Source organism: Lupinus angustifolius, chromosome LG17 (genome assembly GCF_001865875.1).
Source record: "Lupinus angustifolius cultivar Tanjil chromosome LG17, LupAngTanjil_v1.0, whole genome shotgun sequence".
NCBI lineage: Eukaryota > Viridiplantae > Streptophyta > Magnoliopsida > Fabales > Fabaceae > Lupinus > Lupinus angustifolius.
In genome coordinates, this window is record NC_032025.1 from 3,314,506 (window position 1) to 3,378,168 (window position 63,663).

Here is a 63,663-nt window from a genome sequence, read left to right on the forward strand (position 1 = left end):
AGGGAAGTTGCCATCAATTCCTGCCCTCAAATAATCTTTTTTTCTTCCAATTATTACACCAAATATAAACAATACAATAGGACCTTCCTGTGGAAATTTACAATGCTCAAAGGATATGTAATTTCTCTGATAAAGATTTTGAAGTAAAGGCAAATGTAAAAAGTAAAGTAGAAAGTGGAAAGAAAAAGGGCAATCATGGTCACAGCCAAATTTCAGTCTTGCAAGGAGTTTTCCATTACTTTCCTTCATACACTTTTCTCTTCAGCTGATTGTACCAATGGAGCCACTTCTTCAGGTTGACATTAACAATTGCTCCTTTGATTGCATTGAAATCATTTCAGCATGATACATTGCAGTACCAATTTGAGGATGGCAGAAATCCTCTGAGTCTCCAAATATACAAAGTACGCACACATATGCTTTAAAATTGTAACCAAACATTTTGAAGCAACTCTATTACGTTGCAGAGCACCTGATCATCCAACACGCTAACTACCCCTTGACAAGTGATTATTTGCTCTACGATGATGCTGGCTTCCCCAAAAGAATAAAAGAATCGGTAAACCAAGTAAATTTGCAGAAGTGATTGACACCATCTTAACTATGTGATTGTGTAGCTTCAGAAATTCTGTGAATCCGTTCCATTACTACAGAAATATCCTTTTCACTCAATGTAGTAAAACAAAAACGGAACCATCCAGGTTCAATACAGTGACAAGAGGATCCCGGGGTAACATTGATCTTAGCTACATTCAACAATCTATCCCAGAGCTCAAGCTCCCCCTTTTCACTGTAAGAGCGGAGGAAACGACTCATGTCAGCCCAGCAGTAAAAACCAGCGCTGCTCCTAGTGCACTCGATCCCTAACTGCTTCAGTCCTGTCACAAATGCATTATGCATTTTCTGAAGTCTCAATCTGTTGATATCAATGAAGTTTTTCACAAAACTCGTATCCGAAAGCATGGAGATAAGCAACCGCTGGGTTGGAGCAGAAACAGTTGAGAACCTTGCCAATTGACTAGAAGCAGCCAGGACATTCTCATTATAGGAGTGGATAACACCCACGTTGAAACCTGGAACACAGAGCTCATTTGATAAACCAAATACTATATGAACCCTGTCCCGATCAAGATCTTCTGCTTCCATAATTTCTGCCATGCTCACAAACTCTTTGTTTCCACAAGCAGACCCTGCAAATATTTCATTAGAGATTATGTGGATGTTCTTCTCTCTAGCAAAATCCAGAAGATCGAATAGTGTTTCCCGTTTTAACAAGTTGCCAACAGGGTTTGAGGGATTTGTGATTATAATCCCTTGAACTTTTTGACCACGTTTCTTTGCCTGGTTGAAGGCTCGATCAAGTGCAGTTATACTCAAATTGAAGTTATCAGTACTGTGGCAGGGAACTGGTACTATCTCCACGCCAGTTCGGTGTTTTATATCACCATCAAAGCTGCATGGTATGCCCAAAACTGTCACGTTTTTTCTTGCACGAAGGCCAGTAACTAAATGAGGAAATTGAATGTTACCTAGGACTATGAGGCGTGGGAACAAGGAATGCATTTCCATTATCTGCTAAGCAGAAGGTAAGAATCTCGACAGCAGACGCAGCACCTGCAGTTAGAACCATTTGTGAGGGGTTGAAGAAAACTGACTTTCCCGTAACTTGAGACATGAAACCAGCCACCGCCTGCACACCATAATCGTTGAATTCCATGTAAAACAATTTATGGATCACGGCAATTTAGTAAAGCTTAAATGTTTTCGCATTGGATTAAATAAATGATTTTGTTTAACATGCCCCAATAAACAGGTTAACTTTGTTTGCATCTAAAATGACACTGACTACTTACTAAGTTAAAAACACAACAGCCTGAAAACTGGTAGCTAACTCTCTAGTGTTGATATTAGCTTTCGTAAAACCAATTTAGTAAGAATCTTCTTTGATGAAAGGAAACCTCTTGCGAATTATAACTCAATTTTTTTTTGGTTTTGCACAGGTGTCCTCGCACCGGAGGCAATCCTATCCAAGCCGGCAACATCTACGGGTACGTGGGGCTAACTCTCTCAGCGGATATTTTTTCCATGCACAAGATTCGAACTCGAGACTTTGCTTAAGGGGAATCAAGCATGGACTACTTGAACCAACACCCGTTGGTCAATTATAACTCAATTAATGATGAAGAAACAACACATTTGAAACAATCAATTAAACGCATCACGTAAGGCATTAGTCTACTAGTGTAAGGCGGATCTCTAGATAGACCAAAAGGTCAATGATTCGATTGCTAATAACGACACTTCTTGGGAGTGGCAGCTACGCAACCGAAAGAAATTAGTTCCTTATCCGTGACGAGATGTCATTGGTTAAACAAACAAAAAAGTTATAATGCTAATAATAATAATGAGTAATGGAACAAAGAAGGAATAATAATTACTACCAGTTTAAGGTCCATGAATCCATGGTAGGGTTGGTAAGGTGCAATTCCAGCCATATTGAGACCACTGTAGCAGTTTCCTTCTCTCTTACCCAAAATAGCAGCACTTCCATTCTCCCGAATCCAATCATGAATGAGGTCCACACATAGCTACTCCCATCCATAACAACCACAAAAACACAACAATTCTAATCCTGAAAAAGAGAGAAAAAAACAAAAAAAAAGGAAAGAAAAAACTCACCATGTTTTGTGCCAAACCAAGTTGAATAACACCATCAGGATTATGAACCTCGTGGTATGGATTATCTACCACCTTCTGAAGACCCAAGTCATAAAGGGTATCTCGGGTTATAGAGTTAGCCCGAGCCGACAAAGAAGCTGACCCGGTTGGACTCCTGAGAGATATAAGGATCCGGGAGAGAGAACGGGACAATATGGATAAGTGTGGAAGGTTGGTTGAGTCATCGGGTTGAGGAGATTGTGGTGGGTTAGAAGGGGGTCGAGAACGGTTCTTGAAATAGAGTTGAAGGAAATAGAAAAGGGCACAAGGAATGACTGAACCCCAAAAAAGACCACCTTTGCCTTGAACAACCCCTTGTAAGGGCACTATCACTCTCATCCTTTCTCACTAACTCTCATTCCACAAATATCATTCTAATCTCTAAATATCATTCTTGGAATCTTTACACTGTTTACGGTCTTAGCATAGATGGTGACAAAACTCTCATTCCATTGCTTTTCATGTCCACCATAAACGTCCTTAGCCAACTCTGACCAAACAAGACACGACACACCATGTTTTTCAATCATGCAACCCATAATATATATACTAATTTTTATAAAATTAATATACAAATATTCCTTACTACAACAAAATAATATGACTCATGCATAAAAATTATATACATGTCACCTTGGACATTCATCTATAGATAGTAAAATTAAGGGATGATTCTTTAAGAAGTTTTATCATTTTTCTATGACCTTTGTGGGTTCCTCAGGTAACTATGGTATGCACAACTCGTGCAGTTTCTATTTTTCTATTGGTTTACACACCCTTCAATTATATCTTGATAAGATGTTACATCCTACCAAAAAAACATCAGCATCTACAAAAAAAGATCCCACGACTTAACAGACACTGAGTTTATCATCACAACAATGATTATCATTATGGAACGTATATGTCTTGGTCAACCAATATAAATACTGTGAATTATTGGAACATTGAATATCACGTGTTTTTACCTATAATAAAAAATGGAAAATCGGCATGCAGGTACACTATACAAAAAATATATACTCATATGCAATATGTACAAGATGCACTTTAGGGTTAATGACAGATTACATCAAACGGATCTTTCTGTTATAGTATATCAAATGTTAATACATGTGTATTGGGTTAAGTTACTTCCAAGTTTAACATATATTTAAATCATTCTCAAAATGATTTGGACTTGTTTTTCAATATATTCCTTCCACATAAGCTGCCAAATCAGGCGATAGATTATCTTTGTCTCATGTTTAAAAAATATCTTTTGGCTCATAACAAACATAGAAAACTTGAATTTTAGCTCTAATATTATGTTAAAATTTCATCTAAAAATCAATTATCATTAAAGAGAATAGTTTAACATATATTTAAATCATTCCCGATATAATGAGATATATGATGTGAAATTTACTTCCCAATATATAGTGTATAATACTTTGTTGGTATTAAATATAAGAGATATTTGATTAGAAAACTAATGTATATATAAGAGACACAGTTAGCCTTGTATTTTAAGAAAGTTATTGTTGATGCATTCTTAGTTTAAAAACTTATAAACATAATTATCACACATTCATTATATTACTTATATTTAGGAGTGGGTAATAATTAAACATAAATAATAAATTATATAATAACAATATAAAAACTCTTATCCGCTCATGCATACGTTTATAAACAAATCCAATAAAAGTAGTTACCATTAGTTTTCTATTTTTTTAACATTTTATATTTTTGCCTAGGTTAATTTAGATATCAACACTCCTAAATTTTAAACCACTGGCATAATTTCAAGCTTTAAGCATCATATTAGAAAACTTAGGTATGCTAACAAACTAACACCCGAAACATTTTTCAAGAAGGCTAAAAACATTGTGTGTGTATGTGCAAGTGAGTATGAGTGGAAATAAGTTGAATAAAAAAAACTCGACAAAACTCAATTCAGTTTAACTTTGAGTTAAATTTTGTGCGAACTTTTTTCTCCTTAATATTAACTTTAATTAAGTTGGTGAATTTTTAGGATATTAACGGATTCAAATTTATACAATTTGTCAACATGGAAGATAATTATCACTATATATGTTATACATATAAAGATGGAACCCACTTTTAAATTGTTTTTTATGGAATTTTTGATTTATGATTGTAAAATATTTTCATTTATGTATGTATATAAATAATGGAATCAGTTCATAAATTTAAGAAGTGGAATTATATTTGACTCGTATTACACTTCTTTATTTAACGTGCTCAATTTTTATACTAATTTAACAATAAATCAAGTTTGTTCAGCTAATTGACGAATTAAGTTTCAAATAAATATTCAGTTTTTTAGAACAGGAACAAACACCTAGCTTCTTAGCTCATTTCCAGCTCTTATTATATTTTATCTTTATGCTGAATGACACTATAGAGTAGACGTTAGTGAAAAAAAGACATGGATAGGAACGTCTGAGGTTGAGGTTGGGATGAGAAACCAGTTGCGTATAGGCAAATGCTAAGAAACTAAACCATACACATGAGTCCCAACTTGAATGCAATTTTGTCTAGCATTAATAATACCATGTTACTGATGGATATTTGTTTGGCTTTATTTAATGCTTAATTTCCAACAAAACTTACTTTTGCCCTTCCGCCATGTTACTTTTTTGTAACTTTTTTATTTTGCTGTTTCATGGGCGATGATGAGCTGCACTACTTATTCACTCCAAAGGGTATGACTATGAAGTTCTATGTCTAACGTTTTGTGGAAGTAGTAGTTGATTGGAAGTAAGTAAGTAGTAGTTGATTGGAAGTAAGTAAGTGCTTATTGTCTAAGGGGTATTTTAATCTTTTTTCATTATCAATCTATCTCTTTGTCTTAATCAAAACATATCCTCTCGTTATAGGTTAAAGTTTACTCATCGTTTAGTCTGATGAGATTCTATAGAGAATACATATTAGGATATAACTTTTGTACCAACTTCATCATTATCTCATAAATATTTTAAATAAATGTTGGCTTGCTGCTTTAATTTTTAATTGATTTTGCGATAAAACGTTCATAAAAGTGTAAGGAACATAATTTGAAGGTTAAAAACCTAAACAAGATACTAACAAGACATTAAAATAATATAATGGATATAAAATCCCACCAGATCCTCTATCATAGTTGAGATTACATATTCTGCTTAGATACTTCCTTAAGGGAAAGCTTACTCATGCAAACATAAGGTTATGTTACATCTAAAATAGTATAGAATATTAAAATAAAAAAAATATACATTGATATTTGTGTCCATTTAATTTAAAATGTGATTATACTTTCACCTTTAAAACTCAAAGGAAATAATCACGTCTGCTACATTATCGAAGATGAGTCTCACTCAATTTCTTTCATAACAAATATAATAGAGTAAATTACACTGACATTTCTTGAGTTTAGTGAAATTATACAAATCATTCCTCTATTTTTTACACATACAAAAAAAACCTGGATTTTATACATACATTATACTAATTACCACCCCGCATTAAAAATAAGTGTCATATTTTAAATAAAAAATAATGATAAATATAATTAATTTAAACAAAATATAATATATAGTGTGAAGACAAATCCAAATAATATACGAATCAATATGTTTTCATTATTATTGGTTCAGTATAAGATGCATCAACAATTCTAAGGAGATATTGTTTAAATCACTTTTATACTGTATTATAATGAATAAAAATAATAAAAATGTATTGACTCATATATTATTTGTATTTGTTTCCACAATATACTATATTTTATTTAACTTAGTTACATTTATTATCTATTTTTATTTAAAAAATCACATGTTTATCACACATAGGTAGTCAATGTAATATGTATAAAAGTTAGAGTATTTTGTAAGTGTAAAAATATAGATATAGTTTATATAATTTCAGTAGGGATACCAACATAATATAATCCAGAACTGCTGTCAGTCAATATATATATATAAAAGCAAATTAAATTTTGCAATTAGCTTCTTGCAAATTAGTGAAGATATGCAATGAGGGCTTAATGTTTTAACACATGTGAATGATATGCAATGAGGGCCTAAAATTTATGTTATAGTCACATAAATAATTACCTTACTATTTATGAGATAGTCTTTTTTATTTCTAAGTTTTTCTACATAAAAATCATAATTAAGAGTCTTAAATTACAAACTGTGATTGATTATCATATATAATAATATTTAACTAATTTAATCTTTTCAAACAAACAAAAATACAAATATAAATTGATCGATTATGTTACTTTTTTATCCGAAGAGTTTTTTAGATCAGAGAATCTTACGTTGATATATCTTGGCCATGGAGAGACAATTTTAGGTTGAGTGTATCTCTATTAATTCATCTCTTCATTTTAGCCAAAGGTAAGCCATGCACGTAAACTACATGATGTACGTTAGACATTTTTCTCAGTTTGGCCTAAAAAAATTGGAATAGCCAAATTGCTTATATTCAAAATTGTGACATGACATATGAATTATATGAATGGTCGAGTGTTTTAGTCAAGAATATATGACTGGTAGTCATAATCCATAAAATTGTAAATTCAATTCTTATTGTTGATGTGAGAACTTTTTTGGTGGATATATTGAAGTTCACCAAGAATACAAAATAAAATTAAGAGCTTATGCTTCTTTAACATGATTTATTTTCAGCTTGAACAACATTCTTCTAGTACTAGGTATTATGAGAGCCCGGAAGAAATGGAAATCAAAAGGAAACTCTTCTACCTTAATTATTATCTTCTTAGAGTTTGTTTTTGAATTTAAATTTGGAGGATAAAGAAGGAAAATATAAAACTTGAGAATGATTTCATAAATATATTTCATGTCTTTTAAGCTTTCTCTTCCCTTTTTATATACTCTGAAAACTAACTCGTAAGTGAATCCTTATTAGTAATTCATTTAACTAGGGAAAATAAGTGGTATCTTCCCATGTTTTATGAGAAAGTAAAACAATCCATCAAATTAGTTTTGAAAGAACCAAGAGGAAATTATGTTTATTAGAAATATTCCTTAAAATGTAAACATATTCCTTAGCAAAAAAACAGTGACCAATTGTAAACATATTAACATATTCCTTAAAATGTAAAACCGATTACTAAACCAATGAATAATATAATGTATGAAAAACCACATTGATAACTCGATTTGACACAACCACATTTAAAAACAATTTTACTTTAACACCTCAACTTGCAACTAATTGTTAATAAATAGGAACACATCGAATCCCTCCCACGATGGTACATTTTTGGACAAAGGTTCGTAGTTTCTTTAAAAACTCTCGTCTCTCGTTATGAATGCTGTGAACCAACCAACATTGGATATTTGGATACAATATTATTGTGAGAAATGACTACACGAAATGAAACGCAGCCCAATGCATAATAAGTGCCTTTAAAATATTGTACCACTGTCCAGTCCCAATATCCAAAGGGTAAATCGGTCCAATAAATTTCCTGCTCACAAATTCAAATTTTAGATCGTTAGTCGTTACACAGTACCTTAGCAACAAGACAAACCAAATCACAAAATTAATTTTTTTGGTACCACCAATGATATTCTTTTTAGGATAAATCTCTTGTGAAGTTTGTGTTTATCTTATCCAACAAATGTCGCCCCTAAAATTTGAGAGATCATAATTAAGATTTAGTAGAGTATTGTACCATTAGATCAACCCATATGGAAAAGCAGAATGCTGCTTAGTATTTAATTACTATTTTCTTCTATATTTTATTTGCATTATTTGTCTTCTACAACTAAAAACAGCTAACAGAGAATTAATTCAACTCCTGGAAATTAAACGCACAAAATATTATTTATTTAAATTAGATAACGATGCGATTTGGTATTTAAAATCAAAATCCATTTTGCTGGTTCGCTTTGCTGCTACATTGCTCCATTCAACGGATTCAGATTCGGAGCTCCATAACCCGAAAGAAGAACCGATGGAGATGGAAGAGGATGATATGGAAATAGAGAATCATGTGTTCGTTGCTCATGAAATAGACCTTGATTACGAGTTTGATGCAGCTCGGTTCTTCGATTTCTGTGTTGAAGAAACTTCTTCTCAGGCTGGTGAAGCTGAACTTTGGTTTGAAACCGCTGAGAGCTATCCTCCTTCTCGTAACACACTTTCATCATTTCTTAATTCTTCACATAAATAACTGCACAATGTTTCGTTTGGTAGTTAGTATTGTAGAAGTTTTTTATTGTGTTTGTGTGTGTGTTTCAGCTTCTGTTGCAAAGCTAGTGCTGAGAAAGGAGAATGTTAATGTTCCATTAGGGATGGGATTTTCCAACACTGTTTTTCACAATGATGTAAATGGTATGGTTCCTCTATCTCAACCATTTTTTTCTCTGTGCAATGTTGTATGAATGATTAATGGATTTTGTACTTGATAGGTGGAGGTGTTTTTCAAAATGTTGCTATGCAACACTCACGAGTAAATAGTATAACAGGTAATCAAATGTTCTCATACCATGGTTCATGATTGATTGATGCTAGTAAGCACCACACTCTTATACCTAAGTGGTTGAAGAATCAATTCATTTATTGCACCACCACCTCCACCACTTTGGCTACACCAATTTCTTTCTATAAATCCGTTTAATAATCTGATATGCTCATACTTCTGTTTCATTCATGGTTCGTCAACTTTATTTATGTTGCAATTAATCTCCCATCCATCATCGTTATTTTCTTTATGTTAATTATAGTTTTTTGGTAATTCATTAGATTATGCTTGTGTAATGTGTAACATAATAGCACCCAATAGTGATTAGTTACAAACTTGTAATTGAATTGTGAGCTAGATAACTTTACCTGTATGTCATGGGGTGTGAGTTTGTTGAGTATTCCAAGTGTGTGTTAGTATAGTGAAGAAGTCCTACATTGTGCAGAAGTTAATGAGTTAAAGAGCATATAAGTTAATGGATCCATAGACCAAATGCCTTAAGGTTTTGAGTCAAGATGTGGGGTCAAACTCACTTTTATGCTTCCTTTACTTAGCTCATGGAAGAATGTTTTAGCTTATAGATAAAGATCTCCTATTGTTTGGACTCCCTAATGCAATAGAGTTTTGGTTCGAGGGTTACTCTCATGGCCATGCCTGTGGGAATACCCGGTCAAAGACAAAAAAATGTATAGCTTAATGTTTGCAATTCTCTCCATGTATCCTTTTGCCTTCGATCTAAAGTTCTCAACAGATTTTTCCTCTTTTTTCATGAGATGTATTTATGTCTCTTTCTAGGAATGACCTTCTCCAGTAAGACAATCAATGATGGTTTGAATTTAAAAGCTAAATCTGCTGCAAAGAAGGGTTCAACACTACTGAAACCTACAGCTAGTCAGTTGGCTAAGCAAAATCGGCCCACTCAAAAAGTTGATTCAAGGTGATCATTGGACAAACTTGACGTTTTTCATAGTTCAAATGGCAGACTATTAGCAAAAGTCAATAAGTAAAGCAACACTTATAGCTGGATTAGTTGGCAAGCTTTTTAAATGTATCATGTCACTGCATTCTATCACAAGATCTTTGTTTGCTTAATATGGTGCATTCATTTTAAGTGTTATTTACCTTTGGTGGTTACTCTGCAGTTTGTACATCATGAATTCTTAAATAAGTCGGGCTGCAAGGGTATCACTGCATTTATTCTTAGTTTCTGTCTTTTAAGCTGTGATGCTAAATGGAAGTATCCAGTAACTATCTAGCTCTCTAATCCATGGATACAGAAGAACTGTATTTCCTTATATCATCTACAACTCCCCCGTTGCTCTCAGGTTAAAGAAGCTGCCAGCTCAGAACAAGGAAATGAATTTACCTATCTCTTCTGGTGTAGAAAACCAAGCTACCAAGCGACAGAAATTAGAGGGTGGTCTTTTGTGCAAGGTCTGTTTACTATTCCCCTCCCTGATTATCTAATAATTGAATAAATGGAAGCTTATATTTGTTTGCTTGAACTGCTAAAACATGTGCTGGAATTGATCTCAAAATTGAACATTTAGTGCTGTAACATTTTGTTCAACTCCTAGTAAGTTACAAAAATACATCTTATGAACATATTCCTATGATTGTTGCATTTTTATGTTTGAGAAATACTCTTTAACAAAGTTACAAGAGTTAGTCATACTTTTCTTCGGCAACAATTTAGCGGACTGTAGGTTATTAGAATTGAATTTTGGTCCCCATGCTTGGATGATAGCATGTAAGTACTCGAACCATGAACTAGGAATTTAAATTTGGCTTGATTATCATTGGCATTCCATTTATTTTAGACAGGGCATTTGAAATGCTTACTATATCTTCTCTATGAAAGGTTGGTGATGTCAAGCAGCAAACTGATTTTGTCCACAAGGCACCTAAGAAGGTATGAAAGTACGGATCCTTGTGCAGAATGTTTGAATCTTATTTTCCATTGCTAAAATAGATTGAACAAAATTGTCAAATATCTTCTTCGTATGTCTCGCATGGTGCTGATGCTGTGTTCCATATACATTTTTTGCCAACGATAATCAAAATTGTATCCTCAATGTTTTCTTGATATAATATGGTGATGTAGTGACAATTTCTTAAATAATGGTTAAGGGGAGTACCCTCTATTAAGTATCTAAATTACAAATTGGAATTCTAAATTCATTTGGACAAACGGTCTTATTTATTAAGGGACAGGAAAGATGTTTGAATGGTGATGCACTATAAAATTGTATATTCTTGCAGGTTGTAAATGTTGAACAAAATGCTAGACATTCCAAGCTAAGGATTACTATTCCTCGAGAGCCTGACCTTGAAACAGCTCATAGAGCACTAAGGACAAGGTTTGTTGTTGTAGCGTGAAGTGAAATTTGCTGAAGATGAATTTTCTTCCTTCAATAATTGGTCAATATGTTATTTTGTGCTTTTCAGACCCAAAAATGCTGCAGAGGCAGACATTGTGACAGTGGCTGCCTCCAGATTCAAAGCACGCCCATTAAACAGAAAAGTTTGTACTTGTTTTAGATAGAATTGTTTTTGTCAGGTTAACTTTGTTGTATCTTTTTGCTTTCTCCTCTAACTAATTGTGCTGACAATCTAGATTCTTAATGCTCCTACATTGCCACTTCCCAAGAGGAGCACTCCACGGTTGCCAGCATTTCAAGTAAGCTCTTGATACTTATTTTCCTGGTTCATCCAGTTTTATCACCATTTCATCAATTATTATATATGGGAAAGAATTGAATGAACAAGTGAACAACTATCAGACAAACAAGTTTTTTTCTGCATTCTTTATCTTGAAGCTCAGATTTTATATGTCATGCTTCTCAGGAATTTCATCTCAAGACGTCGGAGAGGGCCATGCAACACACATATGCTACTTCATCATCTTCACTTCATTGCAATGAATTTGATGAGGTTATTTTAATTTCTACAATTTTAAAGCATTGCAATTCATGTCTTTACATTGTTGTGTATTGTCATTCAATGTTTTTATACCCAGCCGATATGAACTACTTTTGTTGTGAGATTTATGAAGCTGTGATTCCTTATGATTGACACATATTTGCTTGCTTAGTTCCTGTTATTAGATAGATATAATAGTCTCTGGGAAACTGATGTTTGCTGGTTGCAGGGTTTGGACAAGCATCATGTTGTATCTAGTCCAGAAAAAAGAACCAAAGACTTGAGAAGGTAACAAATGCCATGATAATTGTTAATCCCAACTTGATATAATTCATATAATGATGGTACTAACTTCAAAGTACACTCTTTCCATAGGCCATCTTCCATAGGTGCTCCAAAGCATGATAGATTAGATTTTGCATATAGTTTTAAAGCTCGACCTCTGGATAAGAAGGTAAGGATACATTAGCAATAAATTTTAATGCACTGGATTTGTAAGAACATAGTTTAGATGAGTTTCTGCTCAAATTATTTATTTTCCCTTCCGTTATCTATATCAAGTAGGTCCTACCTGTTGCTATTCTTTTTATCTGCTGATTCGCTCTACTAGCAACTCTAACATGTTTCTGCAGATACTTTCAAGTAGAGGGGATATTGGTGTTTTCCGGAATAGGAAGCTGGAAACTACTGTGCCAACAGTAAGTTGGTTCATCTATTTTCCATCCCTTAATACTTTTCAGATAGAAAAATATAGTGATATCACATCTTGTTTGAATTCATACAGGAATTTAATTTCCATACAGAAAAGAGGGTTCAGCATAACCCACCGATTGACCTCTTTAGCAAGGTGAGTTCATGCTAATCTTTTTCCTGAGGCTTATGTATTGAATTACAAATTCTTCACTTTTATTTTTATTTTCAATGAAGATATTCAATCCCTACCCTTCTCATTCGTTCTCCTTTGTTGAACTGTTAGCTGTCTTTGACATCTGATGTTCAGTCAAATAATGCATCTCAGTTGAAACTACCTCAGCATTCCAGGGCATACAGACAGGTTTTCCTTCTATATTTTTTAATGTGATGATCTTGTTGTTTCATTATACATTTCTCTTAGTAATTTAAAGTAACATGAGTTATTTTGTTTTTGGATGCAAGGATTCAAAAGAAAATATAGGAAGTTCCTTTTATCTGGACCAAAAGGTAACAATAGCACTGTCTGAACTCTTACGAAAATGATTAATATAGAGCTCATGATTTTTATGTCGGTTATTTTTTTCCCTGTAATTTTGAATACTATCCTATCCTTTACTTTTACATCATAAACATCAAATATTCATCTTCAAGCTGAAACGAATGATGTAGGCATTTCATGTTTGGAGGAAACCAAATTCATAATAGGAGTGACGGTTGCATCAGTGAAGCTGTTACTCTGTTGGGTGCATGGAGGTATGCATAATTGGCACTACTACTCGTCTTGTTTAGTTAATTTGATTGGTTATATCTTCGGCTCTTTAACTAAACGGTTCAGGGGCTTGGGAATTCAGTGACAGCAAATGTGGGCCAAGTTGATGTTCGATGGCGACCTAGTTGAACCTGACATACCCATAACAACTCTTCTAAAAAAATATCATGATATATGGTTCTTCTTACTGTACAAAGAATCTTAGAAAATTTCTTTGTTTGAACAGAAGATAGCATCCCAAATGCCTAACTGCATCACTTGTATCTTGTACAATTGTCCCTAACAGTAGAGTCATTAAAATTTAAGAGGCTGGTGTATTAAAGCCCTTCAGCCTATCTTGACCTTATGTATAGCATTAATACATGTAGTGTTCTCTTGTGTTTCTATTTTTTTGGTACTAAGACTATCCTTTACCTTTTGGATAAATAAGTAATTTCTTTCGTGACACGTGACTGATCCTCCCAACAAATATCATATAACTAATATACATTAATACATAACATGTAATGTCCTCTTCCATGGCTCCAAAAGACCATTGCATGGTATTTTAATTTTGTATTCATAGTTCAATATATAAATAGTTTAGAATTTTGTATTCATAGTACATTACATAAGTAATTTATAATTTCTATTATTAGATTCAAGCACATTAAAATGCATTAAAAATGTAAAAGAGATCCTATTATAGCAAGTCTTCTCTAAACGTGTCAATTTGGTACAATCAATTAGATATTAAATAATTATTAAAATAACAATTTAAAAAAGACAACAAATTCTACATTGAACATGTCAAATATTACTCATTATTTTAGTCTTTATTTTAAATTATGAATAAATCCTCTCCTAAATAAATAAAGTTATGCTACCCCTGCAGAAGTTCATTAATGCACTGACTACTCTGCAACATATCTAATGATTATCTTAGCCTTCCTTAATTAAGCGACTGAATCCAAAGTCAAATATGCAATTTAACAAAAGTCCATGCATGAAATTCAATCAGTAATATAGAGAAATTTTAATCAAGTTGTGCTAAAATAACTTTGCCAGTTTGAAATAGAAGAAGACCAAACCTCAAACTTTTTCACAATCTCATCACTCCCATCATGAGAAGACAGATTTATATGTTATCCCTGACAAAACGGCGGTGATTGAAGAAGTTTGAGATAACAAGTATTTTCATATATTTTCTTTAGATACATCATATGTGTATATAGATAAAGTGGAAAATAGAGATAAGGTTGTTGGGGGTTGATTTTGCCACATTTAATAAGTCTGTGACATGCGAAGTGGCAAATTCCTCATTATAATTGTTACATGCTTGTGCCATACTCATTGTTCCAACAATTAGATGAGATCATCGTGGTTAGAAGCTATGTGGAAGTGACTAATTTTTCAAGTAAGGAGAGTGTAATGGTCTAACCTAGCTTAAGGCCATGAAATCATATATTATTCTCGTTGTTGCACACCATTGGTGTGATTTCTAGTGTATTATGTGCTACTATCATACTTGTAACTTTGTATAGCATAATCAGGATTGTCCAGAGGAGGAGATAAGAGTGGATTCTTAACACCGTCCATTTTATGTTCAACCTAAAATTAAACAGCTTTGTTGGGATGCTTCTCCAAAAAATGGTTCTTGCACCCTTATACTTAAGGGTTTGTTTATGAATTGAGTTTTGAGTGAAAATAACTATTTCATAGTGATATTACAAAATTCTCTGAAGCATTATATTTTATTTGTTACTCTCAAAATTGCAAATGTATCTTAAATAAATGGAAATTTATATCTCATCACATGTGACATCAAGAAGGAAAAAGGGTCACTAATGAAGTAATTAGAATTTAATGAAAAATTTATTTCAGTTGTGCTACTTTCAAGCTGAGTTTTAATTAATATACTTTCACTTAAATATAAAACCTGTATCCCAATCACAGTCTAAATTATGCACACACAAAACTTAAATAAATAAATTCTTACAAAAGTCGCAGCTATATACTGAGTTTGTAAAAGGTTGAAGTGTTATTATTTACTTGGCCTTTTAATTTATTTTAGTGGGGGTTGTTCTTATTAATTTAGTTCAAAATGTTGACTTAGCGGATAACTAAAAACAGACACATTAACTAAATAAACAAGCTGAATATTTTATTTAATTCTCTAACAAACTTAAGGGATTACTGTATTGTACTATAGAATAAATATTTTAATGGCTGCTAGGTGGATGAACTACGTAATCCAATGAAACTTGTCTGCACGTTTTCACTCATAAGAAAAATAGAGAGTGATCTAATATATCCCAATTCCGTTCTTTATTTAATTTTCCTGACTCGTGGATATTGTGGATCAACCAATCACCTTTGTTAACAAAAACATTATTTTTTTGGTACTATTCATCACCTTTTTAGGAATTAATATCTTTTGGATTCATAGTTTCTCTTCCCCATAATTGTTGCTTCTGGAAATTGAACTCTTAACTTTATGTATCTAGTAAAAATTTATACCAATAAACCAACACCTTGTTCGTAATAAGAACGTTATCGTTGACATTGTTTTGGTGCAGAAAAAAAAAAAGATGATGTTAATTTGTTGTTGACTTTAGAAGAGTTGAAAAACACCATCTTCGTGGGGATCACTAAGGCAACTTTTTACAAATAGCAAAGTGGTAATAGGAGTTGGAGTTAGTATATAAGGTATGCATGTATTTGTCCTATAGAAAGAATACCTAGCACCGAATCCAAAGCTTAGCCATGGCCCCCATTTTTGAATCTTGTAGCTTCTTGTTAATTGCTTTTACATGCATGTTCACATTCATGGGAGAGCCAGCAGCAGCAGTGCTAGTATTTCAACCCAGTCCATGGCATCTTGCACACGCCACATTTTATGGTGATGAGACTGCTTCTGCAACAATGGGTATGTTATAAATCAATTAATCATTCTAGTTAAACCATTTCAAAATATTACTAGGCCACCTTTTAGTGTTATTGATATTTTTATTAAACATACATCTTAATCTAATTAAACCATTGTTATATTTTGCATTAACTAACTAGTTGGATTTGTAATAAAGGAGGAGCATGTGGGTATGGGAATTTGTTTCAGAATGGTTATGGAACAGATACAGTGGCATTGAGCTCAACGTTGTTTAACAATGGATATTCATGTGGGACATGTTTCCAGATAAAATGTTACCAATCAAGTGCATGTTATGGAAATGTACCCTACGTCACGGTCACTGCCACAAACCTTTGTCCTCCTAATTGGTCAGAAGCCTCAGATAATGGTGGGTGGTGCAACCCTCCAAGAGCACATTTTGATATGTCCAAACCCGTCTTCATGAAATTTGCTCAGTGGAAAGCTGGTATTGTCCCTGTTATGTACCGCAGGTAATTAATAAAGTGGTGTATGTTATTTATAGAATAATTTTTTTCTCAACAACAACATTATATTTTTTACAGAACATATTTGTATGTGTTCTTAACTAATCATGCTTCTTTGAAGACCAAAGGGTTCTTTAGAATTTAACCCTACAAGTAATTGATGGAAGTTAAGCCCCTCTTTAGTATATATTGTAAGGTCTAATAGTATAAGTTTATATAATATAGATTGTTTTTATTATATGTGTAATGTGATGATGGTAAGATAAAGTTTCCTACATTTTTCATGCTATGATTATAGATAAAGGGATGAAGTTGATGATCCTGTATTAAAAAATGTGTAGGTTCAATTTTAATAAAATACAAAATGTAAATAACAAATTATTGGTTTAATTTAGTTTTAGTTTTATTTCTTTTCAGTGTTTATAAAATTTTAAAACATTTGAAATTAGTTTTTTGGTGTCAACCAAGTGATAATGTACCCAACTTCATTCTTCCACATACCAAATGAATTGTTCATGTGACATAAGAGAGTATTAAACACATCATTACTTACATAACTCATAACATATTGATCCTCTAATATTTTGGGAGTAGAAACTTACTAGAGGAAAAAAATATATATATATATACTAACATTGTATGCATTATATCATTCGTAATTCATATTTTTTTATTCTTGACTTTTTAAAAAAAGTAATATAAATAAATGGTAGATAACTGACATGCATGTTACCTTTGAACTTATTAAATGTACATTACTCATGTGGTAATTTTACTTTTTTGTATGATAAGGGTGCCATGTGGGAGGAAGGGAGGGATTAGATTCTCATTCCAAGGAAATGGGTATTGGCTATTGGTGTATGTGATGAATGTTGGAGGAGGAGGAGACATATCAAGCATTGCTGTGAAAGGAAGCAGAACAGGATGGATTAGCATGAGTCACAATTGGGGTGCATCTTATCAAGCATTTTCAACTCTTGGTGGCCAAACTATTTCTTTCAGGATTACTTCATACACTAACAAGCAAACTATTTATGCTTGGAATGTTGCTCCTTCCAATTGGAACGTGGGGTTAACTTATACTGCCAATGTCAACTTCCACTGAACAAAAAGAAAAATCTCAAGCTCCTACTTTAAGTGTCTTTTCATATACCTAACTCATGTATTCTTCATTTTTTGACCCCATTTTCATCCTTATAATTAAGGGATGATGTTATATGCTGCTTGAGGGGGGTATATGCTGCTTAAAATAATAACATGATTCTGAGTATCCAAAGTATTGGGGTAACCAATGTAATTAAATCTTCAGTTGAAATGATTTTAAATTTTATGAGCCTAATATCGCTAACTTTAATAGCTTAGGGATTCAGTTATAAATGATTTAAAAATTCAGGTCATGTTGAAAATTTTAAAGTTTATGGACCAAATTATAACTAACTTTAAAGTTCATAGACATAATGACTGTAGAAAATCAATTACAAATTACTTAAAAGTTTAGTCACCATACTAAAAATTGATACTTCATAAATTGATGTATAAATGAATTTAAATTTCAAACACTCAATTATAATTTTTTTAAAATTCGCCAGATATTTAAAAATTCTCAAATAATTGAGATCAGAGAGTTAAAACTAGAATGATACTACATACTGTGTATACAAAATTATTTAAATTGGAATATCAATTAAGGAAAAGATATATTAAGGAAGTTAATAAATAATATTCTTCCTTACTAAACCACGTGTATCTTAATCAATCATAGACATTTTCATTGAAGATATGAGTATTATAAGTGGTAAAACCTTTTCTACCAAAAACAACTAATACAAAAAGATTTTTTAATTCAATCACACAAAATATTTAATTGATTTCTTTTTTTAATTATTATTTCACAATTTATAACTAAAGTATAATAGTGTGAATTGATGTGCTATATTTTTTTTAATTCAAGTAGTATAAGTTAAAAAATTAAATTCACACAAAAATAAAGAGTTATTAATCTATTTCCTTTCATTGTTATTCATTACTATATTTATTGTAGTATAGATGGCAAAATGAATTAAGTGGCAAATGTTTGGGTACATTATATTCAAGTGAAATAAAAAAAATATACATCAAAAATAAAAAGATTCATCTCATAATCATTCTCTTCCTTCACCTTCACCTTCACCTTCACCCTCTTCTTCTTCTTCTTCTTCTCGTAACCTTGTGAAGCGTTTACTTAACTATGATCACTACACATCACCTTCTAAATCTTTATGCTATGATAGGTTCATACCTTGTAGATCAACTTCCAATTTCTCCTTATTCGATATATCACCATCTCAAAAACACAGCTCCACCGCATATAACTCTCTTCTCTCTACGGCATTATTCGTACCCAATGCTCCCGTTACGCCTGATAAACGGACCTCTCCTAATATTTTCCGTTACAAAACGGAAACTCATCACAACATGCATTCCCTCTCACCCTTTCTCTTCCATGATGATGAGCATCCTGGCACCAATTACGATTATACCCCTACTGTTAAGCCTCAAAGGAAGGTTCCCAAATCGCCTTTCAAGGTTTGATTTTTTTGTATGAAATGAAAAGTTTAAGTTTTTGGGTAGTGAAGGTTGGAATTTGGGTTTTGGGGTTTTATGTAAATTTATGGAGGTGGGGATTATAATGTTGTGTTGTGTTTTTGTGTTGTACTAGGTTCTGGATGCACCTGCTTTACAAGATGATTTTTATCTTAATCTTGTGGATTGGTCTTCCAACAATGTATTGGCTGTGGGTCTGGGTAGCTGTGTTTATTTGTGGAATGCTTCTAGCAGCAAGGTGAGTTATGGGTTGATTCAAAGATTAAACCTTTTTGACTTCGCCTTTTTGTCCATATGATTTAAGAACGCTCGATTTCGTGGCATTAAATTAGTTTTTTAGGTGCGCTATTTGCTGATTCGATTGTCACATAGCTGGTGTGCAGTTAGGAAAATTTTAAAAATATTGTTTTATAGTCGCTGATTATATTTTGAAATGCTACATTGCTACTTGCAGTTGCAGGCAGCTCAATTTCATGATTTTAAACTTTTTTGCAGGCTATTATTTGCCAACATGATTGTGAGTTTGTGACATAGCTTGTGTTCAGCTAGGGAAATTGAAAATTAATTGTTTTGTGACTCTAATTATTTTGATATGCTACTTTCAGGTGACTAGATTATGCGATCTGGGGATTGACGATTATGTATGTTCAGTTGAATGGGCTCATCGTGGTACATACATAGCTGTTGGAACTAGCAAGGGTAAAGTGAAAGTAAGAGTTTATGGCATCTCATGCAAGCATGATTATCGTTTATTATCAGATATAACCTAGGGTTAAGAAAAGAGCGTCTTGGATGAATATACATACGGGTTTGGGGACATTGTTGTTTGCAGTGTTATGTTGCATAACATCCATTTGTGAGTGTGCCTTACTGCGTTAGGTGTGCCCCTTAGCAGTAAATGGATAATATTTAATTATGTGTCCCATTCGTTTTGAAATATAAAATATAGGAAGTTGCTTTTGTATTTATTTCAATTAAATGGTAGGCTAATCACTAAACGTCACCGTGGAATTAGTGATGGCAAAATGGGTTGTCCAGTCTGTGCCCCCAAATTAAAAGTGGGTGTGGGCATGCCTGCTTATCATTTTTGGGCAAATTCCCACGCCCTACCTGTTTTAAAACGAGTAATTGTCCCTCCCATGAGCATTAATAAATAATTAAAAATAATTAAAATTTATATTTTCTATTGATGTAGTCCATAGGAATGTCATATGTTAGACTTAGTTTACTTGTAGAAAACTTCATTGCCTACTTGGTTGGATTTTACCACCAGAACCATGCCGATCTGCCTACAGAATTTGCATAAGTGCATTATTAGCATGCACAAGGAACTTACCTGCCTTTCAGGTAGGTAGATAGTGCATTACTGCTAACCTTAAACATATGCTTTTTGGACATGCTTTCCCAGTAAAAATGGTGTCAAGATATCTTTTACTGTTCTTTGGCATCAAGTTATGTTTTTATCCCCATTGCATCCTTGGAACTACCTAACTTCTCTTTATTCTATCTTTCATGAACAGATTTCTAGAATGATGCTAAACAGCATGATTTGACTCAATTATATAAATCTTTATTCTTTCTTTCATGATCATATATTCTAAAATGTTGCTAAACAACATGATTTGACTCAATTTCTATAAATATTCACTACAGATTTGGGATGCATCTCAACGCAAGATGATAGGAACGATGGAGGGTCATCGACTATGTGTTGGAGCCTTGGCCTGGAGTTCATCTACTTTGTCTTCTGGTGGCCGGGATAAGAGTATTTATCAACGAGATATATGTGTGAAGGAAGATTTTATCAGTAAACTCTCAGGACACAAATCAGAGGTATAACTGATTTTATTTGCTTCAGCCATTATTCAAACCAACTTGCTTGCTACCTACTGTAAATTGAACTTACTCTGATTAATTGTTTTAACCTTTTTTTGTTCTTCAAAGGTGTGTGGACTGAAATGGTCTTATGATAACCGTGAGCTAGCATCGGGAGGAAATGACAACAGAGTATGCAATTGCAAACTTCATCTTTCTGTCTTCGCATATTGAGATTAGGATTAAGAGGTTCCTTTCCTTTTACTCCTTTTCTATAACAGATAATTGATGTTCTACCTTCAAACATGGCAGGTTTGCAGTCTTGTCTGGTCCAAAAATGTCAATGAACTGGTTAGCACGCATGGCTACTCCCAGAACCAGATAATAGTTTGAAAATACCCCTCCTTGTCGAAGGTAAACATAATATCTGCTGTGATACAATATACATTTCGTTTTCGTAAAGAAATAAAACTAACATCTTTTACCATTTCTTTTTTTATCCTTCTGATGCAGGTGGAAACTCTTACAGGCCACATTTATAGAGTTCTCTATTTGGCCATCTCTCCCGATGGGCAGGTATTTCACCTTTCCCTCAACCTATTCCTCTTTATATATGATTGGTAGCTGATTACGAAAATGTTTTTTTTTTTATTTTCTTAATTGTGCTATTTTTCTTTTTATGATGAGTTATACATTCTATTTCAGACTATTGTCACTGGAGTTGGAGATGAAACGCTTAGGTTTTGGAATGTGTTCCCGTCCCAAAAATCACAGGTATTATTCATTAAAAGATACAGAAAAAATGTCTGCTATCCACTTATCCTGTTTTTCTTATCCACTTGATTGACCATGGTTTCAAATATTTAGGTTTCATTTACACTTGGAACTTGATGCTATTCCCTTAAATGTGAGTGGAGGTACATGAAATTCACCTTAATATAAAAAGAGCTTTTGGCTGTAGTATATTTTCTTTTTTTATTTATTAAAATTTTCAATTGCTCTGCTTTCTCGGTGGACATTGCAACATAGATTAATCTCATTTTTTTATGCTAGTGCCATGAATTAGATTTTGTAAATATGACATGTAGAAATGATTACAAACTTCTGATTGATTTCATTGTTTTATATCTTAAAACATTGATATATGTTTATGACCATTGATGCAGAATGGTGAAAGTGAAATTGGAGCATTTTCTTTTGGGAGAACTACTATTAGGTGACACGCAGCATATTTTTTTGCTCAAGCCACATATTTCAACCTTTTGTGCAGTGCGGAAAGATATCTCAGGACAGTGAGAACACAATGGTGGAAATTTTTACATGTAAAGGACATCATTATTTGGTGTGCTAAGGACATCATTAAGGAGAGAGCTATGAAGTTACAATTTATCCGGCAATGTTGAAAAACCACGCCATTCATGAAAATTCTCATTTCATATAGGGAAAAGGAAGTTAATTTTATTGAGCATCTAAGATTAAGGGAGTTATAGCCAACTCTGTTTTTGTCCCTCTGTTCTGATGCTCTTTTCAGTAGTCCCTGATCCATTGCTTTTGTATATATTTTGCATGAAACTACTTAGACAACATGTTTTACATGTAATGGAGCAGCCATTGTATATAATATTCTTTCTTGGAATAGTGTTAATTACAAGGGTAAGTTTGAAAAAATAAATCTGAGATAAATTTCATATGAAAAACTCCTTTTGAGTATGTTTGTCTATCAATTTTATGACTGAAGTCTATATATAGGTAGAAACATCTAGTCCATAAGACACTCGAGCTTCCATTGTGGATGATCATATTGGCTTGGTTTAATTCAATAAACATACGTGATAGACTATACTCCACGGGCCACTTTTCATAAAACGCATGTTTTATATTATGAGTCACACCTGATCATTTGTTCCCAATAGTGTTTTATTCTCTGTCCCAAGTTAATCACATGTTGACACGTGAATAAAAAAAATTAAAACAAAAAGTATTAAAAATAGCATTCTAATTGACTTAAAATGGGACATTGTTTGCGAAATGTGATCATTATCGTCAAACCTCCCTTTGTAGAGGATAGGCTAAGAAAGGGAGACAATAGAATGAAACAAATCTAACTAATCAGTGATTAGAGGCCACTCCATGGGACCGCATAACTAGAATGTGTTCATAATATGTGTTCACTTTCCTGTGGCGGTCGGCTAACATAGCAATCTATCTATATGTGCACATATTTTGATGTTGAGAACGTGACATTGTCTTGGGACATTGCACCATCCTACTTTAATTAAAAAGATAGATACAGATTTTATTGTGCTGAACTTGATAGATTTATCATGAATAATAATTTTGTATTTATTTATCTTAGAGGATCTTATGGTATTTAACAATAGCATAGGTCTCATCCTCTAGAACAATCCAATGCACAAAACTTGTATATAATAGAAAGAGTAGATTTATACACTTTGCCTTCATAAACAAAAAGACTTTCCTCATGTTACAAGACAAGGAACTTTATTTTTATTTTTATTAACACAACAGAACAAAGTGGAATCAACTAACAGTTAGATCCAATTCATATGACACTTTTCAGGGAAATGTATCTTTTTCTGATGCTCTTACATAATTGAATGTGAAAAAATGGCAGAAGCCCCCATAAGGAAATATTGAAACCGCCTTAACAGTTAACAGAAACAGAACATGCCCATAATCTCAAAAGGTTCAGCAAAAGGAAATATGTAAACCGCCTTAACAGTTAACAGAAACAGACTATTCCCACCACATCTCTGACAGAAGCACAGTGTTGGTTGGATAAAGTGATAAAACAAGACTATTAATGTATCATATCAACCATTCTAACAATTTCGATCTAAATTGCTTAGACAGTGCAAATTGAATTCTCCCAACTGACCAGAAAATATTTATTCATTATGTTCCACCTCAACAACCGACTGAATTAACATATCTGTGACTAATTAATACCAAAGGCTTCTTTAGTGGGCAAGTCTATAATATCCTCTATTTCTTAAGATATAGTTAGTGGGCAAGTCTATAAAATACTCTATTTCTAAAAAAAAGTCATCAATGAAGTTTTTGTATAGTTCAAAGTTTATCTCTAAACAAGGTGTGAATGATTTCAGATTAAACTGTGAAATAAGTATATTGAATCAAACCAAGTAGAAAAATTATGTTTGGTTTGCTTTAATGTCATAGCATTGTTTTTTTTATGCAATTGTTTACTTAAAGTACAGTTCACGTTTTCACGTTTCCGGTTAAAATCCATTTATTGTTTGTTAAAAATCAAAGATCATGCACCCCATTTGTTCTTAAAGACAAAAAATGGGTGGACTCTTTATGGTACATGCTTGATACGAAAAGCACTTCAAAATGTCAAGAATGTAGCAAAATGATAAGATGCTAAAACTCGTTTATGATCTCCATCCAGGATAACACTAAAAAATAATGGAACTATGTAATTTAAGGAACTAAAGCCAACCATATAAGTTTGGTCAGGTTCAATTTTTTGTTTTGTAGATAAGAACCTAACTAGACCAAAACACTTACCTTTATTTTGTAAGGTTCCATTTTTGTTTTGTTAATGCTCATATCTTATCATAGATTATATTATGTATACGAGTGTGTTTTTCCCGTATTTTAGATATTGTTGGTGTTCAAATTGTCTTTATCTGAGTGTTGGTGCTTAGTAGTCTATTTTCCATAATGGAGCTGCACGGAACATGCAACTAACGTTGTGACTAAATGTCATATTGTCAATAAATAATCATAAACCAAGTACGTGTAAATGAGAAATATGTTTAGATGTTCATAAATGCATTTTATACATGAGAACCTGAAAATCAATAATTTGATCTCGAAAATTCCATGTATCAACTATGATTTTGCCAAGTTAACAACAATCTTCAGGCTTGGATCTTGGACCCATAAGCAAAAAATCATGTTCATCCATCAATCCTCTACCCTCCCCAAAATACTCCTGTCATGGTTGGACTATTTTCTTGGAAATGTGATATGCACAAGAGGGCCATAAAATATAGGAAATGTCCTTCATTTTCATTTTCTTCCACATTCAATGCATGAAATGTCCCTCAATTTTCCTGTGAGATTAGAGGAGAGTAGGAGACATATATGATTAAGATATTTTGATAGTCAAATAAAATTAGTGAAAACTACTAGGGTCAAATAAAAAGTTATTTCTATATTATTTTTCAACTAAAAGTCCACTTTTTAAACGTTGATTTTTAAATATTTTAAACATGTTTAATATTATCAAGCTAATTGAGAATAACTGTTTATCATTGTGTATATTTCATTGGAACAAGTTCTAAATCCTATATAATGGCTAAAACACCAACCATGCATTCGGATATTATCTATGGTCGCTACAACAAACGTTAAAAAAAGGAAATTTGACTCCCCCTATTCACATTCGAGGAAAAGGGCTTAATTTCTAGTGTTGTATATAGCATAAGTGCATATTACCAATTGTATTAAAGAGTAAATTACAATAATATCATACATTTAAACTATTATATGGATTTTGGTAACTGTGATTATATTATGTGTAAGTTTTGCTAAAACTTAGAAGGGGTAGATGTAGTTTACTCTTATTTAATGATATTGACTTGATGTTTGTTGAATTCAATGTACAAGTTCTAATGGGTCATAATGTTAGGAACCTCTTGATCATTCGGGTGGCTAGGATCCTGTTGTGACCTAGGAATTGAGCTCAACCTCATTGGTGGAAAGCAACAATCACAAGCTTCTTGGCATGGTTGTGGCATTGTTAACCCCTCAAGGTCTTCATAACTTGAACTTGGAAAAGGACCTTGCCTACTACTACTACTACTATTACCCTCTACATGGGACCCACTTTCCCTTGAGGAGGGTGAAGAAGCATCCTTTAGTGAACCCCAACATTCCACCTTGTTGAATTCTTGAATGTTTGAGTGAAAATGAACCCATACTAAAGCTTCCTCTAGTTCAGGATACTTGTTGAATAAATTACCATCCCCATGAACAAAAGCCTTCAACACCTAAATAAAACACACAAATAACAATATATCATATACTTAAATTTCTTTCATTTGTTGTGAACTTGACTTAGTTGATTAAAAAAATTGGTTGATTACCATGGGAAGTTCTTTGCAGAAGATATAGTATCTTAGCCTAGCAAATAAATCCAATAGAAAATGGCCTCCACTAATATGGCAATGAACATGGAGATACATTTTTCCCTTCACTTTCCTCCACTGTGCCACCACTTCATCCCTTTGTAATTTGTTGTACCACCCCTGCAACTGAAATTCAATTGGATTGAATTCCCTCAATTAATTGTCACCACTTCACTACTTAAGAAAATATTCATCTCCTAATAGGTCGAGTGGGACAGTGTGATTCACATTTACCAGCTTTCATTGTCTAATAAAATGTTTCATTTCAGAACAATATAAGATAGTGGATACCTTAATTTCCTCTGTTTTGTGATTTTTTGAAGAACCCATTGGTGTATTTTTTTTCTTCTTTTGTAATCAATCCACAGATATGTGTATTTTTCTTGTGATGTAAAGGACAACATAAAACAAAAGTTATAGAATGAATTCAAGTTATACATTCTATTTCAGACTATTGTCACTGGAGTTGGAGATGAAACGCTTAGGTTTTGGAATGTGTTCCCGTCCCAAAAATCACAGGTATTATTCATTAAAAGATACAGAAAAAATGTCTGCTATCCACTTATCCTGTTTTTCTTATCCACTTGATTGACCATGGTTTCAAATATTTAGGTTTCATTTACACTTGGAACTTGATGCTATTCCCTTAAATGTGAGTGGAGGTACATGAAATTCACCTTAATATAAAAAGAGCTTTTGGCTGTAGTATATTTTCTTTTTTTATTTATTAAAATTTTCAATTGCTCTGCTTTCTCGGTGGACATTGCAACATAGATTAATCTCATTTTTTTATGCTAGTGCCATGAATTAGATTTTGTAAATATGACATGTAGAAATGATTACAAACTTCTGATTGATTTCATTGTTTTATATCTTAAAACATTGATATATGTTTATGACCATTGATGCAGAATGGTGAAAGTGAAATTGGAGCATTTTCTTTTGGGAGAACTACTATTAGGTGACACGCAGCATATTTTTTTGCTCAAGCCACATATTTCAACCTTTTGTGCAGTGCGGAAAGATATCTCAGGACAGTGAGAACACAATGGTGGAAATTTTTACATGTAAAGGACATCATTATTTGGTGTGCTAAGGACATCATTAAGGAGAGAGCTATGAAGTTACAATTTATCCGGCAATGTTGAAAAACCACGCCATTCATGAAAATTCTCATTTCATATAGGGAAAAGGAAGTTAATTTTATTGAGCATCTAAGATTAAGGGAGTTATAGCCAACTCTGTTTTTGTCCCTCTGTTCTGATGCTCTTTTCAGTAGTCCCTGATCCATTGCTTTTGTATATATTTTGCATGAAACTACTTAGACAACATGTTTTACATGTAATGGAGCAGCCATTGTATATAATATTCTTTCTTGGAATAGTGTTAATTACAAGGGTAAGTTTGAAAAAATAAATCTGAGATAAATTTCATATGAAAAACTCCTTTTGAGTATGTTTGTCTATCAATTTTATGACTGAAGTCTATATATAGGTAGAAACATCTAGTCCATAAGACACTCGAGCTTCCATTGTGGATGATCATATTGGCTTGGTTTAATTCAATAAACATACGTGATAGACTATACTCCACGGGCCACTTTTCATAAAACGCATGTTTTATATTATGAGTCACACCTGATCATTTGTTCCCAATAGTGTTTTATTCTCTGTCCCAAGTTAATCACATGTTGACACGTGAATAAAAAAAATTAAAACAAAAAGTATTAAAAATAGCATTCTAATTGACTTAAAATGGGACATTGTTTGCGAAATGTGATCATTATCGTCAAACCTCCCTTTGTAGAGGATAGGCTAAGAAAGGGAGACAATAGAATGAAACAAATCTAACTAATCAGTGATTAGAGGCCACTCCATGGGACCGCATAACTAGAATGTGTTCATAATATGTGTTCACTTTCCTGTGGCGGTCGGCTAACATAGCAATCTATCTATATGTGCACATATTTTGATGTTGAGAACGTGACATTGTCTTGGGACATTGCACCATCCTACTTTAATTAAAAAGATAGATACAGATTTTATTGTGCTGAACTTGATAGATTTATCATGAATAATAATTTTGTATTTATTTATCTTAGAGGATCTTATGGTATTTAACAATAGCATAGGTCTCATCCTCTAGAACAATCCAATGCACAAAACTTGTATATAATAGAAAGAGTAGATTTATACACTTTGCCTTCATAAACAAAAAGACTTTCCTCATGTTACAAGACAAGGAACTTTATTTTTATTTTTATTAACACAACAGAACAAAGTGGAATCAACTAACAGTTAGATCCAATTCATATGACACTTTTCAGGGAAATGTATCTTTTTCTGATGCTCTTACATAATTGAATGTGAAAAAATGGCAGAAGCCCCCATAAGGAAATATTGAAACCGCCTTAACAGTTAACAGAAACAGAACATGCCCATAATCTCAAAAGGTTCAGCAAAAGGAAATATGTAAACCGCCTTAACAGTTAACAGAAACAGACTATTCCCACCACATCTCTGACAGAAGCACAGTGTTGGTTGGATAAAGTGATAAAACAAGACTATTAATGTATCATATCAACCATTCTAACAATTTCGATCTAAATTGCTTAGACAGTGCAAATTGAATTCTCCCAACTGACCAGAAAATATTTATTCATTATGTTCCACCTCAACAACCGACTGAATTAACATATCTGTGACTAATTAATACCAAAGGCTTCTTTAGTGGGCAAGTCTATAATATCCTCTATTTCTTAAGATATAGTTAGTGGGCAAGTCTATAAAATACTCTATTTCTAAAAAAAAGTCATCAATGAAGTTTTTGTATAGTTCAAAGTTTATCTCTAAACAAGGTGTGAATGATTTCAGATTAAACTGTGAAATAAGTATATTGAATCAAACCAAGTAGAAAAATTATGTTTGGTTTGCTTTAATGTCATAGCATTGTTTTTTTTATGCAATTGTTTACTTAAAGTACAGTTCACGTTTTCACGTTTCCGGTTAAAATCCATTTATTGTTTGTTAAAAATCAAAGATCATGCACCCCATTTGTTCTTAAAGACAAAAAATGGGTGGACTCTTTATGGTACATGCTTGATACGAAAAGCACTTCAAAATGTCAAGAATGTAGCAAAATGATAAGATGCTAAAACTCGTTTATGATCTCCATCCAGGATAACACTAAAAAATAATGGAACTATGTAATTTAAGGAACTAAAGCCAACCATATAAGTTTGGTCAGGTTCAATTTTTTGTTTTGTAGATAAGAACCTAACTAGACCAAAACACTTACCTTTATTTTGTAAGGTTCCATTTTTGTTTTGTTAATGCTCATATCTTATCATAGATTATATTATGTATACGAGTGTGTTTTTCCCGTATTTTAGATATTGTTGGTGTTCAAATTGTCTTTATCTGAGTGTTGGTGCTTAGTAGTCTATTTTCCATAATGGAGCTGCACGGAACATGCAACTAACGTTGTGACTAAATGTCATATTGTCAATAAATAATCATAAACCAAGTACGTGTAAATGAGAAATATGTTTAGATGTTCATAAATGCATTTTATACATGAGAACCTGAAAATCAATAATTTGATCTCGAAAATTCCATGTATCAACTATGATTTTGCCAAGTTAACAACAATCTTCAGGCTTGGATCTTGGACCCATAAGCAAAAAATCATGTTCATCCATCAATCCTCTACCCTCCCCAAAATACTCCTGTCATGGTTGGACTATTTTCTTGGAAATGTGATATGCACAAGAGGGCCATAAAATATAGGAAATGTCCTTCATTTTCATTTTCTTCCACATTCAATGCATGAAATGTCCCTCAATTTTCCTGTGAGATTAGAGGAGAGTAGGAGACATATATGATTAAGATATTTTGATAGTCAAATAAAATTAGTGAAAACTACTAGGGTCAAATAAAAAGTTATTTCTATATTATTTTTCAACTAAAAGTCCACTTTTTAAACGTTGATTTTTAAATATTTTAAACATGTTTAATATTATCAAGCTAATTGAGAATAACTGTTTATCATTGTGTATATTTCATTGGAACAAGTTCTAAATCCTATATAATGGCTAAAACACCAACCATGCATTCGGATATTATCTATGGTCGCTACAACAAACGTTAAAAAAAGGAAATTTGACTCCCCCTATTCACATTCGAGGAAAAGGGCTTAATTTCTAGTGTTGTATATAGCATAAGTGCATATTACCAATTGTATTAAAGAGTAAATTACAATAATATCATACATTTAAACTATTATATGGATTTTGGTAACTGTGATTATATTATGTGTAAGTTTTGCTAAAACTTAGAAGGGGTAGATGTAGTTTACTCTTATTTAATGATATTGACTTGATGTTTGTTGAATTCAATGTACAAGTTCTAATGGGTCATAATGTTAGGAACCTCTTGATCATTCGGGTGGCTAGGATCCTGTTGTGACCTAGGAATTGAGCTCAACCTCATTGGTGGAAAGCAACAATCACAAGCTTCTTGGCATGGTTGTGGCATTGTTAACCCCTCAAGGTCTTCATAACTTGAACTTGGAAAAGGACCTTGCCTACTACTACTACTACTATTACCCTCTACATGGGACCCACTTTCCCTTGAGGAGGGTGAAGAAGCATCCTTTAGTGAACCCCAACATTCCACCTTGTTGAATTCTTGAATGTTTGAGTGAAAATGAACCCATACTAAAGCTTCCTCTAGTTCAGGATACTTGTTGAATAAATTACCATCCCCATGAACAAAAGCCTTCAACACCTAAATAAAACACACAAATAACAATATATCATATACTTAAATTTCTTTCATTTGTTGTGAACTTGACTTAGTTGATTAAAAAAATTGGTTGATTACCATGGGAAGTTCTTTGCAGAAGATATAGTATCTTAGCCTAGCAAATAAATCCAATAGAAAATGGCCTCCACTAATATGGCAATGAACATGGAGATACATTTTTCCCTTCACTTTCCTCCACTGTGCCACCACTTCATCCCTTTGTAATTTGTTGTACCACCCCTGCAACTGAAATTCAATTGGATTGAATTCCCTCAATTAATTGTCACCACTTCACTACTTAAGAAAATATTCATCTCCTAATAGGTCGAGTGGGACAGTGTGATTCACATTTACCAGCTTTCATTGTCTAATAAAATGTTTCATTTCAGAACAATATAAGATAGTGGATACCTTAATTTCCTCTGTTTTGTGATTTTTTGAAGAACCCATTGGTGTATTTTTTTTCTTCTTTTGTAATCAATCCACAGATATGTGTATTTTTCTTGTGATGTAAAGGACAACATAAAACAAAAGTTATAGAATGAATTCAATAAATCCTTAATATAATCTGTGTGTCTATTTCTCTTATCTCTTTCCCATAATACATGCAGTAAAGAGAACATTCCAGAGAATTCATTATCTTCCGTTTATTTATAGATAATAATGATTTCAAAATAATAGGGAGACAAAATTGTACCAATCAACTCTAATATTTAAGATGAGAAATACCTGAGAGTTATTAATGGTCTGAGAGATAGCCAAAGTTAGCTTAGATGTTATATCACTATGTGTTAGGGTATAAGTCCTTGGAAGGTTTCCTGGGTGTTTATTATCATCCACTCCTAAGAACAAAACCTTCAACTTTGAAGCTTCAAATATGGCTGGCCCAAATAACCTAGCAACCTGATCCAACATACAAAAAAGAAAAAGAAAAATCATTCAAACTTCATATTCCATCTATGGAACCATTGTTTCCAATTAACATAGACGTTACTCCATGCTAATTTCATGATAAAGTTTAGAAAAATGAAACACATACAGGCACAATTGCTTGGTTCTTCTTCTGAAGCTTTGTTCTATGAGGAAGAAGAGAAACTTGTTGAGGAGAAAGCCAAGGCTTATTAAGCTTGTAAGATAGGACAGGAATTGTAGTCAAAGTACTCATGTCCCAAAGAAGTTGTTGTGGATGTTTCAAAGATGAAAGAGACACTGGTTAATTAAATGATAGTGAGGAACCCTTATTACTATGCCTTAAATTGTTGATGTTGGCTTTGAGTTTTGCTTTAGAATCTGCTTTAACTTTCTTTTGCTTGTTAGCTTGAGCCTAGTACTATTATTGTCTTAACTCTTGAGTTATGGAAAAATGGGTCAGTGTTTAGATGCGTGTAGTGATGTGTGAGACTTTGGGGCCGAAGATTGCGGTTGCTTTAAGTAGTAGCATTGGTGTCTTGATTGCTATAGATTTGGCTTATTTCTGTTTCTGCCTGTTGTAGACACGTTTGTAGTGTCTTTAGAGTCCACGTGGTGTAATTGCTCATACTCCTCTCCCATCCAATGGTGCCAGACCATTTTTTTGGTATGGCCAACTTTCTAGGCTTATTTGCCTGTCATGAACACCATAAAAATCTCAGTATATTGGAGTTCTAATACTTAAAATCAGTTTTGGACTTTTGGTCAATCATATGCGGACCAGATTGGGTTGTCCGATCGATCTTGCGCCGACCGGCATTGATAATGGCAATGGTTTGCACTACTAGCCCAACGATCATTCAAACCATTTTAGGCCACATAAAATTTGTTTCAACTAGGCTAAGTCAAGATAACTTGGAATAATTTGGGTGAAGAGATCGGGAAGTTCACATATAATCATGAAATAATAAAAGACACAGTAGTACTAAAGTGCAAAAAAGGATTAGGATTCACTTTATTTGTTCACAAATCTTCAATTCAACCAAACAAATATAAAATAAAAATAAAAAAGAAGGAAAGGGTTGGTGATAAATATTATTTTCGCTCTTACCTCTTCATATAGGAGAATGAAGATCTTCTATCCCAAAATAATAGTGTCTCCTTATCCATAGCTAATAGAATTTTAATAAATAATATAAAAATAATAGTTTTTGTTCTTATAACTTTTAAGTGTTATTTTTTTTATTGGATAGGGATAGCAAATCCTCATTATACCTAGGGAAGCTTTCAACAATGTTCATTTGATTTGTTAGCGCAAATTGGGATGATTGCTATTAAGTAGTTATATACTTGGGTTGGGTCTGGCAACTTACCACAATGGCTTAAGGGTACAAGCCCACAATAATGACATTAGAATTATACAATTACAAATTTATATATAATTATTATTATATATGATGTTGTATGGTTCAATGATACAGTTTTTTTTATTAAACTCTATACGAGATTTTTTACAGTTTAATCTTCGGGTTAGCTTTCGCAACATTGATTTTGGTTAAGTCGTAAAAGAGATATAATCAAGGTTGAAAATTGAAATAGGATTGGAATTGAATTGGATGAGAATTAAGATTTATATTTATATAATAATAATAATAATATTATGTGTGTGCGCTTAAGCGTGGAGGTATGGTTATCTAGTCTTGACGACTTTTGAAGATCTCTATCCTATTACTTGACTAGATTTTAAGAGTTTGTTTGTGATTTAAATTTTGAATGAGAAAGAAGGGGGAATGAATGTTTTAGAATTATAAAATACATTTATTGAATAACTCAGAAACCTTTCACTTCCTTCTATTATTCGAACAGGGATCCTCTGTCCTAAGAAGACTATATCTCCATGTCTCTGTCCAATGAAATATCACCAAATAATATAAAAATATTACTTTACATTTTTATAATTTTTTCTCTAAAGAAAATAACACATTTTGATTGGTCCGAGATATCATTGGAGACACCAATAGAAACAGGAAATCTTCATTATTATTATCCTTCAAAATTCAACTCACAAACTGTAACTAAAGTGATGCGTGAGATACACAAGACAATGATAATATATGTAAAGATACTTCAATACTTAAAAATTAAGGTATAAGTGTATAAGATAGGTCAACCTAAAATATAATAGAGGTAATAAAAAGTTAAATGTGGAAATTTTTATTTGGGGTTTACTTCTAAACATTTTAGATGAAATTCATTTTTTTAAATAGAACAATAAAACTTGGTTACTAAACTATTAATATGTAAAAACATCTAGCAATATAGTAAGTTAGAGCATCTCCATTAGAGAATGTTATTTTCATTCTATTTTGAGTCTTATATATTATTTTATAATTTATTATATATCTTTATAAATTAAGAATAATATTTAATTTTTTCAAAAAATAACAAAGATATCATTATTATTATTTTAGTTTTATAACTAACCTACACTTTTATATTTTATAATAATAAATGGTTTTCCTCTCCTTATTTTTTACATTCTGAGACCTACACATAATTAAAAGAATCAACATAAAAATGTTCTTACGAATATTCTTAAGAATCTATAATAACTAGTGTGTGAAGAATATTTATATTTTAATAATAATGTTATAAAAACAATAGAGGGAGATGTTGTTAGTAAAATTTCCTTTTTTTGGCTGATGGCTTGGCTGGCCATCTTAATCTTTTATGGCAATGGGACCCATGGTGTTCTTTTGTTAGAACTTTTATGGTTTTTTAATGACCGAAAGAGTGAAAGTCGTATTGAGAGAATTATGCAAAATGAATTAACCACTCACCAACTTGGATAAGCATTACTAAGTGACCATTTACCAAATAATTAAGTAGCTATTTTGTTGTTGTTGTTGACATTATATTAGTAAGCCTATTATTTTGTGGGCTAAAAGCCCTTGCTTTAGCAGCTTGGAGGCTGGACTAGCCTGGCCTTAAAGGTGATGTTTAACAATAATGAAGATTTATGAATCTCAACAATAGGATAGCAAAAAAATCTGACCACCGAGTACTCGTGGAAATACCTACAACAGATACCCATAATAATAGCTTATGGGTGGGAGCGGGTTTTGTGATATCCGCCCTGTGGGTACCCACAAATTTATATATTTAATTTTTAGTTATATTTTTATATATATTTATTATTATTTTAAGATTATTTATCATATACTTTATTATTATTTTATAATAAATTATACATATTTGATTATGATTATAAATTAATCATATAAATACCATATTATTTATGTAACAATTATTTTTATATATTGTTATTACAAATTATACAAATATATAATTAAAATTAAAAACTTGTTGAGTATCTTCGAATCTGCAAATATCCACTATCCGCACAGATATCCACAAATATTGTGGGTTTGAATACGAGAAATCACCACCTACGCTGTTGTCATCCTTACTCAACAATGAAAGGATACACAAGCTTGGTAGTAACAAGGAGTGGGGGATGAATACAAATTTATTGGCCACTTTAAGATCTTGTGTTTTTATCATTACCAATCTAATCTGATTAAATCATTCTTTTATTATCTTATCAAATTGTTGGGAAGTGGGTTCGCTCAAAGATGGAATGGGTTTAGACTTTGAAATCTAATATAAAGATTGTACGTGAGTTTGGTTATATTCACGTAAAATTAGAATCTAACCAACTAAAGTTGTTTGAGTAGAGTAATTTTCATTTTAATATTTAGAACCAAATAAATCAACCATTGTTGTTTGAATTGATTTCGATAGTATTGTTTTTAAAATAACCAACTTAAATCAATGTGAGTCTTTTAAAATCAAAACAATGAGTTGCTATATAGTTCTAAAATTAGCAAATTGAATAATATGTTATTCTATTATGACCTGTCTAATACATGCTTATTTCTAACATGCTTTAAATTTATACATGTTAATCCTAATACTTTTAAAAATTTCAAATACAATAATAAGGCAAAGTAATTATCCTAAAAATGATTTTGGCTAAGGGATGAGATTTCATTTATTATTGACTACACAAAATTGAAATATACTTAAAAGATTTAATGGGAGTGAAAGTCCTCCAACATTTATGCTTGATTAAAGACACTTAATCATAGAATTTATAGTTTATAGTTGTGAATCATAAAACGAATTTCATACATGGTAATGGTAGTAGTCCTATAATCCAGAATATAGTAACACTAGAACAACTCAATGTTTATCATATAAGTTGGGGTTAATGTAGACATTACTATATAAACTTATAAATAATAACTCTGTAGTTTTTTTCCTATTAAAATAAAATAATAAATCATATAATTTTGTTTGATATATTAAAAAAAACAAATGTATCCTCCAAAAATGAAAAAAAAAATGTTAAATTGGGAAACTGTGAACGACCTACCATATTGAAAATCTCCCCCATTTCCCATTTCCCATTTCCCATTTCATTTTGATCTCTAAAAAGCCCAATTGGATTCTCCCTGAAAACAAAAAAAAGCAGGAAAAAATTGAACAACGTGCTCGTGTTCCGCACACTCACACAAATACACGGGTCAGAAATGGCAGAGTCGTCGTCTTCCCCTTTTAACATGGATCATCATAATCACGATCAACAACAAAAATACGAGGAGCCACAACACCAGCAAGAAGAAACTGTGAAAGATTTCATTCACAAAACCAAAACGATTCAATTCCTTGGACGCACCACTCCTATCGTTCTCCAAAACGACAATGGCCCCTGTCCTCTCCTCGCTATATGTTAGTTATTCCTTTTCATTCAATTCAATTCCTCACATCTCTATTCATTCACAATCATTTTCTATATATATATATATATATACCTTTTGCTTTTATTTCATAAATTACCTGTTACAATTGATTATCTTATTTATTGGATTTGTCGTACTCAATTTCTCTCTTGCTCATGATTGAGGTATTTAACGTTCGTGTTTGTTAGTGCTGGTTGTGTTTATTCTAAATTACTTGTTTGCATTTTTTTCTCCTTTTATTTGTGTCAATCAGGGAAAGTAAATTTATATATTGCAAATCTTATTATTGAAACAATAGCACATACATTCACATAAAATACAGTCCAGCTTTTGATATTTGGGGTTTGTGTTAGAAAATTTGATGCATGCTGTGTTCTATTTGTTCCCAAAATGTCTCACTTTTAACGCACTTGTTTTTGTTTTGTTCTATTTATAAAATATGTGATAATTAACTCATGTTTTATTTTGTCCGGTTCTAAAATGCTACCATTTTAATGCAAAATAGAGTATAAGTCCAAATATTTGGGGTTAGTGTTACAAAATAAAACATTTGAATCCTCATATTGATTCTCCTTCAGATTGAACATGATGTACTATTACTCCGATGCAGTATCGGTGTTCCCCATTGTTCATTATTTCTCTACATGATTCTTCAGTGCCTTACCTTTTCTCTAACCGAGTCTACCACTATATTTGAGCAAATGTCGTTTGTATGTTAATCCGTCCTTAAATAATATATTCTCTTATGTGATATGCATTCATCCTACATTCTCATATTGCAGCACAGATTATGATGTCTTTTTCAAAAAATCATAAACTTCATGAGATGGATATTATTTTAGCATGCAAAACTCCTGACTCACTCTCCTTTTTCATACTTTACTATTATTATTATTATGAAAATGCTAGTTCTGCAATATTTACTGTTTTCAATGCAACTGACATTTTGAATCTTAAATACATCATGTTTGGCATAATCTCTTGCTTTGTTTGTCTATCTTATGGATTGTTGTTTATATATTGCATTGCTTCAGGTAACATTCTTCTTTTACGAAACAACTTAAATTTGAGTCCAGATATTCCTGAAGTCTCTCAGGAGAAATTGCTTTCATTGGTTGCTGAAAGACTAATAGACTCCAATGCTAATGTGAATGTAAGTGTTTCATATTTTTTATTGTTTGTGACAGTCTCGTCTCTCTTTCATAATGGAAGCAGACTTGACAGTTTATTCTTATTGTCTTAAAGAACAAAGATGCTGGCTATGTTGAAAATCAACAACAGAACATTGCTGATGCAATTGATTTGCTCCCTAGGCTTGCTACTGGCATTGATGTAAATATAAAATTCAGGAGGTTAGTTTTTCTATTTCTTTAATAGTTGTGTGCACTTATCATCGATTTTGAAGTTCTGATAAAAAAGAATACATATCGATTGCAGAATAGATGATTTTGAGTTCACTCGAGAGTGTGCCATATTTGATCTGCTGGACATCCCTTTGTATCATGGGTGGATAGTCGATCCTCAGGTATTTTGTTTATCCCCAATCCAAATTAATTAGTTTTGCATCATTATATGACCTTAATGACATGATTTCTATACTTTGTGGTTCTAAATACATTATGTTAAGATCTTTTCATTTGTTCTACACATTAATTGATAACTTGGTATCATGAGCTTATTTTATGGTCTTTTTTGGAAGAATTTGGATGTAGAGGGATTTCAACTACTATTATATATGTATTGTTTATGATTTTTCTTGTACTTATATTAGCGATTATTTTGAGGATTTAATTAGGCTATTTAAATTCATCTTAGAATAACTGTGGTAGAACTAACCTCCATTACGATGCTGTATGAATTACGGAACAGAAGTTCTAGAATATTGTTTCTTGCCGGTTGTCAGTCAAGTTCTAATTTGCCCATGAAAAGAGGTGCCACATAGTTTTATTGATCAATGTTAATCTCGGTCTAAGGACATCCCTTTGTTTTCGGTACATGCATGAGACTTTGCTTACTAATTTCTTGGCTATTTTGAAAATAATATCAACCCCCTCTTTCACTTCACCCTTTTGTACTGCATCAATTTGCCACGTGACCTTCCTTGAATATCATAGAGATTTGACAAAGTTTTACGTTTGATCTTCTCTGAATAATACTAATAAAATTTGGCTGTATGTTTTTCTTGCATGATATGTGATTTATTTCATATTTTTTTATGTTTTGTTTGATATCCAAGTCTTCATGTACCTATGAGCCAGGATTATGATACTACAAATGCAATAGGATCAAAGTCCTATAATGCCCTTATGGAAGAGCTTGTTTCTCTTGAAACACTAAACATGGAAGTTCAACATAAAAGTAATCTGGAAGAAGATTCTGTTGATTTTGTGGCAGCAACAACAGCTGCTCTTGGAATTCCTTCTCCCAGCCTTTCAAAAGCAAAGTCGTTTGATGATTCTCCAGATTCTGTTTCAGATGAAATAGCAAGAAAAGGCGATCGTGAAGAAGAGGAAGAATTGTTGAGAGTTTTGAAGCTGTCTGAGAATGATTCTAAAGTTTCAGTAAGTGATCCGATTGTAGGCCATGCAAATGCGGGAGCAATTTTTGTTAGTATGGATGATAGTATGTGTAACAAGCAGGTTATACCTGTGGATTCTGGAGATAGATTAGAAAAAAGCACTGGTGCTGGCAAAAATGACTTTCCTGAGGTAGCTGAAACTTCCATATCAGATGATTACACTGTTTCTGTCAAAAACAGGGATGATCAGACATCTTCTGCATCTATCATGGGAGAAGCTGTTAATTCATCCTTAAAGACTGATGCAATAAATGACCATCAATCAGCTCATATGGGACCTGAAGAGTCTATTGGCCAGAATGATGTGACTGAGAATGTCCGTCTTGATGCATTGGTTCAGAATGAGAGTGCAGTGATACTTTCTCCTGGAAAACACTCTGTCTCTTTGTCTGAGAGCTGTGCAGATGTCTCTGGAAGGGCTGGGAAAATTCAAGATCAACCCACTCTAACAACTACTGACCATGAAGTCATAGATGGTTCTCAAGGATCCATAAGCAATACAAATTCAGATCTGTCTGGTGTCAGATTTCCTCAAACTGATGTCTCTAGCGCATTACCTTCTAGTATTGATGGTAGTGAGCCCATATATGAAGGAGAAGAACGTGTATTAGATACAAGAGCGCAAAATGTTGAAGTTTGTGAACCTGTCTATGAAGGTGAGGTGGTGCTTGCGGAACAAGCTGAGAAAAGCACCTTAGCTGCCCCAGATCTAAGAGCTAAGGATGAAATTACTCCACAACAAGGTCAGTGGTGCTATATGTTAAATAAATGGATTTGCTTTCATCAAAATATTATTTTCTAGGCAACTGCATATTGATATCTTCAATCTCTAATGGAAGACAATTGTCCTTTTTTATCATCTTAGGGGAATTGATCAAGACTTTCTTGAGGAATAATGCTAGTCAGTTGACATTTTACGGGTATGTTGACCTCTTGCTGGTCTAAAATTCAACATATCTTGAACTATTTCTCTGATCATATTTCACTTGATTGACTATGGGGAATTCTCTCTACAATTTATAAATTGTAAATGCTTTTTTGCAGCCTTTTCTGTTTACAAGATGGTCTTAAAGAGCGTGAGATATGTGTTTTTTTCCGGAACAATCATTTCAGCACCATGTTTAAGGTTAGGAAAAAAAAATTATTTTCTTGGATCATTTGGTTCAAGGAAGCATGGGCATGATACGGGGCATGGAATGGACACGAGCAAATACAGAGATACGGCGAAAAAAATATAAAAGGTTAAAGAACATGGTTAGGATGTAGGAGTGTCCAATACAGATGTGTCCTATACAGACATGACACGGACACAATAGCTATTTTGAAGCGTCCATGCTTCCTTGAATTTTGGATTACTGATATGAACTGCCAATAACAACATTTTATAAAATAAGAAAATTTCGTTGGCTTTCTTTGTTGCAGTGTTTATGTTTCAAATATAAAAATATTTATCTTTTATTCACAGTTTGAGGGTGAGCTATATCTTCTAGCTACAGACCAAGGTTACATAAATCAGCCTGATCTAGTTTGGGAAAAATTGAATGAGGTAAAACACTATTTCTTTATGATCTTTTTCATCCAGGTCATTTTGATATGTTATTGTTTTTTTCCATTTTTATTTAAATGCTGGTAGTGGTCGGAATTATTGTTTATTAGTTTACTTGCTGAATTGAGAAGTCTCGGTTACTCAACAATACATCATACAGGCTTTTTTCTAGAATGTCTAATTAATCTGTATGAATGAATATTTACAGACTCTTTTCAGTTTTTACTATTTGATTTTCATTTGTAAGTTTGTAATGATGGGGCATATTTCCTTCATTATTCTGACTAACCCTAAGGCTCCTATTTCAGCCACACACTCATTGGTGTGCTCTTTCAGGTCCCCATTTTCTAAAGCTGAGACTCTTTTTTTGGTACAAAGAGTCTGAGACTGAGTGATTAAAAAATTTAAGCATCTGAATATTAAGTAATTGCCAAAATTATGTATGTTATTATGAGCTTATTTTTCAGGTCAATGGTGATACATTGTTTATGACCAGTAACTTCAAGGAATTCAAGGTAGAAGAGAGCCGTGAAAGTAGCACCTGGGATGAGAACAATGCTATGACCAGCACCACTGTATGAATATTCTTTTTTAAAAGTGAAACATCTAATATTGGAAACTAAATTTTCAGTTGATATAAACACAACACATGTTTCAGGACTATCTTGCCAGCATTGATAGTGCATCACAGGCAGGCTTAGATATCAAGTAATTTTCTGAACTTCCTTCTGGTACATATATAATAGTTTTTAATTGCTTCCTCTCCCTTCTCCAAAAAAGTAAAATGAAATCTACCAGATAAGCATCTGAAATATGACATACAAAATTTGTAAATAGTTCCTGTGTCAACTTCCTAGTTCAGTCATAATTTGAAATATTCAAAATTGTTTGGTAAAATCGGATATTATCTGTTTTGAAACAGTTCTGATCTGCAATTAGCAATAGCCTTACAACAACAGGAGTTCGAACAGCAGCCGCCACCCCGTCATACTTTACAGCAATCATCTATTAGTGGCGGCTCCAGACTGGTCACAGGTCCTCAGGTAAATGCTCTTTTGAAATTAAGGCCGGGCTTGATTTACTCCGAATATATGTTCATCCATGCAATCTTGTGCCCTGGTCTCTCATCATGGGAGATATTTATAATCAGTAGCAAATATCAGCTCCTTTATATGAAAACATGTTGCTCTGGCTATACCTGAAAGTTGAAACAAAAATTTTGTACTAAATGCTATTGCAGGTGGCAGGGAACACTGGGAGGCATTCATCTTCATCCCCGAAACCTGAAGGAAAATCGAAAGAAAAATGTACAGTGATGTGAATTTCACTAGCAGTTCTTTGGAAGCTTGCACTTTAAAATGCGTGCCTTTGATTCTATTGTTTTTACTTTTTACACTACAGCAACTTCATGTGATATTAGGTTAAGTTTCTTCTGTAAATCTTGTTACATTGTTGGGTCCTTTGTAACTTGCAAACCCGACCCTCAATCCTCGTCTTCTTAGGACTAATTATCTCATTTGGCATATCTATAAGCTTCAGCCAGTTTTATGCTGATTGATTGTGCATTTGTGCAGCACTTCAAAAAACAAACACAAAATTAGATCACAGAAATACATTAAAACAAAACATAATAATAGACATGGGAATATAACTTTGTTCAACCTCGTCTCCAAATTATTATTCCTGAATATGTTGAACCAAACCGGCTTGAAGATGTGGATGAGTAGACTAGTCATGAATAATTAATGTATTACTTAAGTACTTTTGAAAATTGGAATGTGGATCATTTGACACTTTAGTCCTGTGATTATCTACATGTTTTAAGAGAGGTGTTCTCTTTCATTGTCACATGGTCATTTTTAATGTTAACACTTGATACATATGCGAACATTCATATAGCAATAGTACATTTTTGAAGCAGTGATAGACCGAGTAAAGCACTTGTATCACGTTTGATCAAGAAATAATTGTCACGCTCACAAAGGTTTTTTACAATTCTCACGAATCCATCTTACGAGTAAACTGGTTTGTTAGAGATTTGTTCACAGTCCTCATATCAGACTATTTTTCTACCTGTATGATCTGTTGAACCTTCTTATTGTTGATTATCAAAGAACACTCATGATACAAAAAGCTCATGACTCACCACTTAACACTCTCACTGTCTAAGGTCTGAATCCCTCAACTCCCCACCCTCATTTTCCCATCACCCACACACTCGATCTATCTCAAGGTCTAGTGGTGTAGTCGATGGTTCGATTCCTGACAACTGACACTGGTTGGAATTCAAGGTCGATGGTTCGATTCCTGACAACTGACACTGGTTGGAAGAGGCAGTCACGAAACCCGAAAGTGATTAGTTCCATGGTAGTACCCAAAAAAATCCCCTCTTCTCACACATCACATGCATATATCAATTCCACTCACTCTCAATTTTATAACCTTGTTTTTCGAATTTTTTGTTGAACTTTTAATTGCATTTCATATTAAACATAGGGTGTGATAGAGAGTGTTTATTTATGATATTAAACAAAGGTTGTTTTGGAATTTTTTTTGCCGGCAGGGATGCTCCCAATAACAAAGTGGGAAGCATATTCATTTCATTTTTTTATGATTTTTCACCTCTTGCTTTATCTATTTTATAACTTTTCCTTTTCAGGATTCAACCAACTGTTATATGTACCCACCAACAAGAGCATTGTTATTCTATTTATTTATATGATAAGACAAAATTAAAGTTCTCCAAAATACTTTGCTGTTAACGATATCCAGTACCCAATTAGTTTAATATTGTATACTCCAAATTAAAGGTGTCCAAAATACCTTCTTATATCAATTTAAATGGGTTTTCTGTAATTGACTATAGTGCCATTTAAGAACTGATAAAATATATAATTAATTCAAAATCATATATTGGTTGCATAAGATATGATTCATGCATCAAAAGTTTACAATATGGAAAGGAGATTCATATTCTAAATGATTTATATTGCTGCAAAATCCTTTCATTTCAAAGTTGGTAGTAAGTCACTTGTATTTTTCAGTTTTAACAGCAGGTTCCTTACAATGCAGATACATTTCCCCTTACTTCGATTAAACCCCTTTAAAAATTATTAGTAGAGTATTTAAATACGTGAAGAAAAAAATGTATGCACCAAACCACCGAGATAATATAATATTATATATTGTCACTATATATAATATTAAAAAATGTATAATAAATTATATAAGAATTATATATAAATTTTTATACTAACATCATATCTGAAAGTAAATGTTAGCATAACAAGTAAAGAGGTGAAACACATGTATAGCACCACAAACAGTAACACGAACAATGACAGCTCAACCTTCAGCCGACTTTATGAATAACTAACATAATTGAACTAAATTAAATAGAGGTTGGTGACAAAAGGATATTATCTCTTTATCTTCTTTTGATTAGTATGTTTTGGTTGAGATTTCCAATTTTCCACATATTTTTTTATTGAACCTGTTGGTTGGAGATGGAATCACTTTTTCTTGTTTCATGTATATTATTTTGTTATGAATACAAAACATTAAATTATAGTAGCTAACGTTTGTTTTTTTCTTTCTGGTACAACTAACGATTGTTGAATTTAGTGATCTTCAAGTTTGTCCTTCCTACTCTTAATAGTTGAATCCATATATCACTCATAATGGTGATTGACACTGACCTAATTTTTTTGCCTTTGCATTGATTGAATGTAGAAACAAATTATGTTTATATATTTTGCATTTTTGCTCTAGCTGCTTTTTCAACGTTCATGATTTAAAAACTAAGAAATAATGTTAAGCATCCATTTGTAGTTCAAATTACCAACATTATATAATATTATATATATTGAAGACAATAGTATAAAGTGCATTAGATATGTCATGTACTCATGTAATAGGTTAGAGAATATTTAATTACTCCCACTATTCCCCTTCGGTAATTTTTGTATTAGTATACTTCCGCGGTTTCTATTTTATATATTTTGACTAAAACTAAGAAATAATGTTCAACATCCATTTGCCTAGTTCAAACTAGGGAAATTATATTATTTAATATATACATCCAACACAATAGTACAAGGTGTAACAAATTAGATGTGTCAAGTCTTAGAGAGCAAATTAAAGTGGTAGTTCTTAATGTTTAAATTAGGGGTGAGTAGGATCTGGCACAACCCGTTCACCCGTCACGGTCTGATCATGATCAGGTTCGAATAAGGTCAGATATGATCGGGTCTAGGGCCGGATTCAGGTTTAAAAAATAGACTCAATTAATATTTAGGGTTGGGTAGGAATCAAACATGACCCAATCCATCCCGTCCCAGGGTCACTCGCTCATCATGTTTGTACGTGTTTCTACTCAAATTTGTATAGAGTAATAATACATTTTTGGTCGAAAGTATCATTTATTCTTTAATTTTTCCATAATATATACATGATTAATAATATATATATACATATATAATTTTATATATCAAATTACATATTCATAATAATAAATAATATTGAGAAGTCTTTTATCTAACATGAGTATGCATTATATTTATTTGGGTCTAGAGTCAGGTCGGGTTTAAAGGTTGACCTGATCGCTATTTAAGGTTGGGTTAACTTCGGGTCTAGGGCCGAGTCCGAATTCAAAAAAGTGATCCGATTAATATTTAGGGACTGGTAAGGACAAACCTTAACCCGTTTCAACCCGGCCCATGTCCACCCCTAATTTAAACGGTAGACATGTAAAACTACTTGAAGAAGACAGCACTTGAGCATTAGTTCCTTCTCCTTTAGTGGATCTGTTAAATCACCATTTTGAAGCATACCCATGAAAGACGATTTGATTTTTACCCTAATCCTACAACACAAAAATGAATGTAATGGGATCTCATAAATTACCGATACACCACATGTGTACCATTTGATGACATCAAACAAACGAAGAAGAGAGCTTTTATGCTCCACAATCAATGCCCAATTTGCACCTTCCAATAAAATAGTGCTCTAATATTGTAATGATAGATAAAAACCAGAAATTATCTTCCCAAGGAAATTACACAAAACATCACAGACACAAAAGCATTTTTCTTATTTACCTCACTGGTTATCATGGTATGATCCCAAAAACCATGTGAAAACAATTTTGTAAGTATTGTTAAAAATCCGAAATCATCCCATCACATCAGCCAATTCGTATGATAATAATTAATTTTTAAACAAAAGTAATACAAATAAATGAATGATATATGATAAAAAAATTTACACCGATAATATGCTATGCATCTCCGAAGCACAAATATGTTGAATATCCTCACATATTCCTAGAGTGTCCAAAAATATAAAAAATAAAATAAAAATAAAGATGAAAATATGTATATGATACATTTTCAACAAAAAAATAAGATAAAATATGTTTCATCAGTTTTATGAATTATTCTATTATATTTTCTAGTTTTGCTACTTGTAATTTTGGAGGATAATGATTTATATTTTCATTATATTTTCTACTTTTGATATTTTAATTTATATTTATACTTTTATTATATTATATACACGTATCTCTGAACATATTATATCCTATATCATATCCAACTGACACACGTATTTGTATATATATGTTTCATAGGTATGCATGGACTCATAATATAAAATAATTTGTTGGTTGATTTTATATAAGGTATGTCATTTTTAACCTAAAGTTAAAGAAAATAATCGCAAATGAAATAAAAAGAAAGAAGAAAACAAACGAAAATGTGAGGTCACAGAAACAGCTTTATCTCCTTTTTCTGACTTCGCTTCCATCCCCTTTCATAGTAATGATTCTGCACCTTACTCTTTTATCTCTTTTCTCACTAAACAAAACAAAAAATAAAACTTGAATACCCTCCTTCATCTAATCTACCTTCTTCATCTTTTTCTCTCTCTATCTCACGCGCATATAATAAAGTAATATAATAGTTTAATTTTAATGCTTTTCCTTCACCCTCTTTCACTACCTATGTAAAATATTTGTATCTATCAAACGTGGTGCAGAAAGTTGTGTTTCTCAGATCCCTATATTACTCACAGAAAACGATACAACACCTCTCACTCACTCTCTCTCCTCATATTTCTCTCTGAAATCATATATATATATAAATAAATATAGTGTGGTCCTTAACCTCAGTATCACGCGCATATTATTCTGAATTCACTGCTTTTGCTTTTATCAATCACTTGTGATATTGAGTTCAGGAAGGAAATAATGCAAGAACCAAACTTGGGAATGATGGGTGGTGGTTTGGGCGGAGACGGCGGCGACACCCAACACCGACAACTGAAGGCGGAGATAGTTACTCACCCTCTCTATGAGCAGCTTCTAGCTGCACATGTCGCATGTCTCAGAGTTGCAACTCCAATAGATCAATTACCACTCATTGATGCTCAGTTATCACAGTCTCATCATCTTCTTCGTTCTTATCTTTCTCAACAAACTCATTCTCTTTCACCTCATAATCGCCAAGACCTTGACAACTTCATGGTAAAACTACTACTACTAATACTACTATCTCATTTCATAAACGAAAAATGTGTGGTTTGGTAATTTTGAAGGGTTTAATGATATCTTATACTTCATTTGTGCTAACAAAATAGGATTTCACTGGATCCATGCTATTATTGTTACTACTGCAGGCACAATATTTGATAGTGTTGTGTACTTTCAAAGAACAGCTTCAACAACATGTCAGAGTCCATGCCGTCGAGGCTGTCATGGCTTGCCGTGACATTGAAAATACCTTACAAGCTCTCACAGGTACATTCCCACTTTGCTTTCTTTCTTCTTCTTCTTCTTATTTTTTCAGTTGCTATTTTTATTATTTTATCCCTTTTCATTATATGAAGTTGTGAACAAGCTATCATAAACTTGATGATATTATTGATTTAAAAAGACAATCAAAGTGCATGAAACTAAGGTTTGGGGAGGTTAGATCACTTAGATGTACACATATTTACCTAAGTGATGATGTTGTTTTTGGTTATAATATCATTGATTAGTAATAAAAAAGTATTAATCTATTTTTAAGTATATATGCATATACAACTTTGCTATTTTTTGTGGGTAAGGTAAAGTTTCTCTTTTGGTATAAAATTAGTTTTCTTACTATATGTGACAGTCTTTTAAACATATGCAATTTCTTTTAATTCTTTCTGTCTCTTCTATGACGCGGTTTGGAAGAAAGGTAGACGATAGTAATTAGCTATGTCACTGTGTGGTTTATATATATAGTTGCATATATTTTTTGTTTGGTAGATTTAGGCTTATGTTGAAGAAAATGGGGGTGGGTGGTAGGGTCTAGTAATGTGTGATCTGGAAGAGTATACAAAAATGGCAATAGAAACCGAAAGGGTTAGTTAGTTTGATGAGGAATGACACCCACTCCCACCTTGGCATCTCCAACAACCTCTAATGCCGTAACTCACTAACCTTAGTTCCATAAAGGAAATTTCGTCACTCTTATTTTTCTTGCATTAATTTCTTCATAATTTTCTAACATTGTGTTTGTGTATTTTACTTGTGTTTGCATTTGATATTAATTGAATAGAAGTGTGAGTAACTGAGTATAGATCAGACATAGAAATTATACAAATAGCGAGGTGACAAATGATGAAGAGGCTTTAGCTTTATATTTTCCATCTAAATTATTTAAGTTTGACTATTAAGTATACTTCAGTATAGAGCTTCTAGATTTACTTGAGGATTGTGAATAACAATGTAACATGTTTTTTGAAAAACACGTTTTTTATATTGAATAAAAAATGCCACACTCTCTTATTTTATTTTAAATTATATATTACACAAAGTGCGATGCATAGGGTAATAGTCAAAGAAAATATGTTACAGTAATGTATACAAAAGTTTACCAATACAAAGAAAATTATATTGTTAGTATTTCTTATGTGTTATTAACAAGATTTGATTTATCTGTGCAAAACATTTTAGTATTTCCCGAAATTCTAGTATGCATAAGTAGCCATATGACTAATTACTTATGTTAATTTTGTAAAAAACATAAGTGAATCTTAGATCATCTCTTTTTCAACATAAAATTTCTAATTTAACCAGCAATAAGGTATCGTGAATTATTAATGATTTATTTCCATTTGAGGTTCATAAAAGAGCTGAATTTTGCCCTTAGTAATCATTGATGTTATGAACACACATAGCTGTCTAAGTGGAATGAAGACGACAATATAATAATTTCAGTTGTCCTGCTCAATGGCACGTGTCAATTATAATTGAAAATATAGATGTTTAATAACACATGGTTGATGTTCCAGATCTCTTCCATATTCATTTTGAAGTTTATTTTTATTTTATTTTATTTAAATATTGAAGAAAGTTAATACATATTTATTCTTTATTGTCCAAATATACTATTATTTATAATTTCTTTTTTTTTCACTCTCTATTTTTTAAATTTAGTTTCCAGTGTAGGATTATTTTAGTTAATGTATATCAAATTTTTACATTATATAATTATTTGTTAATATTTCTTAAACATGTGTGTATAAAATATATAAGAGAGGAGTATTTTTATGCCTTATGATTATTGATTAAGATGTATGAAACGCTTTGGATAATTTTGAAGCCCCATCATGGATCAGTATAATATGGGTTATGATCATCCCAAGTACCTAAAAAATAATCTCAAAAAATAAAATAATAAGAAACTTTTATAATAATATAATATTTTTATCTTTAAATGTAAAGTCAAAGTCAAGAATTTGTCTATCTGTTACTAAGGATGTTCTTACTATGTCTAACTTTTAAACCAATAAAATGATGGGACAATTATCTACCGTCCCAAAGTGTCTTACTAAAGAAGAAAGAAAAAATAAAAAAATAATAAATATTTATTTTTTAATTGAAATAATATATTTTTATTGGTTTAGAAACATGTTTTGTGACAATATATCTTTGTCGTAAAATAGTGAGCCAGTGAAATATTATGTCATGATTTTTTTACCAAAGTGAAATTGTTAAGTGAAAGGTCGGAACAAAAAAAACCTGCATAAAATCACCTCCTTTTGTTTTCTAATAAGGTTTCGCTTACCCTTCTTGGTGTATGTAATTAGCTAACCCTTACTTATTATCATCTGTGTATTACACATTACACACACACACTTTATAGTGGCTAATTAAACTTGAGTTGATGTGCGTGCTATTTCATTTATTATGTATAAACCACAGTTGTTTCTAAAAATTAGGGGGTCAACCAATTTTGAAGACCTCTTTAATATCATGCCACGACGAGTAATGGGCTACGACTATTCGTGCAATGCGATTCCTTTGATAAACCAACATGGCCATATCACATCATTCTATGCTGTATTTTCTACTTGCGTCTGTGTTAGAGATAAGTAGGATAAGATAATCAGATTTTCCATTCATTACATCATATATTTTTCATCTAAATTACTTTTTTTGGTAAGGAGTCAGTAATGATTATATATGAATGATGTAGTGTGTATAAAACTTATATCGTCAATATATAAAATTCATACTATCAATATATACATTTTTTTATAAGAGCTTATTTTATTAATATCACATCCTAAAACTCTCCATCGTATTCTGCGATCAAACGGATATATTTGTAAGTCTAACCATAGAAGCGAATGCTATGTTATTTGTGATGTAATTAAAATGAAGGTATATTATTATTTATAATTCAGGAGTGAGTTTGGGAGAAGGAAGTGGTGCAACAATGTCAGATGATGAAGATGATATGCAGATGGATTTCTGTTTAGATCAGTCTAGCGCTGAAGGCCATGACATGATGGGATTTGGACTTCCTACAGAATCTGAAAGATCACTTATGGAAAGAGTTCGCCAGGAACTAAAGATTGAACTCAAGCAGGTCATTATTCTTAAACTCAACATATATAGTACAATGAAAAAAAGATGTGCCAAATTCTGTCATGCCCTAATATGTTTTTGTTTCATTATCATTGATGAAGAAATGAGAGCAGATATTTGTTCGAATAGTATATGCTAGCTGCTCTTTATATAATTAAAAGTCATTCACTGTTTTCTTTTAAGTTTGAATCACCAACCAAATGTGATTGTGAGCAGGGTTTTAAGTCAAGAATTGAAGATGTTAGAGAAGAAATATTAAGGAAACGAAGAGCTGGAAAGTTACCAGGTGACACAACTTCTGTGTTAAAGAACTGGTGGCAGCAACATGCCAAGTGGCCATACCCAACTGTAAGTCATGGCCACATTCTTCATATATCAACCTTAATAGTTTCATAATTAATCTAATGTTTCTTTGAATTGCCAAAGCTGAGGTTAATTATTGTTGCAATGCAAACATCATCATATGTAAGGTTGTATGGGATTGTTATTGTTTCAGGAAGATGACAAGGCAAAACTTGTGGAAGAGACAGGTTTGCAGCTGAAGCAAATCAACAATTGGTTCATAAACCAAAGGAAACGCAACTGGCATAGCAACTCTCACTCGGTCACCTCTTTGAAGTCCAAGCGCAAGAGATAGACATATATATATATATAAATGTATGTATATGAATGGACGTACCTTATGGGTTATTGCTGATTAAAGTTGATAGTGTAGTGCCACTAAGGATCCAAAATGATAGATGGTTTACTCATTTACTCTAATGTATGTAATGTAAGATATCTTAAAAAATTAGACGGGGTGTAAATTTGTGGAATTTAAGGGATGCAAACTTTTTTCTGTTATTAACTGTGCTTGCCTCCGTTTCTTTTAATTATTCGTCTTTGTAAAATGGTTTGATAAGTTTCTGACTGGCTGAAGAATTATTATTATTATTATTATACAATTGCTTCGAAAGATTTACCCTTCTTTCAAAAAAATCCTGTACTGAAACTTTATTTTTGAGTACGAGTTCTTTTAATTCTCACGGTACACACGGGAGATTGAAAAAGAAGAGCATGTTCCCAAAAGTTATTGTTTTTATATATTAAGCCAGTTATATTTTATTAAGTAATATAAAAATTATTTTCTATTTTTATGATTTTTTTTAATTAATTGTTACGTTTTAATTAGATTGGTATACAAATGAGACACACAAAAAACAAAAACAAAAATTCTACAGTATTATATAAGATTGTGACACATGGTAGAATAACAATCATGATTTCATATTATTTTTGAATAAAAAATAAATAAATAAAGTTTAAAAGAATTTCATCTATATATTTTAGTAATAATCTCTCGAGTTAAAATCCAAAAAAAAAGAATCATGTTTTATGGAGATTAGTCGAGTTTAGAGATAAGACTATCATGGCCAATGTAGGCCATGAATTATTACTCAATTTATCGATGGTGCAATAAATTGAATAATAATGGAAACTAAATATGTAGATTCTTAGATATATAGTGTTACATCCTATTCTTTTGGATATCTGGCTGGTTGGGTGGTCTTCTCTCACCAACTGATCAAGACCCGGGTCCGACCAGTTGAAGCACTTAGGTTTATTGATCGGACTTATTAGGTTGGGTTTGAGCCTACTTCCACTTGACATGCTGTGGACAATGCATTGTCACAGCGATTGCAAATCTCACCTACCCCTGTTATCACAACAAAGACACACTTGAAATACAGGACTTGCCACCAATAATAAGTTAACTATGTACAAAGTATGAGTCTGCCAAATCAGCCTGATATGGGAAAGCAGCTCTAAACATGCCAAAATGGTCGGCCATGCCATCAGTATCCTCAAGAGCCATGTCATCTATCTCAACCATTATAAATAGAGGTTCCCCAATAGGAAGTATCTCGACCTACCTATCATCACTTATCACTCGTCATTATTATTCTATACTCACTTCTTACCTCTCATTTATTGCTCCCAAACATCACTTCTCTAGTTTTATACTGACTTGAAATTGAAAGTCAGGGAACTTTTTCCTTAAAAAATCCTACCAAAGGGTCTAAGTCAATCCTCATCCAAACATCATAACTCTTACCCAGACCTCTAATCCAATCAATTTCATCAACCACAAAAAAAAAACATATAAAAATTGATCTTTTATAAGATTGTTTTTTTTTACAAAGGTGGTGAGGACATTCATTTTGATAGTGTACAAGATTTTAAGTGGATGATTGATGGGTGTACCCTCCAGGAGCTTGACTCTATTGGATAAAGGTGTAAACACAGAAAGTGTTTTATATTGCACTCCATAGCTTAGGTCCCAATATTGCACTTTTGAGATTTTTCATAAGGACATTCAGACCATAATAGTAACCACATTTTCCCATATTTATAATAAACAGTAATTATGATCACAATTTAAAACAACTTCCAATAAACACCTGTTTCTAACACACTTGAAGAAAGTTTGACAGTTTTTGCGAAGGGGAAATGAAAAGAAATGTGGACTCATTTACTCTAAATATTGTATACCAAATTGGGTGTATGGCATTAAACGGTTGTAGTTACTTAGTAGGGAATAAAGATGAAGCCATTAACACAAGTGTTAGGTTAACTCGTTTTTACTTTTTAGCACACGAACGAAACAGTCTTTGTCAGAATTTAGCTCAAAAGACAAACGGTCCTCACAAGAGACTTTTAGTTACCCCTTCACACTATTCTTTTGGTAAGCTTGTTTACATTTTACTATTCAGTTCACAATCACAATTATAGCATCATTTCACTTTAGGCCTGTTGGGCTTCTGAGAATATTGTAGCAATTTCCTCTCAAGCTTTGAGAAGTCAATTTTAAATTAAAAAAAGGAAAATAAATGTAGATTTTCAATTCAAGTCAGCCACGATACGCGGGACAATGTGCTCTACAAGTATTGTAGTACTAATGTCACTAGATAGAGATCATTCGTTCCTATTCTTGTCCAATTTTCATGTTTGGGTCTAATAAAAAAGTGAATTTAGATAAAAAGAAAAAAATTAAATATATAAAATAATATATTTATATTAATTGTTTTGTTTGTGCTTAGCAACAAGCAATCATTGAATAAAGTGACTCTAGTTGTGTTCTGCATTTCTGGTTTCTTTAGTCTTTCAATGCATCATCATCAAATACTATCTATGCTAACATATTCTATTCTTTATTTTCTTCTTCTCTCCCCACCATTGCTATTTCATATAAAGTTTTACTTTTTTACTCACTAATACTATTGACCAATTCTATTCAACATTGTTGATTAATTGTAGCTAGCATTAATGACTTTTGTTCTTCTCATTCATGACTTTTGTTGTTCTCATTCATACTCTTCCTCCTATTCTTTCACACCAATTTTTACCCAGTCAAATACTCTTATTTAGTCAACCCAAATTATCAAGTTCAAGTCTTCTTCTGCCACCTACTTTTAATATTATTACACATACATGATACACCATTTTCCATTCCCATTCTTTCTCCATTCCAAGTTCCATTTACATGGCTCATTTAGTTTATAATGAAACTCCTTCTTTCGGAGCCTCGCACCATGGCCAGGCTCAACAAATTATTCCATTCCCAACCACCACTTCCACTTCCTTAAGAATTATCCTCTTACATGGCAACTTAGAAATATGGGTCAACCATGCCAAAAACCTTCCTAACTTAGACAAATTTCACAGGACATTGGGAGATATATTTTCCTTACCTAAGAAACTTGGTAGCACAATTGAAACAAGTGATCCATATGTCACTGTCTCTGTAGCGGGTGCTGTCATTGCAAGAACTTTTGTGATCGAAAACGATGAGAATCCTGTTTGGATGCAACACTTTAATGTCCCTGTTGCACATCATGCCTCTGAAGTTCACTTCCTTGTAAAGGATAGTGATGTCGTTGGATCACAGTTAATAGGTGCTGTAGGAATTCCAGTTCAAGATTTATATAATGGTACAAAAGTTGAAGGCTTTTACCCTATCCTTAGTTCTAGTGGAAAGCCTTGTAAGGATGGAGCAGTGTTGAGTTTATCCATTCAATATACCCCTATTGATAAGGTGACCCTTTATAATCATGGTGTAGGTGCTGGTCCTGATTATGAAGGTGTCCCTGGTACATACTTTCCCCTAAGAAAAGGTGGGAATGTAACACTTTATCAAGATGCTCATTTTCATGAAGGTTGTCTCCCAAATTTCAAGGTCAAAGGGGGTGTGAATTATGAGCATAGAAGTTGCTGGCATGATATCTTTGATGCAATTAGTCAGGCCCGCCGATTAGTTTATATCGTGGGGTGGTCTGTGTACTATAATGTTAGTCTTATTCGGGATAATCGCGGAGGAAAAGGCTCCACTTTAGGTGATCTTCTCAAAGCTAAATCACAGGAAGGTGTGAGAGTGTTGCTACTTGTGTGGGATGATCCTACTTCTGGAAGCTTTCTTGGACAAAGGACGGTAATGATCTTTCAATAATGTTTCAATTTTTATGTTTTGCTATTTGGTATTTTAACTCAGTATTCTTGCCTGGCCTAGCTGGCTTTGCATAGTTTATTTATACATGCATATCACACTGAAATTTCTGTGGATAGAAGTTAATATAGTGTGTTAGGAAATATAAAATTATTGCAAAGAACACATAATCTACAGACTAAAAGGAAACATTGGAAGCAATTTCAGCCATGGGATTCTGTGAAGCAGGGAACATAACATGGTAGATTAGCCATTTGACAACATGAAGTATTCTAATATCATATTTTCGTTTTCTTCTGATGTGTCCGATTCATGCTCAACAAGTCTTGTTTCTATACTTGGTTACTTTACTTTAGTTTTTATGAATCAGATGATACTCGAAACCAGTTATTTATTTCTATCATCGAATTACCATGATATCAGGTTGGACTTATGGATACTCATGATGAGGACACTCGCCGATTTTTCAAGCACTCTTCAGTACAGGTACTTCTTTGCCCGCGTGGTGGTGGAAAAGGACATAGCTGGCTTAAAACACAGGTCAGTTAGAAATACCAAATATATATATATGCCTAACTCTTTTGTCCAAAACATAATATGGGTATATTTATCATGTTTTATGAGATTCAGCAGCTGGAAATATAAACTCTTTAGCTGAAATAGTATTGGTTCACTCATTCATTGTAAAGGAAATCTTATGATAATAATGCAAAAGGTGACGAACCAATACAAACCTGTATCACATGCCAAAACCGATACTGCATATCAAGTAACTATGTCTTGAATGCTCTTTCTTTCCTTTTGCAATTTTCTACTTTCCTTTCCAGCCTTGGCTAGTATTTTAACAAACAGATAAATTTATTTTCCATGATTTTGTTTCAGACTTCCAGTGATACTCATGCTCAGCTTTATAGACAATACAGTTATTACATGTAACCTTATTGCTACATTTTTAAACAGAGATGTTTTTTTATTGATTTATGCTTAACTTTTAGGAAGCTGGAACAATCTATACCCATCATCAGAAGACAGTTATTATAGATGCTGATGCAGGTCAGAATAAAAGAAAGATTGTAGCTTTCATCGGGGGTCTTGACTTATGTCTGGGCCGATACGATACACCAACACATTCTCTCTATAGGACCTTACAAACAACACACAAAGATGACTTTCATAATCCTAATTTTGAGGTAAATCATCCATTTTTATTTCCATGTCAGTTTTCAATTGAGGATATTGTATGTATGATTTGGGGAACAGGGAGGAGGAAACATCTTTTTATTTTTCATTAGAATCCTCATCATATAATGTAGGAAATACTGTTTTCCCCTTTGAAAGGGTATATTAGATTTTGGAGTTTTGCTTACAGAATCAAATTCAAACTTCATATTCATTATTTTGTGCTACCCTCTAAGTTGTAAGTCTTATATTTTAGGCTAAACTGGGCCCTGTTACTGGTTGTCCAAGAGAACCATGGCATGATTTGCACTCCAAAGTTGATGGTCCTGCTGCATATGACATCCTAACCAATTTTGAGGAGCGTTGGTTAAAGGCAACAAAAAAGAGCAGACTTCATAGGATCAAAAGTTCTCACGATGATTCATTGCTAAAAATCGATAGAATCCCTGACATTATGGGTATTGATGAAGTTTCCTGCCTAAATAAACATAACCCGGAAACATGGCATGTCCAGGTATCATTGGTTGTATATAATTCATAGTTTCCTACACCCTTTGACAAGCTTCTTCAACACTAATGTACATGTTTCTGACTATTCACTTCATTCTTCTGATTGAAGGTATTCCGTTCAATTGATTCCAATTCTGTGAAAGGATTTCCGAAGGAACCGAAAGACGCTATACAAAGGGTGAGACATATTTGGCATGTGACTTCATTTTCTTCTAAAATTTAGACTTTTTATACTCTTCTCTGTGAATGAAGGAGCTAACTATGTATATTATATGGAACAGAACTTGGTTTGTGGGAAGAATGTCGTCATAGACATGAGCATACATTCTGCATATGTAAAGGCAATCCGAGCTGCCCAAAAATTCATCTATATCGAGAACCAATACTTTCTTGGCTCATCATTTAATTGGGATTCTCATAAAGACCTTGGTGAGTTTTGATCTCCAAGACCATAGTTAAAAGAACTTCTCTTAAGAATGGTTGTTATATTGTAAGTTACCACATATGGCATACTAGTTATAATTACTTTTTGTCCCCCCTTCTTCACAGGTGCAAACAACTTAATTCCAATGGAAATTGCATTAAAAATAGCCAACAAAATCAAACATCATGAAAGATTCTCTGTGTATGTTGTCATTCCCATGTGGCCTGAAGGTGTACCCACAAGTGTATCTACTCAGCGGATTCTCTTTTGGCAGGTAGGCATCCTTTACCACTTAAACAAGTGACATGTTGGTAAGTCATTAACATCTTAGGCTAGATGATAGGCACGTATATTGTTCAAGATATCGATTTCAAGTCAGAAACAGACGAAAAGTCTGCTCACTGCTCGAGGTTTTTACTTATTGGTTTCTGAGGTTGTTTCAATTGACATTTTGTGCTGCATATTCTCAATTGATCTTAAAAGCACAAATATATGTTTTCTAATGCTTTCATGCTTATCATTTAAAATAGATGATCAAATACCATACATAACTTGATGTTTTTTTGGGTTTAGTCATGCATTTGTCTCACCTACACATGTTAATTTTGGCAGTTCAAAACAATGCAAATGATGTATGAAACGATCTACAAGGCCTTACAAGAGGCTGGGCTCGACAATGTGTATGAACCACAAGACTACTTGAATTTCTTTTGTCTTGGCAATCGTGAGATCTCTGATAATAATGAGAACATTTCAAATGCTGCAAAACGTAATGGACAAAACACTCCTCAGGTATTTTTTCCACTTCTTGAGTGAACTTGATGTATTTTCCTATTCTAAAATGCCCATTACTTCCTGAGAAAGTATATCATTGTGTTTGCACATTGGTATATATATAAACTAGGTACTAGCCCAAAAGAACAGGAGATTCATGATTTATGTTCATTCAAAAGGAATGATAGTGGATGATGAATATGTGATACTCGGATCTGCAAATATAAACCAACGGTCGATGGAAGGCACCAGAGACACAGAGATAGCAATGGGAGCATATCAACCTAAACATACGTGGGCAAGCAAACGATCTAAACCTCATGGGCAGGCAAGATTTATAAACTTAGAAGTAATAGTACTTTTTAAGGGTTTCCGAGTTGGTTTTTTTGTCTCGAGCGAAACAGAAAAGCTTAAAAGTTATCTCATAACTATATTTCATGCACTTAAGTCTTTCCCTCTCATCCATTTCCTCGAGAAACAAATTCGGAAACAAAACATTAGGTATTATTGATATGTATGATACTATGATAGTATATACAAGCCAAGAGAAACTAAGTTTAGAGGTAGCTTATCATGCATATATATGATAGCTCATTATGTAGAGAAGTGTAAGCAGATGTTAGATGATATGCATTTTAAAGGCCCTCTACCTGATTTGTTTATGTGCATGATCTCAGGTGCATGGTTATAGAATGTCACTATGGAGTGAGCATATTGGAGGCATTGAAAAATGTTTTGAGGAACCAGAGAGCTTGGAATGTGTAAGAAGGTTAAGGTCATTGGGTGAGTTGAACTGGAAACAATATGCAGCTGAAGAGGTGACAGAAATGAAAAGTCATATATTGAAATATCCAGTTGAAGTTGATTCAAAGGGTAAGGTCAAGCCTCTTCCTGGCTCTGAGACATTCCCTGATGTTGGTGGCAATATAAAGGGAACATTTGTAGTAGTTCAAGAGAATCTTACCATCTAATCATTTTATGCAATTTATGTGGAATTCATAGACTCAGTGAGGATCACAGGCTCATATGTTTTTTTATTATGATTTATGATGATTCATATCAAAATAAACAAATAATGTTCTTAGTTTTGGTGTAATTATTTGTCCTCATTCTATGGATAAAAAATTAGATATTTTTTTTCTATAATTGTAGTAAATAAATCATTTTTTTGCAAACACTGTTTTTGTATTTTCCAATGTATAAAAAAAACTCTGTTTTTATATGAAAATAATAAATATTGTTAATGAAAATCAATACTAATATTTATTGTTTTATTTTAAAAAAAAGGTTCCCTTTTTCATTTAGGAACTTGATCTTGGCTAAATCTGACTTTTTACTTCACAATATTGACAAGGAATTTTTTTCTAAATGGGTCTTAAATATATTTCATTATGAAATCAAAAAATGAAAATATATATTGAGAAATCGCAGACCTACTTTTAATGGGTTAAATATTAATTATTCCTTGTTGATAAAGCAATATATAGATTACAATATAAATTGAGAAAAACATTGTGTAGGAGTTTTTTCCATTGTCATTATATCACTCAACATTCAATTTTCAATTATTATTTACTCTTAAAATTAAAATAATAAAATAATATATTAATTATGTATAAATTTTTATGCTACAAATGTATTGATATTACACTCATATAAATTATACTTTGATGAAACGGGAAAAACTTATATATGCACCTATTTATGCAAGTAACAATCAACTCTGTTCTCAAATTAATTATATTATTATTCATTATTTACTAAGGGTAATGTTAGCATTAAATTCAACATTCTTCAATAATGAAATTATATAAGAAAAAAAAAGGTCTCCATCACTATTTATTTTAGACATTTGTCATATTTTCATTTACTTTTTTCCCTCCAAAACATTTTCATACTCTATGAGTTCACCCACTATTATTTTCATATACATCTTGTACTATTAATTTTTCTTCCTCACGTATAACATTCACATGTGATCATCTGACCATTTGTTTTCTAACCACAACTTTAATATTCTTTATTAGCCACATATCTCATCCAAATGCTATCATCTCACCATTTGCTTTCTAATAACACCTTTCATTATTCCCAAATTCATTTTCAACATTTTAATTATTTTTCAATACCAAATACATTTTTATTATCATTAAACTCTTCCTTCTCCATCTCTTCGCTTCATTTTCCATCAACTTTTCCTTTCTCTTTCTCTACTCTTTTTTTGTTTATTAAATACACATGTAAATATGAATATCTCTCGACATTTATCACTTTGCAAAACTAATTTATCACCATATTGCTATTATCGGCTATACAATTCTAAATTTTAAGAATATTAAGAGTTCCAACATATTTTTCAACTTTTTTGACCATCAAAATACAAGATTTATTACTATGATCATAACCCAAAAAATGTTAGACCCAATGAAATGAATTTGACAAAAGAAATCACAAATATAATTTAAATATCAATAAACTAACAATAACAATATGTGCAGCTAATTCATCAATAACTCAATTAAACCAAACACATATATTTCTACAGTTTCTCACCTTACTAATTATTAATTCAAGTGTAGACGGATAATCGATTTTAAACCACTAATAATATATCACCACCAGTGTTATTAAACTCGGACCGGTTAATGACTCGGTCCGGGTACTGGGTCAATGAGTCACTGGTCCAACCACTGAGTCAATGGTTAGACCGGTTAATTCGGTTTACATTAAAATTCTAAAAATTAATGAATATGTATAACAATATTTAATAATTGTATACTCAAAATTTAAAAACATTAGTGTACCTAATTAAAAAATCAATAAAGAAAATTTTAATACTATAAAATGACACATGCAAGTTGAAAACATTACCAAATAATATATAAATTATACTTTAACTACAACAAAAATGTACAATAAATTTAAAATTTAATTAAACAACAAAGATTTGGTTATAACGTAAGATAACAAGTGACAAACATAATTACATATAAATTAAAAATATTTGACTTTTTCACCTCATCAATTTGGTTATTTTTGTCAATTTGGTTATTTTTTTTTAATTTTGATTGACTCGGCTGGTCTAACCGGTCTGATCATTCAAATAATCAGTTTTACGCTTAAACTAACTGAGTCAAACCAATTTTGATACAAAATCGATTAGATGAGAGACTCGAACCGATTAGATGATCGGTTCATGGTTGAACCGGTCTGACCAGCCGGTTCGAGCCGAGTTTTATAACACTGATCACCACCCAACTAACTAACTATTCGACCAATTAATAATTTATTATCCAATATTATGATTTCATTGTTGATAACAAAACCTTAATATAGTCCCTTCATCTTCCCTTATGCAATTGTATAATTTAAATTGAAAATTGTTTCAACCTCTTTCAATATTTGTATTAATCTATCTATTTTATTTAAGATTTGCTATTACTCTAAAAATTAGAACACTTTTTCAGCTCATCAAAGCTTTGTGATTTTCCCACTCAATTTTAGTCATCACATTCCCTATTCTTTGGATCTTAATTTTTATTAAATATTTGTTTTTAATAAAGAAACTAATATAGTATCACAATTCGATTTTCCTATTCTCATTAAAAAAAATTCAAATTTGAAATTAAAATATCATTTGTTTTTTATAATTTTTTAAATATTTATTTTTAAAAAAATCCTAGAATATCACGTTTTGGTTTCCCTATTATTAGAAAATTCAAATTTGAAATTGTCATTTATTTTCTTTATGTGTTTGAACAGGTTAGATCACTATTCATTTACACAATTAATATGTGTGTTCTTAACAATGTGAACATACAAGTAACATGTACGTTTTTAACCATGCAAATGCACGGGTAACATAACGTTCTTAACAATATAAATGTATGAGTAACATGTGTGTTTTTATCCATATGAATGTACGAGTAACATTTGTGTTCTAAATCATGCGACAAAAAATTATCATCTCATACAAATACACGGATAACTTGCTAATTCTCCGATAATGAAAACGTCATCTTCAAAACTTTAAACAATACCTAAGATACATATTAATATACTGCTGAATTTAATTATATGAATCAGATTGAGTGGCCATGCCTAAAGTCTAAACAAACTTTAACGTGTAAACTTTATAGCCCCAAGTCCTAAGGGTAATATTTCCTAATGATTGGCGCAATACCAATTATCTTGAATGTTATTATTTTCACACATAATATAAAACAAGGATACAAAGTTATATCTGAATTTCTGAATTTATGTTCTCTGATCTACTCTTTTGATATATCTTTTAAGAAAGTTTTGGTATGAGGTCTTCATCAACCAAATCCTAAATTCTTTTTGAGACCTTCATTTTCTCTCTGATGGGAAGAGGTGAAAATTATTTGTAATTTTGGTTTCTTGGGAACCGTAATCATTCGTTAACTTATAGAGTTCACATAATCTCTATAGGTCAACCGTTTGAGTATCTACTCATTAAGCTCATATTCGTTATCAGTCTTAGAAGTCTTATGTTGACATTAATTAGATCACTTGTTTTATAACCCAAAATAAATAACTGATATAATTATATTAAATATATTATGTCTACTTTAATTAGAAATTATGAATTTCTAACACCTAATTACTAAGGCACCAAATAAATATTATGGGAGAGAAATTTATGAGTGAAAAATAACAGCAGAGACAAACAAAATAATGGAACAATGATTGGTAGGGACTACGTACATATTTCTCATTTTTTATTCGTCTTGGACACCATTGTGGATATCAAATGGGACATAATATAAAATATTACTTTATATTTTTATAATTTTTATTTTTAATTAAATAACATTTTTTGATTGATTCGGGACATCAAAGGGGACAACAGATCCCCACTCCTCAACTATGAATATGATCATCTGTCTCAAAGTGATTCTGTCTCCATGTCTTAGTCCAATAGAATTGCACAAAATAATATAAAATATTACTTTATATTTTTATAATTTTTATTTCTTAATTAAATAACATTTTTTGATTCATCCGGGACACCATTGTGGGTATTAAAGGGGACAACAGATCTCCACTCCTCAACTATGAACAAGCTTCCCTAAAAAAATATTTGTCTTCCGTCAAATTACATCAAATAATATTTTACTATTTTTTATTTTTAATTGAATAACATTAATTAGTTTAAAATATAAATAAAGACATAGAAAAAA

The 63,663-nt window shown here is 32.3% G+C and overlaps 8 protein-coding genes, 1 long non-coding RNA gene and 1 pseudogene across 15 annotated transcripts; 7 read left to right on the forward strand and 3 right to left on the reverse strand.

Annotated features, from left to right (window-relative positions):
• On the reverse strand, positions 8-3,112 carry LOC109331556 (probable aminotransferase ACS12). The gene is made up of 4 exons (XM_019566128.1): positions 2,680-3,112; positions 2,442-2,588; positions 1,530-1,690; positions 8-1,453 (listed from the first exon to the last, which is right to left on the reverse strand). The coding sequence occupies exons 1-4, from the start codon at positions 3,055-3,057 to the stop codon at positions 598-600; spliced, it is 1,542 nt and encodes a 513-aa protein (XP_019421673.1). The 5' UTR covers positions 3,058-3,112; the 3' UTR covers positions 8-597.
• LOC109330648 (protein TPX2-like) lies at positions 8,561-13,963 on the forward strand. 4 transcript variants are annotated; one of them, XR_002105701.1, is made up of 18 exons: positions 8,561-8,870; positions 8,980-9,072; positions 9,150-9,206; positions 9,998-10,139; positions 10,528-10,636; positions 11,064-11,114; positions 11,465-11,562; positions 11,651-11,726; positions 11,820-11,882; positions 12,050-12,136; positions 12,354-12,412; positions 12,500-12,578; positions 12,757-12,822; positions 12,909-12,971; positions 13,101-13,178; positions 13,280-13,324; positions 13,487-13,570; positions 13,653-13,963. XR_002105701.1 is itself a non-coding variant. In XM_019564901.1 (17 exons), the coding sequence occupies exons 1-17, from the start codon at positions 8,693-8,695 to the stop codon at positions 13,517-13,519; spliced, it is 1,377 nt and encodes a 458-aa protein (XP_019420446.1). In that variant the 5' UTR covers positions 8,581-8,692; the 3' UTR covers positions 13,520-13,963. The 4 variants fall into 4 exon arrangements, 2 of the variants coding, with proteins under 2 accessions (XP_019420446.1, XP_019420448.1); XR_002105700.1 differs by lacking the exon at positions 9,150-9,206 and having other exon boundaries at positions 8,581-8,870; XM_019564901.1 differs by having other exon boundaries at positions 8,581-8,870; positions 13,487-13,963.
• Positions 16,321-18,139, forward strand: LOC109330993 (expansin-A18-like). Its single transcript, XM_019565269.1, has 3 exons — positions 16,321-16,494; positions 16,652-16,967; positions 17,754-18,139. The coding sequence occupies exons 1-3, from the start codon at positions 16,332-16,334 to the stop codon at positions 18,064-18,066; spliced, it is 792 nt and encodes a 263-aa protein (XP_019420814.1). The 5' UTR covers positions 16,321-16,331; the 3' UTR covers positions 18,067-18,139.
• LOC109330656 lies at positions 19,116-23,004 on the forward strand (annotated as a pseudogene).
• LOC109331956 (protein STAY-GREEN, chloroplastic-like) lies at positions 26,006-26,955 on the reverse strand. Its single transcript, XM_019566776.1, has 3 exons — positions 26,829-26,955; positions 26,498-26,754; positions 26,006-26,401 (listed from the first exon to the last, which is right to left on the reverse strand). The coding sequence occupies exons 2-3, from the start codon at positions 26,594-26,596 to the stop codon at positions 26,021-26,023; spliced, it is 480 nt and encodes a 159-aa protein (XP_019422321.1). The 5' UTR covers positions 26,597-26,754; positions 26,829-26,955; the 3' UTR covers positions 26,006-26,020.
• On the forward strand, positions 26,979-27,929 carry LOC109331957. The gene is made up of 2 exons (XR_002105862.1): positions 26,979-27,058; positions 27,451-27,929. It is a non-coding gene; the product is annotated as an uncharacterized LOC109331957 (long non-coding RNA).
• LOC109331955 (protein STAY-GREEN, chloroplastic-like) lies at positions 30,931-32,753 on the reverse strand. The gene is made up of 4 exons (XM_019566775.1): positions 32,384-32,753; positions 32,074-32,247; positions 31,423-31,590; positions 30,931-31,326 (listed from the first exon to the last, which is right to left on the reverse strand). The coding sequence occupies exons 1-4, from the start codon at positions 32,507-32,509 to the stop codon at positions 30,946-30,948; spliced, it is 849 nt and encodes a 282-aa protein (XP_019422320.1). The 5' UTR covers positions 32,510-32,753; the 3' UTR covers positions 30,931-30,945.
• Positions 36,716-42,736, forward strand: LOC109331684. Of its 2 annotated transcripts, none has more exons than XM_019566338.1 (12): positions 36,716-37,047; positions 38,093-38,211; positions 38,304-38,410; positions 38,496-38,583; positions 39,317-40,379; positions 40,502-40,556; positions 40,681-40,762; positions 41,102-41,182; positions 41,650-41,757; positions 41,841-41,890; positions 42,105-42,225; positions 42,420-42,736. In XM_019566338.1, the coding sequence occupies exons 1-12, from the start codon at positions 36,849-36,851 to the stop codon at positions 42,501-42,503; spliced, it is 2,157 nt and encodes a 718-aa protein (XP_019421883.1). In that variant the 5' UTR covers positions 36,716-36,848; the 3' UTR covers positions 42,504-42,736. The 2 variants fall into 2 exon arrangements, with proteins under 2 accessions (XP_019421883.1, XP_019421884.1); XM_019566339.1 differs by having other exon boundaries at positions 36,717-37,047; positions 42,423-42,736.
• LOC109331896 (homeobox protein knotted-1-like 7) lies at positions 46,947-51,936 on the forward strand. 2 transcript variants are annotated; one of them, XM_019566667.1, is made up of 5 exons: positions 46,947-47,762; positions 47,822-47,981; positions 50,906-51,090; positions 51,306-51,437; positions 51,586-51,936. In XM_019566667.1, exons 1-5 carry the CDS (start codon positions 47,433-47,435, stop codon positions 51,724-51,726), a joined length of 948 nt encoding a protein of 315 aa, XP_019422212.1. In that variant the 5' UTR covers positions 46,947-47,432; the 3' UTR covers positions 51,727-51,936. The 2 variants fall into 2 exon arrangements, with proteins under 2 accessions (XP_019422212.1, XP_019422213.1); XM_019566668.1 differs by having other exon boundaries at positions 46,953-47,708; positions 47,861-47,981.
• LOC109331745 (phospholipase D beta 1-like) lies at positions 54,405-59,558 on the forward strand. Of its 2 annotated transcripts, XM_019566431.1 has the most exons (11): positions 54,405-54,536; positions 54,597-55,557; positions 55,996-56,112; positions 56,568-56,762; positions 57,008-57,265; positions 57,371-57,439; positions 57,543-57,690; positions 57,811-57,959; positions 58,298-58,477; positions 58,590-58,787; positions 59,137-59,558. In XM_019566431.1, the coding sequence occupies exons 1-11, from the start codon at positions 54,418-54,420 to the stop codon at positions 59,428-59,430; spliced, it is 2,688 nt and encodes an 895-aa protein (XP_019421976.1). In that variant the 5' UTR covers positions 54,405-54,417; the 3' UTR covers positions 59,431-59,558. The 2 variants fall into 2 exon arrangements, with proteins under 2 accessions (XP_019421976.1, XP_019421977.1); XM_019566432.1 differs by having other exon boundaries at positions 54,419-55,557.

Coding starts and splice junctions, on each gene's coding strand:
- LOC109331556 (XM_019566128.1), bottom strand. CDS start 3,057: ATGAGAGTGATAGTGCCCTTACAAGGGGTTGTTCAAGGCAAAGGTGGT. Junction 2,589..2,679: donor TTGGTTTGGCACAAAACATG/GTGAGTTTTTTC, acceptor GGATGGGAGTAG/CTATGTGTGGACCTCATTCA. Junction 1,454..1,529: donor CCCACGCCTCATAGTCCTAG/GTAACATTCAAT, acceptor CATACCATGCAG/CTTTGATGGTGATATAAAAC.
- LOC109330648 (XM_019564901.1), top strand. CDS start 8,693: ATGGAGATGGAAGAGGATGATATGGAAATAGAGAATCATGTGTTCGTT. Junction 12,823..12,908: donor TGGAAACTACTGTGCCAACA/GTAAGTTGGTTC, acceptor GAATTCATACAG/GAATTTAATTTCCATACAGA. Junction 13,179..13,279: donor ATTCCAGGGCATACAGACAG/GTTTTCCTTCTA, acceptor TTTGGATGCAAG/GATTCAAAAGAAAATATAGG.
- LOC109330993 (XM_019565269.1), top strand. CDS start 16,332: ATGGCCCCCATTTTTGAATCTTGTAGCTTCTTGTTAATTGCTTTTACA. Junction 16,495..16,651: donor GACTGCTTCTGCAACAATGG/GTATGTTATAAA, acceptor TTTGTAATAAAG/GAGGAGCATGTGGGTATGGG. Junction 16,968..17,753: donor GTCCCTGTTATGTACCGCAG/GTAATTAATAAA, acceptor TTGTATGATAAG/GGTGCCATGTGGGAGGAAGG.
- LOC109331956 (XM_019566776.1), bottom strand. CDS start 26,596: ATGTATCTCCATGTTCATTGCCATATTAGTGGAGGCCATTTTCTATTG. Junction 26,402..26,497: donor TCTGCAAAGAACTTCCCATG/GTAATCAACCAA, acceptor TGTTTTATTTAG/GTGTTGAAGGCTTTTGTTCA.
- LOC109331955 (XM_019566775.1), bottom strand. CDS start 32,509: ATGAGTACTTTGACTACAATTCCTGTCCTATCTTACAAGCTTAATAAG. Junction 31,591..32,073: donor AGACCATTAATAACTCTCAG/GTATTTCTCATC, acceptor ATTGAATTTCAG/TTGCAGGGGTGGTACAACAA. Junction 31,327..31,422: donor TCTGCAAAGAACTTCCCATG/GTAATCAACCAA, acceptor TGTTTTATTTAG/GTGTTGAAGGCTTTTGTTCA.
- LOC109331684 (XM_019566338.1), top strand. CDS start 36,849: ATGGCAGAGTCGTCGTCTTCCCCTTTTAACATGGATCATCATAATCAC. Junction 38,411..38,495: donor GTAAATATAAAATTCAGGAG/GTTAGTTTTTCT, acceptor TATCGATTGCAG/AATAGATGATTTTGAGTTCA. Junction 40,557..40,680: donor AGTCAGTTGACATTTTACGG/GTATGTTGACCT, acceptor GCTTTTTTGCAG/CCTTTTCTGTTTACAAGATG.
- LOC109331896 (XM_019566667.1), top strand. CDS start 47,433: ATGCAAGAACCAAACTTGGGAATGATGGGTGGTGGTTTGGGCGGAGAC. Junction 47,763..47,821: donor TCATAAACGAAAAATGTGTG/GTTTGGTAATTT, acceptor CTAACAAAATAG/GATTTCACTGGATCCATGCT. Junction 47,982..50,905: donor TACCTTACAAGCTCTCACAG/GTACATTCCCAC, acceptor TTTATAATTCAG/GAGTGAGTTTGGGAGAAGGA.
- LOC109331745 (XM_019566431.1), top strand. CDS start 54,418: ATGACTTTTGTTGTTCTCATTCATACTCTTCCTCCTATTCTTTCACAC. Junction 56,763..57,007: donor TTCATAATCCTAATTTTGAG/GTAAATCATCCA, acceptor CTTATATTTTAG/GCTAAACTGGGCCCTGTTAC. Junction 57,691..57,810: donor GGATTCTCATAAAGACCTTG/GTGAGTTTTGAT, acceptor CCTTCTTCACAG/GTGCAAACAACTTAATTCCA.